The 72,089-nt window shown below is 37.8% G+C and overlaps 4 pseudogenes across 1 annotated transcript; all 4 read right to left on the bottom strand.

The window, feature by feature from the left end:
• Positions 1-28,283: 28,283 nt before the first annotated feature.
• On the bottom strand, positions 28,284-28,908 carry LOC149181930 (E3 ubiquitin-protein ligase CSU1 pseudogene; annotated as a pseudogene).
• A 4,191-nt stretch (positions 28,909-33,099) lies between these two features.
• Positions 33,100-34,665, bottom strand: LOC149181931 (ABC transporter B family member 1 pseudogene; annotated as a pseudogene). Its single transcript, XR_016256754.1, has 2 exons — positions 34,289-34,665; positions 33,100-33,553 (listed from the first exon to the last, which is right to left on the bottom strand). The product of XR_016256754.1 is annotated as an ABC transporter B family member 1 pseudogene (transcript).
• An 860-nt stretch (positions 34,666-35,525) lies between these two features.
• On the bottom strand, positions 35,526-45,245 carry LOC149181932 (ACT domain-containing protein ACR3-like; annotated as a pseudogene).
• On the bottom strand, positions 39,433-42,677 carry LOC149181933 (ABC transporter B family member 1 pseudogene; annotated as a pseudogene).
• Positions 45,246-72,089: the final 26,844 nt, after the last annotated feature.

Here is a 72,089-nt window from a genome sequence, read left to right on the forward strand (position 1 = left end):
AATGCACTCAGGAATCGTTTGTCTCAATCTGATACAATGGATTGTGGGATCCCAAAGTGTACCTACACTTGCTCACAGATTAGATGTGGCCTCTGGTGTGATACTCTTCTTGCAGGCCACCATGATAATAATCTTAGAAAATCTGTTGAAAACCATGAAAACGCAATCGTTGTCGTGCTTAGAAGAAGCAAGGCCCAACATGTAATCCATGGAGACATATTCCCAAGGTCAACTAGGAGTAGATAGAGGAGTGTACAGGCCTTACTTATTGATGGTTGGTTTGGCAATGATGTAGGCGATGCAAGATATAATGTACTTACCAACATCCTGACGAAGTTTCGGCCAATAAAAATACTTTTGCAATATCGAAACTTTTTTCTCTACTACGAAATGTCCAGCGAGCCAACTATAGTGCACCTCCCAAATAATATTGGCATGCTCACTTGAAGGAACACATATTTGTCCCAGGTGGCATAATAGTGCATCCTGAAGGTGAAAATTTATAACTTGCTTCCCTTCCAGGAGTGCCTGGTATATGTTTCCAAAATCTGGATCTCTCTTGTAAAGATGTGGCCACCCCGACATCTCATGCCCACAAGAGTCAAGCATAGTGATCAGCGCTATAACCAGTGGTTGGATGAGTCAAGAGACATTATTGGTGCTACCCTTCTTATCCTTAATGTTCAAATAGAATTGTTGCATATAGGTGGACCATTTCTGATGGTGATCGTTCTACAACTTCCCCTATGTTTGTATGAACTGTAGAGGTCGGTGGTCTATGTGGATGACCATTTCCTGCCCCGTAATGTAATGCTTCCATTGACAGCAAGCCTACATAATGGAATACATTTCTTTGTCGTAAGTGGGGTACTTTCAGACTGTGTTTGAAAGTGTCTCACTGTGGTAAGCGTTTAGATGCCCATGCTGAGTAAGAACTGCACAAATAGCATAGTCAAGGGCATCTATCTCAATCTCAAATAGTTGTTTCAGGTCTGGTAATGTGAGAATAGGTTAGAACATAGGTGATTCTTCAAATCAGAGATCACTTGTGGTTGAGTTCCTGCCCAAAAAAAAAAATTCTTTCGCTCTGCCCTTGGTGACTTGAATTAAAGGCCAAGTGATATGAGAGAACCCCAACACAAACCTATGGTAGAAATTACCAAGAACTAAGAAGTTATGGATCTTTATTAGAGTGGTTGGGGCAGGCCAATCCTCAATGACTTGTATCTTGGAATGGTCCACATGTACACCTTTCTCATTAATGATGTACCCTAGATATTAAACCTGGGTCAGGCCAAAGGTGCATTTCTCCAAGTTAGCACACATCTTGTGTTGCCACAAGGTTTGAAGGAACTGTCGAATATGGTGGAGGTGCTCTTCCCAACTCTAACTAAATATCAAGATGTCATCTAATTACACCACCACGAATGCATTGGTGAAGGGTCACAAGTTGTCATCTATCAATCTCATGAAGGTTACCGGAGCATTCGTTAATCCGAGGGACATGACCAACCATTCGAAAAGGCCCTCCTTGGATTTGAAGGCAATCTTCCACATATCGGAGGGTTTGATAGGCACTTGGTGATAACCTCACTTCAAGTCAATCTTGTTGAAATATTTATCCCCCTTGAGCTAGTCCAAAAGGTACCATCCTTCTTTTGTACCAATACAATTGGGCTTCCCCAAGGTGATGAGCTTGGTCTGATGTGCCCTTTTTGCAATATTTCTTGAATTTGCCTCTTGATCTCATTGTTCTCCATAATAGAGCATCGATAGATTGGTCCATCGGGTAGCGGAACGCCCAAGGTTAGATCGATGGAGTGCTTGACCTGACAGTGCAGAGGTATCCCTGTCGATGAGGTGAAAATATCCCTGTACTCCTCCATGGCCTTGTCCATCTGTTATTGCTATGCAGAGCCCTACCTGGAAGTCGTGGTCATAACCTTCTTCTTTCCCTAGGGGAAAATCCTGGTTTTGGAAATGATCTTACTACATTTCTTTGATGTGATCAAAGAGATGGCGGTAGGCGGGGCTACCTCTGGTATCTTATACAAATTATTAGCCTAAGTAATAATCACAGAGCGGGGTCTAGACTCATATAAAACATGTCACTTCCACAAGTATGTTTGTCCTAATAACACATCACAAACTTCAAGAGGAGCAACGTCACACAATACATCATCCGTGAAGGGCTTATGTTGTAGGGAAGGCGACACTACTAGCTGACACGAAGATCTTGTCCTTGGTGAAGCCACCCGATGGTGAATGGCTATGGATGTGCTATAGTCCTTAGGCCCAACTGCTTCACGACCTATATTGAAATGAAGATCTTTTGGTTCCCGCTGTCGACAAAGAACTACAGCAGATAACCCTTCACCCACACCTTTGAGTGGAAGAGGTGTTCTCCCTCCTCTGGATCTCCAGGCTCAATCTTCTAGATCTTGGTGGTGGCCATGGTGGCACTGGGCTCTGCATCAATGATTTTCTTCCTTTTTTCCATTCCCTTATCAGGTTCTGATTTAGAGTCAGAACCTACATTTGATTTGGAAGCCTTCAACTCGACCACTAGTGACTTCCTGGCCGGACACTCACTTGTATTTTGAGTGGAGCTCTTATGGAACTCACACCATTTTCCAGTGTCCTTCTTTGTCTTCGTGGTGTTGTTCTTTGCTTGTAGCTTCAGCAGTTTGTCCTGGGTAGCACTGCCCTGGCTTGGTCCTTTGTTCTGTGGTTTGGGGTGCATTTTCCTTGCTTTGGATTTGCATATCCAAAGTCCCACTTCTTTTGTTTAAACTTCTTCTCAATCTTAAGAGCATACCGATATGCCATACCAAACGAGGAAATGTCCAGGAACTCCATATCATCCTGGATGTACTTGTGTACATAGTCATGGTACTTGAGCACCAAATTCCAGTTAGTATCCTTGATACCCAGCTTCGTGTGAAGGGTATGGAAAATATTTGTGAACTCTGGAACATCTTGGTCCCTTCCCTACCATAGCGTGGTCCACTTTTTGTATTTGTCTTCATAGCTCCCAATAGGGTAATATTGTTCCTTATGGCATCTCAGAAATAATTCTAAGTGGGTGCGGATGAAAACAGTGAGGGTTCACTCTCATCCTTTTTTTTACAGTAGGTTTCCCACCATTCCTTGACGTGTGGGGTGGCTTTGATAAGTGCAAAAGTAATCTTTTCCCATTGGAAAAGTCATGAACTGAAAAATATCCTTCCAACAAATTTAACCATTTATCTAAACCGTATGCATCTATTAGGCCTTCGAATATGGGAATATCAAAGTTAACTTGTACCTTAAAAGGAGTCACACCTCCAGAGTGGCTATTGGATGAAGATGCATCACCTGTGGGTAGCCATCGAAGGATCTACGTAAATTTGTCCATCTTCGCGTCCCTCTGTCGCTCGAGGGCTTCCTCAAGCAACATTTTGAAAGGATCTCCTACCCCCTCATATTTACTTTCTTCCGCCATGGGAGGTCATCAAGTTTTGTGAGGTTGATCTTGCAATGGTTCAATCAGATCAAACCCTAACTCCTTATACCCTGACCTCCTTGGGGACATGCAAAGAAAAACAGAGAAAGAGCAAACCGCTCTGATACCAATGATCCAAAATTAAACATGAACACAAAAAATTATAGATATAATCATGAACACAGAGATGCAGTAGAAAAGCACTTCATTTCATTATTAGAAAAATATTGAACTATGCTTACAAACATAATGGAAATAAGATAGCTCGGGCAATGGTAGCTTATCTCTGAGAAGAGATGTGGCGGCTACATGCCTATGAACTATGTTACAATGAGGCTCAAGGGCCTATTTATTATTGGAAAACATGAGAAAACCCTTAACAACCAAAACCCTAACCCCAGGAGATGTAATGCCAAGAGTTTGTGGACCTCGTTGGAGTTAGTTGGGTAGCCAACTTCCCAGGGTCGTAACTTGGTCATATTATCTTTGTTTGTCACTTACAATACCTTGTTGGAAAGGTCTCTCTGAGTACTATATATTTCACCACAGTCCATTTCCTATGCTTGTGGGCCTACTACGGATCCCAAAAAAATGTCGTTTACAGGGTCAAAACTGCTCTAGATGTTCAGGACCCAAAAAAATGCTAAAAATAGTAAATGTTGAAATGAACAAGGAAACATATGAAACTAACTTGGGGGTCTAGGTGGAATAGGCCGGTAGCCACCAATATCCACCTGGATCAATTTCATACCTAAAATCCTAGCCCTAAATTTTTCAAAGTAATTTCATATTACCTGATTTATTAATTTATATTACATTATGCATGCACATAGCTGTTAGAGTTTGTGATAAAGACCGTGTGACGTGGTAGCGCAAAAAGAAATAACATAAATGTAGAAATACATCAAGTTGTCGAAGCACACAGTACGCATTACAAGGATATGTTGCAATGTTCTCCATGACAAAGCACAAGACAAAATGTGCAAAGGTCACCCAAGTAACACATAACACCATCTTCACAAGAATAGATTACAAATGCACATGTTGTCATTGCACAGATCGATCATGCAAAGTCGTTAGATGGCACATATCTGAATCCTTTTTCTTTTGATGTTTTGGAAGTCTTCACGTTTCATGTTCTCTAGCGAGTTAACCACCTAGGTAGTCTCATTAAAAACTCAAAGAATGTTGGCTATGTTCTACTCTGCTTTACAATTTATATGAGGGGAAGAGTAAGAGTGAATTACAAACAAAACTGTGTGAGAATTTTGGTTGCTTATTAAAATTCCTTTGTTGAAACCTGAAAGGGGTCCTTTTCCTTATTCAATTAAAAGTATATTGAAGGAAGGACTAACTTTATACAATCTTCACACTAACAGCCATGTAAAGTTGGATAACACTGAGGGATCTTATCCAAAAGAGTGGTCTAGGTGGGAATAATGACTCAGAGAAATATCATTTGCAAATTCAAATTATCTCACTGTGATTCAAGTTCCATTTGAACGTGTTTTGTAGCATGTGTTGGAAAATTTGTGAGCTATCACGAAAAGGAGACTACGAAGCAGTCACATCGGAGAAACATAAGCTTGGGATAATTATTTTGTTGTAGTTTATTTGGTCCCAAATGAAACCAAAGCATTGCTTGACAAGATATTTGATCTTGATTCACATGTTAGTATATTTATTAAGTAAAATAATACTAATAGAACCCATGTGATACTTGCTTACAAGAGGTCTCATGGTGTTAGTGTAGTTGCTAGTTTTGATGTTTTCCATGGACAACAAGTCCCTATTGAATTTACTGCAATCCTATTTTCAAATAAGCTTGTTACGTTGGAAGCTAATTTGGGTTCCATTGGTAATGAAAAGATATATTTGAAGAAAGAGTGGCATCATTTGACAATCTGGATAGGAGCTAGAGCTACTCTAAAAGAAGAAAACACATTACGTCAACTAATTTAAGAAAGTCATGCAATTAACATTGACTTCAAAGAACCATTCATATTGATGGTAACTATTAATTTTGATTTCACATATCTAGTCTCCCATTTGAAATTGTGATATGTCCTTCCCTTTTAAAATGTGACCAACACCCTCAGGAAAAATTGTGATCAATTTATAGGTCAAAATATGGAGTTGCGACTAGTCTATAGGTCGCAATGTGAAAATGTAACTAGGAAATTGCATTAGGGAATGCGACTAGTCGCAGGTCGTAACCTCAGATTGTAGGGTTAAGTCATGGAAACCTCAATATACAACATGCAACTATGTGACCTATCTTCAAGCCACAAATTTGTGTTTCAGAGTCTTGACCATGCAGTGAGAGAGTGCAACCTAGCCTAATGTGACTATGTGACTTGGCCTTGCTCATTAAATTATGACTTCTCTATATCTATTGCACGCGATGAAACTGGTGCACAAATCATGATAGCAACCTCCTTCATGTTCTTGTTTCACCTTGCCCTTCCTTCTAATATTTATATATACATTAGTCATTGATCTCGCTCAAAAGGGTTTGATATCAACCTCCTTCATGTTCTCATTTCACCTTACCCTTCCTTCTAATTTTTATATATACATCAGTCGTTGATCTTGCTCAAAAGGGTTTGCAATCAATATCATATTTCAATCGCATCTATGGCAAACATTGGTGGAATCTAACCTCAAATTGACATGAAGATCACTTTCAAAGTAATCACACAATAGAGCTTGGATTGCCTTGAAACACGCCTGACTAAAATGATAATCCCAGACATATGATCACAAGAGATGTACAAATTTGTAAACATGTTACCAATCATTTAGTGAGAAGTATTGTGTTGGATTTTAATTTGAGAGAATTACTAGATAGTTATATGGTGATAAAAGAAGTTGCCACCAAGAAAAATTCATACTCCATTTGACAAGAGCATTAACTATCACAGGTACAGCCACCATTGAGATGCACACAATGGAACTTGAAATAAAAAATTTCATGATCTTTGCTTAAGGAATATGACGATTCAAATTAGTTACACCTCACTGGTAGTGCAGAGTCATAAGCCACTAAATCTTTGAGAATCCAATCAATCGTTTCCATTGGTGAATTATTTTATGAAGTTGAGAGTTTTGAGGCTCATGGGATACGATCCATGCTTACTCTAATTTTTTTTACCTACAGGTGTGACTAGCATGGGGTTGCAAGTCACACTTTTGTATTTACACTATGCATCCATTGTGTGATGTGAAAGAAATGCCTCTTACTGATACTTCTCACCCCATAAATGTGATTGCGCTAGAAGAAAGGATGATGAATTCTCTTTAGACGTTATATGTGACTAATTTGTCTTAGAACTATCGAGTCACATTCCAAATCAATGGCACTGTGGCTATCCTAGGGGTTTCCTAATGAAGTACCATGAATAGGTACTTGAACTTCTTAAACTAATCCTAGATGTTTGTCATATTTCGAATCATCTAAAAAGGCCATTATGAATTTGATATAAATGATGAAGTACCCTAACTAATTCTAGATCTGGTGATGCATATTCATGAACAAGAACAAGACCTAAAGAACAATATTTTAGTTTTCCTTCAAACATATCAATCCCTAGATCATCATTGGATGCTTTTAAGACATTTTAGGATGTATTTCAAGGTCCATGTTCTTCACAATAGCATTGATACTCAGTAAGAAACAAGTGATATGAAATTTTTTCATTCTTATATAAACGTAGTACTTGCAACAAACATTGCAAAATCTTCTATTACCACACCCGGGCTATATTATATTATTGATTCATGATGCTCATTAGACATCTTTTAGAATGGAAGCAATAAAACACATGTCGTATCTAGTTTAGGAATCAAAATCTTAGGTATATCAATGCAAAGGAAGAACAAGTCATAGATACGATGGTAAATTATTCCAATTGGTTTCATGGCATTTTTTTATAGTTTTGATAAATATGAAAATCCAGTGATGCAAAAGCTTTCACGATTAGTTGTGCTACATCAAAGGCCATGAATGAGCCCAAAGTTCTATTTCAAAGGACTCTTGACCCACCAAATTGGAAAATTATACAAGATGTATTACATTTTTTAGTTCCTTTAAATATCTGAAGGCACCATATCATCATAGGGGAAAGTATGAGCCAACATTATATGGAAATTTGCTTGGAAGTCTTCCCCTTATTTTAGAGGCATTAATGCTTGTCATTAAGTTTAGTCAGTATGGGTTTCTTGGAGAGGGTGCTCTCATTGGTTCATTGATGGATGCATGACCAATGCCTATCATAAAGTTATTTGGGCAGTAATATTTGTTCAATAAAAATCTGGAAATCTATTACAATGATGTTAATGGATTTGTTTCTCTTCATATCATGCAAATACACTTATGGAAAAAATTTGTGTAATTCTGTTTTGGCAACATATTTTTTAGGATAAGAGGTATTTAAATACAGAACCAAGAATAAAGACCCTGCAACTACTTTGGATCCATTATGAAAATTTGAACAAAGGGGATACCTTTTGGGATATTCCATAAATATTTTGAAGCCTAGAAAGACTCAACAGAGAACAATTGCATTGAGAATACCATGGCACAAAAAGGGACCATACAGGAGGCCAAAATAATATCATCATTTCAATCATTTGATTATGTTTTTAGTATCATTCTTTGTAAATATGTATGACCAATGTCATTTTTTTGCAGGTAGAAGGAAAGGGACAAAAATGTTGACCATATGGAGAAATCTAGGGTTTCTCACAAAGGCTACATAACAAGGGTTTCGACAAACAGACTAGCTAGATCCATGTAGCGTCCCAAGGAACATTGTCAACCTTAATGGTAGATGTCATAGTAAACAAATTGTAATTCAATAAAGCCAATGAACAATGCAACCTCGTCTCATGACTTGGAAACCACATCAACAACAAATACATTAGGGTTTCTAAAACCCTCTGTACTCTCCTCATGTCTTCTATGTTATCATAATGTAAATATTTCTCATCATGATGCTAGAATATATGTTGATATTGATTTGAGCATGTAATAATCATTAGGCATGAGAGAGATTTGTGAGGAATTTCAAGAGTTGTGAGGGTTGATAAAAGGTCACAGTAGGTGAAAAATCACCCCACCTCTATAAATACACCTTCATGCTTCATTTTCAAAGGTCTTTAGCACTTGAGTTAGGCTAGCTTTAGGTAGTTGTTTTTCTTGAGAGATAGAGGCACTCAGATCTTGATAGCTTGTAGGGAGAGTTGTGGTGAGGCTAGGGTTTTTCTTTAAGAGATAAGTAGGAGAAAATCATCTTCCACTATTTGGCTTTGATGGTTTGCAGCACATGTACTTGTATTTGATGAAACATTAATAAGAATTTCATCACCTTTAGCATTGATTCTCATGCATCTTTATGGTGTTTTTATTGGCTATCTTATATTCCCACTGTGTTTATATGTGTGCTTTCATGTGGTGATATGTTAATGAACTGATTCTTGGCTTATTGTTTGCATGTTTTCTTCAAGTCGTTGTTTTCTTATTCCACACCATATCAGTAACCTATTGTGAACTAATTTGTAATTAACCTCTGGTATGTTCTTGTTCATGTGTCTCTAAGGTGGTTTTAGCTTACTAACTCATATTGTGGCTTGCTTCTTCTTACTGTTTTATTTTTACATTCTTGCATTCTGTCGTGTAGGTTGTTAATCTCGAGTTGATATCATCCCTATTCTCCAGGCATTTCATTCTTGACCTTGTCTTGACATCTCCTTATTTGACAGTCGGGAGAGAAACCAATCTAATGGCAGTCGGGTCTACATACCGGATGGAGATCCTATCCCAAACAGTGTGAGGTATAATTGGGACTTCACACGAGGGAGACCCCCTAGTTCTTTGTGGTAAGTTCCAACCCATCAACAATTTTTTGGCGCTAGAAGGAGGGCCAAATGAAAAGTTAAGCCCGTGGAGGATTTATTTTAGCTTCATATATTTTAATGGCTCCTTCCCCAATCTCTATCTTTGGTTTTTTTCTAAAATTATTAATATTTTAGTGCCTGCAGAAATAGTTCATCACCTATCATAGTTAAATTTTGATGGCAAGGGTGGAACAACTGTCTTTACACACATGTCAAGTTATTCATTTTTGTTACTCTAACAAAATTCATTGTAAATATGTTATGGGAATATTGTTCACCCTCACGCTTGAAGTTCATGTCAAGCAATGGCGTCACACATTACCAACTATTTTTATCCATTCATTTGAGCAACTCATCAGTGAACTCCATCAAGCCTTTGAGAGGTACAATTTTCAAGATGTGATTAAAAGGATACATTAGCTCAATATGAAGCCTAAAGAATCATTGCAGGAATTTCCTGATAGGTTTGTTCATATTTTTTATGAATTTCCCGAAATAAATGTGGATTGAATGTATTTGAGTCAGAAATTTTAGCGATTGGTTTGTCTTTCTTTAAAACATTTTGAATCTGAAATAAATCATGATTCTAGTAATCAACAAGTTATGAATCGGTCATATCTTATCCCTAATTTGGTCTTGCTCATTTCTGTGAGTCGGGAAAATTATCAAGCCTATAAGGAGGAAATTACTACCTGTGAAATTTCCCATCCTCATTCAGTTTCAATACCCAATGTGATTTATGTTTTTAACCATTTAGGTGATGGAGAGTGTTTGCAGGAAAATGAACCAAGTTATATTTCTTCCAAAGCTCTCATACATCATGTTGGAATTGGAAAACCTAAAATCTAAGTTGATAAACCACCTCCCCTTATTGATAAGATTTAGCTTGAGCATGTTGAGAAGTTGCCTGAATCTATCCCTAACCCCCCTCATTTATGCTCCCTCATTCACCTGTTTGCAATGACTTAGGTCTTGTCTGAGATGATGTTGCATGTCCTACCAAATGCACGAAACATAACATACATGTTGAGTAATTTCTTCCTCAAGTTGACACTCTAGTGCAATATTCTATTCTTGAACCAAATTCAGGTGGAATTTATGCCTCTTCCCCTCAGTTGCTTCATTAATTGCACCTTGATTTATTTAATGAATCTTCTACACTAGAAGTGTCAACATACTCTCTAAATCTTCAACCTTCTAGTTCTTATTGCAATTAGGTACATAATGTTGTTGTATCATGGTCAAAAGAAGAGGTTTCTACATCTTGAAAGGATTAACAAAGTCCTCCAATCAATTCAGCTTCATTCTTGATTCTTCAAGAGTCTTCTATGTCAGATGCCCAATTTGACCAAATTGGCAGCTTCAAAAATTGTTATTCTATTGAAAATATATTCACTGACACCTCTAATGATTGTCATTCATATTCATCTTTTGATCTGATGAAGCCGCCAAAATTTTATGATCAACCTTCTCAAGATTCAAGAACTCATCAAGAAGTTGAGGCACTTTACCTTTCACTAATAGTTATGTCATATTCTCATGATCCTAATGAGATCCCTGAACTAGGTTGAATTAGGGTGTCATCACATGATTCCCCTTTCAGCACCATCTCACCCGATAAAACCTCATTTATTAAAGACTTTGAGATGCAACACTCCTTGTACACTAATTTATTTGTTGAAGAGATTACACCAACCATTTTTTCAAATCCTTTTGATTCTTTCCTAGCTGGTGGATATTGTGATAAGATACAAGATAGTGTTGTCTTATATTATACTATATGTGAGGGAACAAACCACTTGATTCCCGTGTTTCATGAGACCCCTCTGTTGATTTATCTTCATCTTGGAAATATGAAGAATTTGATATTTTAAACAACCAGTGAGTCAATACTACAAATCTAGCCCAACCAACAATATATTCACTGATGATTTTCATGTCACAGCTGATGATACCCATGTGCATTCACCTCTTGATCATACAAAACCACCAATATTTGATGATCTTCCATTTGAGGGTTCAAAGGCTTTTCATAACAGTGAGGCATTTCAACTCTCGCCGATGGTTATGTTATCCCCTCACGCCCATGACAAGGTCCATGAACAAACTCAAATTAGGGTTTTTGAAATTAGGTTTTCCACGCAAGAATACTCTGGTATCTCAATTGCACCTAATGGTGGTCCATATTTGGAAAATTGTGAGGGTCTTCAAGTTGATCATCTTGACTTTCATGACAGGGTTTCTAACAGGTTTGAAAAGTCTTATCTGGCAAATTCCTCTACAAGCACGCACCATCTTACCTCTCTTGTGCACGATTTAAGGTTGGGCATGAAAAATTCATATCGTAGATGGATACTCAAGGTTTTAAAATTTATCATTATGTCTACTAGGATAGGGTTGCAACTTGGTTGGAACAATCTTTTCTGGAATGTTTTCTTGCCTACAAGCATGACCTTCTTATTGTTATGCATGTTTTACAGGTAAGCATTGTTGTTTTTGCACAATCATTTATATTGTTTCTAAGCGCAAACATTTTTTTTTTTGCAAGTTAGGAACTGCTTCGATGGTTACATTGAAAGTTTGATTTCACATTACCTGTTCTCCTCTCTCATTAAATTAGAGTTTTAGGTTTTGTCTAGTTTAGCGTTTTCTACTTAGGGTTTACAAACTATGGTTTTCTTATTAGGATTTTCTTTATGGTTGTAGGGAATAATATGCTTTCGTTGTGTGTTCTTTATTATAGGTAGTTTATTTTTCTACATAAGCATTAAATTCCTTAGTTACAATTATATGATTTCTTTTGCATTACACTGCATTGTTTTCCTATATTACGCATAGTTCAGTGTACTACATTACATCATGCATTAATATTTTTGCATCTTGCTCCTGCAAACGTTTCATACCATATTGAGATTTTATTTTCCCTCTTTGCACTTGTTGAAACCATAGAAGAGCTTCCCTCATCACTTTTCCCTCATTTTTAATCCCTAACTCTAACGATAATGTGTGGTTGTAATGGCTACTCCATGAGGTAGCCTCTCATAGGTTCAGTAATCAAAATTGTGTCTTGAACATGTTTCCTATGACTCTAACTTATTAACGAGGAAAGTATGAATAGGTTCTCATGGGAAACCCTAATTAGTACACATGAATTATACTTGTAACTTGAACCATGCTTCTTGCGTGATCCTAAATTTTTCAATGGTGTGTTTCACTATTCACTTATTAGTTGGAGATGAGATGTGGTAGCATGGCATGAGATAAAACATGAATCAAACAGTCTTTCTGTTTCTATCAAATGGGAAACAACCTCTCTTTCCCATAAAATAAGTTGGGATCCTTCATCCACCCTGATGCAATAAACACCTAATAAATAACCTCGATGTGCACGGAAAAGAAAATGAGTTAAAGAAAGTGTATAAGATTGAGAAAGGCTTCTTGCGCACAGAGGCGGTGTAGGAAACTTCATCTTGGTACTCAAGAGGCCTATTGGTAGCGAAGCAATGCCTATGATGTCTTGAGTGACTCTGTCGAGGTACTAAAAAAAGCCACTAGAAACGAAGTGACACTAGAAACTCACTTTAAATTTATGAATAAAATTATCTCTATGTCATTCTCTCTGCACCATCATTAAAGACTTACATCTATGAGCTCAATTTTAAGCATGTGTAAGAGGAACTAGTTAGGAGATAGGGGAAGGGAATATCTATAAAAGGTCAAGCTACTCAAAGGGGCACCCACAATGTTTTTATCACTTCCTTGCATCATTCACAAGACTCAATTTGTTGCAGGGGCATAGGCAGAGAGGCTATATTCTATTAGTGGTTCGCCAATTGTTGTAGTCGCTACAACACCCACCCAAAAATTGATCGATAACCAAATTTTAGGTCCCCCTATGCTTGTGCAAGGTCCTAAGGTTTATTCTTGTGTTTTGAATTAATCGAGGTTTCCAATGACCAAGTCATCATCAAACGCTCTCGATATTCACATTATTATGTAGTATATTATTCATGTTCACTCTTCTTCATTGTGGTTCCCATTCTATCATATGCATTAGTGTTCACTATGATAGGAAAGTGTCTTATGACGATGATCATACCATTCCTTACTTTCACTGTTTAAATTCCTTAGGGTTTATGAATCTATATTTTTATTTTCAACCTCAAAAACCCTAAGCTATCATGACTATCATTGAAGGACTAGACCATGTCATCTTGAACCCATTTGTAGTCCCAACTTTCACCTTCATCGAAATTTAAATAGAATTCTTAGTTGTGGTAATCTTATTATCATGTTTAGGAGATGAATCGCGTATTAATCCCTTTAGGCGTCCATGTTTTTATTGGAATTCTTTGTTTATATGTAAATTTTAAATCCCCATAACCTACCTTTTACATGGTATGCAACATTCATAAGAGATGGAACACTTTTAATGAGTTATGAGGCTTCGGAAAACTCAAATTACCAATTTTTCATCATCCATTTCACACCTAAAATCCTATCCCTAAAGTTTGCAAAGCCATTTCATATAACATGGTTTATTAATTTATATTACATTATGCGTACAGGTAGCTGCCACTGTTTGTCGTAAAGACTATGTGACGTGGCAATGAAAAGGCAACAACATACAGGTAACGATACATAAAGTTGTTGAAGGACACACTACGGGTTACAAGGATATGTTGCAATGTTTTCCATGACAAATCACAAGAAAAAATGAGCAAAGGTCACCCAAGGAACACACATTTCCATCTGCACAAGAGTAGATTAAAAATGCATATGTTGTCATTGGACACGTCGATCATGCAAAGTCAATAGATGGAACAGAAATGAATCCTTTTTTTGTTCATGCTTTCGGAGTATTAATGTTTCATGTTCTTCAGTGATTTAACCACCTGGGTAGTCTGGATTAAAAATAAAAAATGTTGCCTATGTTCTATTTATGTTTTACAATCTCTGTGAAAGCAAGAGTAGGAGTGAATTTGAGACACAACTGTGTGAGCGTTATAGCTTGATTGTTAAAATTCCTTTGTTGAAACCTGACGGGGATCCTGTACCTGATTTAACTAAAGGTATCTTGGATGAAGGACTAATTTTATACAATCTTCACACTAGCAGTAATGGAAATTTGGACGGCTCTAAGGGTTCTTATGCAAAAGAGTGGTCTAGGTGGTAAAAATGACTCGAAGAATTCTCATTTGCAAATGCCGATTATATCACTTCAATTGAGGTTTCATTTGAACATGATGTCAAGCATGTGTTGCACAATATGTTAGCTATTTCAAAAAGGACACTATGAAGTGGTTGCACCAGAGAAACGTAAGCTTGGGACAATTTTTTTTTTGTGGTTTCTTTGGTCCCAAATGAAACCAAAGAATTGTTTGACAAGATATTTGATATTGATTCGTGTGCTAAGACGGTTCTTGAGAAAACTAATGTTATAATCACTCTTAATAGTTCCCATGTGACACTTACAAGAGGTCTCATGGTGTCATTGCAGTTATTAGTTTTGGTGTCTTTCATGGATAGTAAGCCTATGTTTTATTAACTGCAATCATGTTTTGAGATAAACTTGTTGCGTTGGAAGCTCATTTGGGTTGCATTGGAAATGAAAAGATATATTTGAATAATGAGTGGCCTCATTTGATGACTTGGAAAATAGCTGTAGCTACTCCAAAATAAGAAAACACATTACCCCAACTAATTTCAGAGGGTCGTGCAATTTGCATTTATTTCAGAGAGCCATTTACATTGATGGAAACTGTTAATTTTGTTGGAACTACTACACACCTACATGCGGACTCTTAGTTAGAGCATGGGACTACATGCAAGATTCCTTTTGCATGATTTACTCCTTGATTTGCTCCTTCTTTAACTCCACAACTGGTTAGTTCTTCTGCATGATTTACTCCCTGATTTGCTCCTTCTTTCACTCCGCAACTGGCTAGTTATCTCCGGAACTTGTTGTAGGTGTTGAGTCTTCTCATTGATCACCACTATGGTGCATTACCTTGGGATCTTCACCCAATAATGCTATATCATGAGCATTGTAACCTATTTTCTAATGAATCATTCTTTTGTTCTTTCGATTTTCTTTTAGTGTTTTTGCTCTGCAAAGCTGTGTGTTCAACCTTTACTAGCTAGATTCATCTGTGCAGGTTTTCTAACACATTTACATGGTATCAGAACCCACAGGTTGCTAGATAAAAGGTGCACCAGTACTTTATTTTGCAGGTATTATAGCTTGGAGATCGAAGATCGACAGAAAAATGGAGTTTCCCAAAGCATCGATCCTAACATCATACAACTATCACGAATGGAAGGACCAAATGGCTCGATACCTTCATCATAAAGGGTTGTACAGGATTACCATGGCTACAGAAGTGGAACCCACTTCAGCCATAGAAAAATCCAAGTACCTCAACCGTATGGATGAGGCCCACAGATCCATATGCATGTGCATCTCTCCAAAGTTGCAGTTTCATCTATCTGCCTGCAATACTCCCAATGAGATTTGGAAAAAGGTTGAAGATCTCTACGGGAAACAGGATGAGATGAAAGGACATCTGCTCGAAGTGGAGCTACTCTCATTGGATCCACGGAACTATGACAGAATTCAAGACTTCTTCACCAAATATAATGATCTATTGCTACAACTCAAGGGTTGTGGAATTGACAAATCCAAGGAGGAGAGTCGCCAAGTTCTCTCTATTATGTCAAAGCTCGAACCAGAATACTTCGTCTTTGTGTCTACATTTCATTCAGTAAGGCTTGCAACAGGTAAATCCTACACTATGCCTTCTCTCAAAGAATTTATGGAGTCTCTTATTTTTGAGCAAGATAAACTCATTGGCATGGGGAAAATCAAACCTCCAAAAGCGCATGCACTTGCTGTGCATGATGGCAGCCACAATAAAAACCACATATCTGATTCAAATTAGAAAAATCAGCAGCAAAAAGACAAGGGAAAAGCGCATTCCCATCCAAAGAAGGAAGGGTACACCAAGCCCTTCAATGACTCCTTCGGCTCGAGAAATGAGAAAGGGAAGAAAGGAAACAGATGCACCTACTGTCAAAGAGGATTCCATCCAGAATCCTCTTGCATGAAGAAACAAATTGACCAAATGGCAGAAATCCTTCAGAAGCACAACCTTGGGGACCACATCCCTCAGGGCGCCAAGAAGAAAACTGAGGATCTGCCACACGGGAAAGGTAACAATTTTCATGCTTTAGTTGCAATTAATTCTTCTCCTGATGCATGGATTATAGATTCTGGTGCATCACATCATATGGCTGCTGCAAAGGAAGTCTATTCCTCCTTGGATGCATGCAAAGGATCTCCCATCCTCATGGGAGATGACTCACCTATTGAGGTCATCGGAAAAGGTAGAGTGGAACTTTTACACGGAAGCTTTGAAGATGTGCTTCATGTTCCAAAACTTTCGGTAAACCTACTTTCAGTTTATCAGATCACTCATTCCGACACCGGAAAGAGAGTGGAATTCACTCCAAATGCAGTGAACATATATGATCTACATAGCAGCTCCAAATTGCAACTGGTGAGGTAAACAATGGAGCCAGACTGTATACATTTTTTGAATTTATTGAATCTGAATCCTTCTTATTGCTTACACATGCTGATGATAGTAGTAGGCTTTGGCACGAGAGGTTTGGTCACTTAAATTACAAGTATATGCAGCAGCTAAGCAAGAATGAGATGGTGGAAGGCTTGCCAAATATCAGTTTCTCCAAAGGAGTTTGTGAAGGTTGTGTCCTTGGCAAACACCCCAGAGAAAAGTTTGACACCGGCAAGACTCACAGAGCATCCTCTCCTCTATATCTGATCCATAGTGATCTCATGGGGCCTTTTCCTCATCCTTCCATCAACAAAGCAAGGTATGTGCTTACATTTATTGATAATTTCTCACGGTATACTTGGGTGTATCTTCTCAGGGCCAAATCTGAAGTTTTTGCGCACTTTGAAGATTTCAAAGCACTAGTTGAGACACAGTCAGAGAGAAAGATCAAAGCCCTCCGTATAGACAATGGGGGGGAATATGTTAACACAGCACTTTGGAACCTTTGCCTTCAGTCCGGCATACAGTTGCAGTACACAGTTCCATACACTCCGCAGCAGAACGGAGTTGCTGAGAGAAAGAACTGATCTCTCAAAGAGATGGCTTCCTGCATGTTGCATGCTAAGTCACTGCCTCATAAGCTATGGGCTGAAGCACTTAATTGTGCTAACTACATCCAGAACAGATCTCCTCATAGGTCTATCAAGGATCAGACCCCCTTTGAGGCTTGGAGTGGCACTAAACCAGAGGTCACCCACTTCCGTGTTTTCGGCTCCCGAGCATGGGCCAGGATCCCCTCTGAAAAGAGGAAAGCTCTTGATCCACAGAGCATTGAGTGCATCTTTGTTGGATACCTTGATGGTGTGAAGGGATACCGGCTCCTGATTTCCTCTATGGACAAGCTCATCATTGAGCGAAGTGTCAAATTTGAAGAAATTCTCTCGCATTCACCTCAATTGCCGCATGTAGACACCTTTTATCTACCTCATGTTCGAGATGATGACTCAGTACACTCAGATGCAGATACAGAGCATGCAGATGCCGAGGTAGAGCATGCAGATGCAGAGACAGAGTCTTCAGATACAAATCTAGTGCATGCAAATGATGATCCACATCCAAGTCCAGATCAGGCTTCAAACAGTGAATCATATTCCCCTGTCATAAATTAGAGAACAAGGAGCTTACGTGAGATATATGCACAAGACCACCCAGCTACTAGAAATGGTCTTGTGGGGGATAATTTTGATCTTCAAAAGACTAGCTTAGAGTTTATTGAGCCTCCTCTTGTCCTCACTGTCACTGAACCATCTCCATCCTGGCATTGTCATTTGGTTCAGTGTTCTGATCCACAGTCTTATGCTGAGGCTATTGGGCATCCATATTGGGAGTCTGCCATGAAGGAGGAATATAACTCCCTCCTCGATAACCAGACCTGGGATCTAGTCCCCCTTCCTTCAGGAAGGAAACTTGTCTGATGCAAATGGGTCTACAGGACCAAGAGTGTTGCAGATGGGAAAATCACCAGATGGAAAGCGAGGCTAGTAGCTAAAGGCTTCCAACAAGTGCATGGCATTGATTATGACGAGACCTTTGCTCCAGTAGGAAAGATGGATTCCGTACACCTTACACTTGCCATTGCGGCTGCCCAGGGGTGGGAAGTACATCAGATGGATGTGAAGAATTCCTTTCTGCACGGAGACCTATCTGAGGAGATCTACATGGAGCAGCCACATGGTTTCATTCAGGATTCATCTTTGGTCTGCAGACTGAAGAAATCTCTCTACGGCCTTAAGCAAGCCCCGAGAGCTTGGTATGTGAAGATGGATTCTTTTCTCTTATCACAAAACTTTGAAAGATGTAAGTCTGATCCGAATGTTTACATGCTCAGGACACATGATTCTCTTCTTATCTTAGTTTTGTATGTGGATGATCTCCTAATTATTCGCAGCTCAGCTTCAGCCATTGCTACAGTCAAGAGGGCCTTGCATGATAGGTTCTTGATGACAGACATGGGTCCATTACACTTCTTTCTTGGTCTTGAGATCAGCCAGGATGCCACAGGCATCAAACTCTCTCAAGCTAAGTATGCACGGGATCTCCTCGAGAGATTTCGCATGACTGACTGCAAGCCAGCACCAACTCCTTTTCTGTCTGGGGTCTGCCTTGAGGATGGAGGTGACACTCCATTAGTTGATAGCACTCTCTACCAATAGCTAGTGGGGAGCTTATTGTACCTCACCCACTCCAGTCCAGATCTCTCATATGTAGTAGGGGCAGTTTCCAGATACATGCAAGAGCCGCATGAGCTACACTAGAATGCTACCAAGTGCATCCTCCGATATGTGCAGGGCACCATCACCTTCGGGATTCACTATGCAGCAGGCACTGCATTGAATCTCCTCGGCTTCACTGATTCTGATTGGGCGGGCGACAGCATTGATCGCAAGTCCACCTCCGGATATTCACTCAGTCTAGGGTCTGGCCCTATCTGTTGGTCGAGCAAGAAGCAAGTTGCTATTGCTCTCTCTTCAGTCGAGGCCAAGTACAGAGGAGTAGTCAACATCACCATTCAGGCTCTGTGGCTACAGCACTTCCTCACTGAGTTGGGCGTCCAGTTCCACCAGCCCATTGTCATCTGGTGTGACAACCAAAGCACTCTCAAATTTTGCAGGGATCCAGTACAGCGGCAGTGGACGAAGCACATAGAGATCCATATGCACTACATCAGAGACTTAGTACATGATCGGGTCATTGATTTTCAGTTTTGTCCCTCAGCAGAACAGACTGCAGACATCTTCACCAAGACATTCACTAAGCAGAAGTTTCGCTTTCTGCGCGATCGTCTTGGAGTGAAGGACACAGTTGCTTAGCAACTGTCTTTTCTTCCTCTTTTATTTTGATTACATTGTATTTTCAGGGGAGGGTTTTCCCACGAGGTTTTCCCTCTTTCCTCAATTTTAGTACAAGTTGCACTGTATTTTGGGTGACCTTTGGCCTTAGTTGCCAGGGCCCATCTATTTTTCCCCATAGTGGTGTTCACGGGGGGTGTTGGAACTACTACACGCCTACATGCGGACTCTTATTTAGAGCATGGGACTACATGCAAGATTCCTTTTGCATGATTTACTCCTTGATTTTCTCCTTCTTTAACTCTGCAACTGGTTAGTTCTTCTACATGATTTACTCCCTGATTTGCTCCTTCTTTCACTCCGCAACTGGCTAGTTATCTCCAGAACTTGTTGTAGGTGTTGAGTCTTCTCATTGATCACCACTATGGTACATTACCTTGGGATCTTCACCCAGTAATTCTATATCATGAGCATTGTAAACTATTTTCTAATGAATCATTCTTTTGTTCTTTCGATTTTCTTTTAGTGTTTTTGCTCTGCAAAGCTGTGTTCAACCTTTACTAGCTAGATTCATCTGTGCAGGTTTTTTAACTCATTTACAAATTTCAATTTCACATATCCGGTCTCCCGATTAAATCTGTGACCTATCCTACCAATTTAAAATGAAATCAAGACTATCAGGAAAAATTTCGACCAGTTAATAGGTTGCAATATGGAAATGAAACCAATCTCCAGCTTGCAATGTGAAAATGTGACTGGTAAACACACTAGGTAATGTGACTAGTCGCATGTCACAACCTCAAATTGTAGGTTCAAGTCATGGAAACCTCAATATGAGACATGTGACTATGCGATCTATATCCAAGCTGCAAATTCATGCTTTAGGGTCTCATCCATGCAATCAGAGAGTGTGACCTAGCCTACAATGTGATAATGTGACCTGGCCTTGCTGATTAAATTGTGACCTTACTAGATATATCACACACAATGAAACTAGCATGCAAATCATGATAGTGACCTCCTTCATGTTTTCGTTTCACCTGCCCATGCCTTAGAATATTTATTTATACATCAGTCGTAGATCTTGCTAAAAAAGGTCTACATTTAGTATCATATGTTGATCGCGTCTATGGAAAACATTGGTGGAATCTGACCTCAAATTGACATGAATATCACTTTCAAAGTCAGCACACAATAGAGCTTGGATTGAGGCCTTGGAACACACTTGAATACAACGATAATCCTAGGCATATGATCATTGGAGATGTACAAAGTTATAAATACATCGCCAATCATTTGGTGAGAACTATTGAGTTGGCTTCCAATTGGAGAGAATTATTAGATAGTTCTATGGTGATAAGCTTAACTTTCATGGGTACGGCCACCATTGACATGCACACAATGGAACTTTACATAAACTTTTTTGTGATCTTTGCATAAGGAATATGACTAGTTAAATCAGTTACACCTCACTAGTGGTGTATAGTTATAAACCACTAAATCTTGGAGAATCCAATCAACCGTATCCACTGGTGAATTATTTTATGAGGCTGAGAATTCTAAATCTCATGGGTTGTGGTCTGTGCTTACTCTAAAGTTTGTGACCTACTGGTGTGACTAGCATGAGATCGCAAGTTGCACTTTTGGTATCTACGATCTATGCGATGTGAAAGAAATGCTTCTTACAAATACTTTTGTTCCCAGAAATGTGATTGCACTAGCAAGAAGGATTTTGACCTATCTTTAGATGTTATACACAACTAATCATGGTCTTAGGACTATCAAGTCATGTGCCAAATTAACAACAATGCGACTATCCTAGAGGTCTCCTAATGATGTACCTTGAACAGGTACTTGAACTTCTTAAAATAATCCTGGATGTCTATAGATTTGGAATCGTCAGAAAAGGCCATGATGAAGCTGATATTAATAATGAAGTGCACTACCTGATTTGAGATCTAGTGATGCATATTCACGAACAATAATAACACCTAAATAATATCAATTTAGTTTTTCCTTCCAACATATCGGTCACAGTATTTTTAAACTTCTCACAATCATCAATATTCTTAATTAAATAAATAATTACAATCGTATATACACTAATTATAAACTTCAATAACAATATATTAAAAGCTATAATCAATATTCTTAATCAAATAAAAAATTACAATCGTATATACACTAATTACAAACCTTACTAACAATATATTAAAAGCTATAATCAATATTCTTAATCAAATAAATAATTACATTCGTATATACACTAATTATAAACTTTAATAACAATATATTTAAAACTATGAGCTATATATGTTTCAAATCTTGGCATCTCCAAAACTATAATGACAGCGTATATATGAAATGTATAGTGGATATATTATACGGAAGGGAATTTAGGTTTGTTGCATGTGTGTTCACGTCCCCATAGTACGGGGAGACATAAAATTATTCCATTTTCATCAAATTCACTTTAATTTCCTTTATCGTTGAAAATAAAATTATCTTTTCGCACATGGGAAATGTTTTATACTAGCATTTGCACCAGATGTTGCAAAGGAAACGCCGTAAGGCATAAATTGAAGAACACAAATACAACAAAAGAATACTTTGATAAAGAATACAAATATATTGAACGCTCAAATCAATGCCCCATTAATTGGAACCACTTAGTAGACATATCTATCAACATTAGGATTATACACAATGATCAAGAAATTTCCCATATACAAACAACACCTTCCACAACAACCTTTTGTCACATCCACATTTTAAAAAATGCCTTGGAACGTGATTGGAATCTCCCATATTGCCTTTTTCATTATGCAGATAAATCTTCCATATTGCTATTTTCATCATGAATATTGTTAGTTCATTGTTGTAAAGTGTTAGTGTGTTAAATTCAATATTATAAGTTCGACAAGCGAAAAACATTCCTCAATTAGCATAATATGCATTTTTCTGTCACCGTGTATTTTTCAGTCAAAGAGCACAAGTAACAGATTAACATGTATTTTCCTTCATTATTTTCATAGAGCCAAGCAATCTACGCCTTATCTATAAAGTAACAAAAACATTTTGGAATAAGTTTAATATTTCAAGCCAGTGTCTAACCTATAAAGTAACAAAAACTTTTTGAAATAAATTTAATATTTTAAGCAATTGACTAACCTAATTTAATAATTGAAAATTTCTCAAAGATGAATTAAACTCCATAATAAGAGAGCCAACATTGGAGCCCATACTTTCACTAAAACCAAAAGAAACACAACCACTTATTAAGAAGAAATTCAAGCAATAATAATAAAACAAAAATAATAAACGTTAAAGGATAAAATGGTATTTCCAACACCAGAAGCCGAAACCAGAAGCGAAGCCAAAACTATTATGGAGGATCAAATTTGCGCTGGTCAGGCGGTTAGGGGAGAAGATTTTGAATTCATTTGTGATGAGGTTAATTCCATTAAATGCCTATTGACGGATGCGAGAGCCACCAGAACTTCCAATTCTAGTTCAGTGACCAATTGGCTTAACGGACTTGAGGATTTTCTCACTAATGTTGTTGACATAGTGGAGGAATGCGAGCAGGGCAAGCTTATTTTCATCAACATAATTTTCCGCTATCAAATGGGCAAGAACATTAGGAAACTAAAGGAAAGAATCACAAAGATACACACGGGTGCTAAATATCTCAAATATCTAACCTCCCTCAATGCTACTATTGGTGTTCAAGCACTCAATGCATATATTGAATCTTCAGAAGAAGATAAAAGAAGAAAATCCTGTGCTCTTCTATCTCAATTTCAAGTGGTGGGATTAAAGGAAGATACTGAAAAGGTCAGTCGGTGGATATTGGAAAATGGATTCAGAGTGATTGCTATTAGGGTATGGGATGATAAGGCAAAACCCTTTTGGTGCAAGAGGTATTCAACAACCAAAAGGTCGAGACAGTTTCGACCAATTTGTGTGGCTTACAGTATCACCCAAATTTATCATAGGCTAATTGAGAAAATCATTTTTCAGTCTAAGAAGTATGACTTTCTAAATTTTGATGTAATATCTAAATTTTACTTTTCTCCATTGGTAAGGTAGCACTCAATGCATATATTGAATCTTCAGAAGAAGATAAAAGAAGAAAATCCTGTGCTCTTCTATCTCAATTTCAAGCGGTGGGATTAAAGGAAGATACTGAAAAGGTCAGTCGGTGGATATTGGAAAATGGATTCAGAGTGATTGCTATTGTGGGTATGGGAGGACATGGCAAAACCCTTCTGGTGAAGAGGTATTCAACAACCAAAAGGTCTGAGACAGTTTTTACCAATTTGTGTGGCTTATAGTATCACCCAAATTTGTCGTTGAAGCGTTGTTGATGTCGACGTTCAGACAGATAAAAGTGTCTGAGGAAAAAGAAGGGGGTGTAAAGGGAATTCAAGACAGAATTAACAAATATTTTGAAGGAATGAATAAAAATCTAGAACGAAGACGTTGTTTATTTGTTTTAGATGACTGTGTTAGATCTAAGTCATACTTCCATCCAGTCATTGCCCACGTCTATTGGGAACTTAAAACATTTGAAGTTCCTGAATTTATCCAAAACAAACATCAAAAAGCTGCCCAACTGCTTGAGTGGTCTGAAGCGTCTCCAATTTCTTGATGTTAGCTGGTGTCAACAGCTGTCTAGCATGCATTTGGGGCTTGAAGCCCACAGATATATAGTGTATCACAATGTGAAGGGTTGCAGAAAGATCGGACATTTAAACACATATACAGAGACCATAAAATTGATTTGATACAAGAACGACTATGGCAGGGTAAGCAACATTACATGCATACTTAATTATAAGACAGATAAACCTGAAGGCCAACACCACTACATTACAGTTCTAACTTGATAGTGCCATAATACTTCAAGTCTACTTCTTTGCTGCATTATTCCTATTACCAAAATTAGCAGCAGCTTTGGTTGCCCTGTCAAGAACCCCAGCAACCATCAGTGCTCCTGTTGCAAAATAACTGTTGTTGACAGGTGTTGTTCTTGCGTTGCAAGCTACATGCCCAGCTATAATCAAAGCTACTTTTGATATCTTTCCGAAGAATTTGCCAAAATTTGCCACCTTTGCTGCAGCAGTGTCCATCACTTAATACTTCTCATCTAACTCTTTGGCTTTGCTTAAAGTATCTTTTCCTAGGGTATAACCTTTTGAAAGCATTGTTGTAACCACTTTTACTGCCGGGTCAGCAAAATGGAACAAAAAATATCAGTTGCTTATCAAGGACTTCAAACTGTCCAATAACAACAATGTTAATATCCTCAGAATATCATAGGCTAATTGAGAAAATCATTTTTTAGTCTAAGAAGTATGACTTTCTAAATTTTGATTTAATATCTAAATTTTAATTTTCTCCATGGAGTAGTCTACCTAGGCGGAGGAATGGCTCAGTTTTTGTCACCGCCCGGAAAATCATCAAGCTCCGGCCGCCGGCAATCCCTCCGCCCTCCGCCACCCTCCCCTAGCTCCGCCACCCTCCTTCTCTGCCACCCTCCCCTGGCAATCCTGACATTCCCTAACAAAAAATCCGATCAGAGCTGGAAATCCTAACATCCCCTGACAGATCGGATCCGAGCTGGAATTGCAGCCATGGAGAGTTATTGCCATTTCCAATTCGAAATGAGGAATTGTGATCCCGTGGGCTGCTCACTCACCTTCCTCCTCGACTTGGTGCCTCCCGCTCTGCAATTCCTCTGCTCTACAGCTCGCCACCCAGGGACAATTTGGTGACACCTCCGACTCTGTTAATGACTGACTGAGAAATGCACCATTTATGTCCTGTATCTTTCACCGGCAATCGTAAATCCCTGAGTTAGCGAAGATGCCGCAGAGGCATTCAAAGAACAACAATCACTTGGTGTTCTTTACATACGACGAGAAGAGAAAGCTTGGGTATGGTACTCAAAAGGAAAGGCTCGACAAGGACTCCAGTAAGCCCTTTGATGCCTGCTCTCTATGCCTGAAGCCATTGATAGACCCCCTCTGCTGTCAGAAGGGCCACCTGTTCTGCAAAGAATGCATTCTAGAATGCCTGTTAGCGCAAAAGAAAGACATCAAGAGGTAAGATTCGTTATCCTGAATAAACCCAGTTTTTAGTTTTGAATTTTTTGGAGTATTGGGTATTGTTTTCCCTTGATTTGGGCAAATAGGTTCCTGCTACCAGTGTCTTATAGGATGCTATAAGGGTTTTCTCTTTGGGTGTTACTGGTCCTCTGTCGGGAATTGTTCCTGTATTAGGGTTTTTCATGGAATCCTCCAATTGGGTTTGTGGGCATTTTCTGTCCCATTTTTTATGTTTTGTTTCAGGTAATGGATTCTTGTTATTAGGTTTCTTGGGGAACTATGCAAGATCGAGAAAGATCGGAGAGAACATATAATTTTTAGATGCGCTGCCCATAAAAACATGCACTGTAAATTAAATATAAGTAATGTCTCTTCTTTTCCACAACTACTGGCAAGTGAATATATAGGTTGGTTAGGGAAACTATAGGACACCAATACAGAACAAGTAAAAACTAAAGTCAAATGATGAGGAGTGATAAACCTTCCTTTTTGTAATTAAAGACCCTTTTGACTTGATAGGCATTAACCTCCTTACAAGATCCGCATTACAATCAGGTTGTTTCATAAAGCAAATGCAACAAGAATTTAGCAACAACACAAAATGCTTTCTTTTCTTTATATATTCAGCACATATTCATCGAGGCTCATGCAGAAGACATTGATACCCCATTTCAACATGCATAAAGAAGGATTTGAGGCACACCTCCAAAAGTATAGTAATAAACATGATTCACATTGAAAAGAATTAAGTTAAGCCTTGGATGTGGTAAGTTGTTACTCATTTTTACTAATGCAAATTAGTTTGAGTTTGCTCCATGATTTCTCTTGAGTGGACATTTGCCAAAATTTTATGGTTCCTCTTCTTCATATTTTTCACTTTCCTCTACTTCACTTACTTTGGGATGATGTCAGTTGTTATTACTCCAGGTTACCACATTGCTTCAATCATTTCATCGACCTTTTATTCCTCTTGGAATCTCTTCTATGGGTTCATTGTGTTCTTTGGTGGAAAATTTTGTACTCCTCTTGGAATCTCTTCTATGGGTTCATTGTGTTCTTTGGTGGAAAATTCTTGTACGGTGGAAATGGTTTTATTGGTTCAACTCCATTTGTTGGACACTTTATGGTCTAATTGCAGCACAATTGGGTGATGTGGATTCTAAGATGAATACAATAGAAGGAAAATACAAAAATACTATATTTTGGGAGAAGCTACTTCTTGGGAGTTGTATTTTACATGGTGTGCATTCATATTTTATTTTCTTTGATGTTTCCTTTTCCATTGAAACATTCAAATTTCAGATTTAGGCATCAAAGAAGGGGGTGCTACTACATACGAAGTCCTTATATATAAAATTTACGCTGTTAAGAATGGATTTCATTGAACTTGAGTGCTAGAAATTAGCTTTATTCCATGGACTACTACATACAAAGTCCTGATATATAAAATTTACGCTGTTAAGAATGGATTTCATTGAACTTGATAACATGTCTGCAACTCTAGAAATCAGTCTTTTCAATCTGTTAAATATGTTATAAAGATTAATGTATATCACGCCAATATTACGAGGGATTTTTCCATCTGTAGCCTCGAAGACTTCCAGTTTTCTCTATAAAGCTTAATAGAACATTTCCTTTTTCCTTCATAATGATCAATAACGAAAATACAACAAAAATCAAATCTACATAAAGTAACATAGTGTCCATTCTTGGTAATATTTTTGCTGAATTGACTTGAGCAACAGAAAAGCATGCAAGAGATATGATTGAGATTGGGGCCAAGTTCAATAAGTGAGCATTACAAAATTTTGCACAGAAATTATTTTATCAAATTCATCGCTGGTCACCCATGGATATCAGTAGCCCCCAAGCAGAAAAGCTAAGATACTGAAAAAGAGCAAACTACATATTAAGCCCAATCAAAGATCAATGGCATCAGAAATCGGATATTTTGTATCGCAATTAAATGATACATACAGCACTAGGACTGATCTCTTGAAAACTGATGTTTTAGCGTATTTCGTTCCCTAGTCAAGAATATCTGATTCCATGAACTGCACCCAGGATATTATTACAGCATACATACTATCCAACAGATTCAGACACAGAGGCAACCATATTCTCATACAAATGCCACATATATACTAATACCATGCTTATCATATTCCTAGAACCATGCTAACTGAACAAGGCTGACTAATATATATATCAGAACAAAACAGAATTAAATCCTCCAAACCCTCTTAAAGAAAGCTTAGGATGATATGTAGCAAAAAGTAAATGCCTGCATGATTTTTCGATCACATGCCTGAAAAGAGATGCACCGTCATCCTAAAACTCCAGATGCATAAGAGCCTCAAAATTAGAACACAAAAGCAAATCAAGCTTTATTTGGTCAAATTTATGAAATCCAACAAACTAAAATTCCAGGACTGCTTAATCATATTTGTACATAGTAGTTCAACATGAGTTTGATGTTCATGTTTTAACTGTTGGCCTCATAAGTCCCATGCCAGAACCACTTCCAACATGTTTAAAATCGGTTGCCTCCAAGTGGTCCCCGTGACCAGAAAATCCAGTACCTCCTTTTTCCAGGGTGATCAAATGCTTTTCTTTGCAGCTTCTATTGTAGACAAAACAAACCCCATCTAATTTAACAAATTTCTCTGCACACTTTTTGCAATAAACATGGCCACAAGTGCTGATTGCCATTAGTGTATGCCTATTTGTTAGTGTATCTTTGCAACTAGGGCAAATAGAACTAGCCCCCAAAACCTCAGATTTTTTATCATGTGGATCCTTGGTAAAAATAACTGGAAAAAGAGACTTCAACTTCAGTTTCTCTTTACCCTCTGGGCAGATTGTATCAAGTGAAGGTGCCTCAACTTTTGCTTGAGCCTCGGGAGTTGCTGATGGTAGCCAAAATGCTTTCATTGTCCGAAGAGCCTCCACTTCAAATGAAGTCACTTTAACACTATTGGCCCCATGAACACTATTTTTGTCTCGAATGTGATTTTTGTCATTATATTGAGGTACAGCACCATTGTTTTGCTGATCAAATGCATCAAGTTCCTTGTTGCCTCTTTAACAACAGCTTCTCTTCTTCCTCCTCCTCCTGTTTTTGATGTGCTTCATAGCTTGCAAGTTTCCTGTCAAATCATACACCGATAACACCAGCAACTTACAATACCCACTCATAAAAAATTTAAATTAAAAACCTAAATATATCAGATATTTTGTACTCTCAACATTGAAGTGCCGGAAACCTAAACTAGTCATTCTACTGATAATGAATAGGGATACAATCCCAGCAACACTTGTTTCTACTCTGTAGTATCCAAACTTCTAGCTTAAACTATATGTAACGAATAATATGACCCCATAGTCAAAATATGCATAGTGGCACCCAAAGCTCAAAGCAGATTAATGTCAATTGTGATCAACCTCGGTACTATGATAACTGAGCCATACAAATGTCCAATTCCATTGAATCCAGATTAACAAGAGCCATCAAAGTAGACTAATGTCAATTGTAATCTACCTTGGTACTATGATAACTAAGCCATACAAATGTCCAATTCCATTGAATCCAGATTAACAAGAGCCATCAAGAAATAAATGGAATAATATTATAATCCTGTTGGCCATCTGATGCAGATCTGAAATTCCCAACAAATCAAAAGGCAGTGCCATTCATACAAAATGTAACCATATGATTCCTTCAAAGAAAATAACATAGACCCTGGACAAACATAAGAGCTTTATTCTGGCAGGTGGAGGGAGATCATCTACCCAGGCAAAGAAGTTCTAGTAACCAGTCCAACAGGCTGCAGTCTGGAAACAAGTTGAAGCACTTGCAGTGATGATGACACGGTTAAAATCTGGTAGCCTTGACCCTCAATACAGTTGACCAAATAGTTTCAGGTTGTGGGTTGTGTTGATGCTGCAACATTGGTGGATAAATGTCAGATGGAAGTCCTAGGTGACTCTGATAAAACAGATGCCATCAATCACAGCTTCACAGCTTAAAAACAGCCTGATTGTAATGTGAATCTTGTAAGGAGGTTAATGCCTATCAAGTCAAAAGAGTCTTTAATTACAAAAAGGAAGGTTTATCGTGCCTCATCATTTGACTTTAGTTTTTACTTGTTCTGTATTGGTGTCCTATAGTTTCCCTAACCAAACTATATATTCACTTGCCAGTAGTTGTGGAAAAGAAGAGACATTACTTATATTTAATTTACAGTGCATGTTTTTATGGGCAGCGCATCTAAAAATTATATGTTCTCTCCTATCTTTCTCGATCTTGCATAGTTCCCCAAGAAACCTAATAACAGGAATCCATTACCCAAAACAAAACATAAAAAATGGGACAGAAAATGCCCACAAACCAATTGGAGGATTCCATGAAAAACCTTAAAACAGGAACAATTCTCGACAGAGGACTGGTAACACCCAAAGATAAAACCCTTATAGCATCCTATAAGACACTGGTAACAGGAACTTATTTGCCTAAATCAAGGGAAAACAATACCCAATACTCCAAAAAATTCAAAACTAAAAACTAGGTTTATTCAGGATAACGAATCTAACCTCTTGATGTCTTTCTTTTGCGCTAACAAGCATTCTAGAATGCATTTTTTGCAGAAGAGGTGGCCCTTCTGACAGCAGAGGGGGTCTATCAATGGCTTCAGGCACAAAGAATAGGCATCAAAGGGCTTAATGGAGTCCTTGATAAGCCTTTCCTTTTGAGTACCATACCCAAGCTTTCTCTTCTCATCGTATGTAAAGAACGCCAAGTCATTGTTGTTCTTTGAATGCCTCTGCGGCATCTTCGCTAACTCGGGGATTTATGATTGTCGGCGACAAATACAGGACAGAAATGGTGCATGTGTCAATCAGTCGTTAACAGAGTCGGAGGTGTCACCGAATTGTCCCTGGGTGGCGAGCTGCAGAGCGGAGGAATTGTAGAGCGGAGGAATTGCAGAGCGGGAGGTGCCGAGTCGAGGAGGAAGGTGAGTGAGCAGCCCGCGGGATCACAATTCCTCATTTTGAATTGGAAATGGCAATAAATCTCCACGGCTGCAATTCCAGCTCGGATCCGATCTATCAAGGGATGTCAGGATTTCCAGCACCGATCGGATTTTCTATCAGGGAATGTCAGGATTGCCAGGGGAGGGTGGTAGAGAAGGAGGGTGGCGGAGCTAGGGGAGGGTGGCGGAGGGCAGAGGGATTGTCGGCAGCCGGAGCCGGACGATTTTCCGAGTGGTGATGGAAACTGGGCCATTCCTCCGCCTAGGTAGACTACTCCTTTCTCCATTGGAAAGGTAGGTGGCATTTTTAAGCTACTTATATTCTACAAAACTACAGGAATAAGTAGAATTTAAAGGGTAGGATCTTCCTTCTCTGCAAATAGTTATTTACAGACAGTTTGTAAAGTAAGATTACATTTAAGACTTTTTCTTACAAAACAGTTGAAATAAATGAAATTTGTTTTTCATTATTTTCCTTTCTTTTCACAAGTAAAATCTTATTCTAGGTTACTCTCAATATCCTTGACCAAAATTGCCTTTGAGGTAATCTACATGATCCAATCTTGATCTTGGAACTATACAACAGGAAAAAAGTATTGTCGTTTACCCATGAATGGTACTCATTTATCAAAGACCTCAAAACAAAATTGAAAGATCAGACATTTAAACACATATACAGAGAACATAAAATTGATTTGATACAAGAACGACTATGGCAGGGTAAGCATGGTCTAGATCTAAGTGCAGTATTAATGCTATTTTGAGGAAACAGATTTCTTCTTAAATTTATTTGAACATTGTTCCTCCACATATAAAAATAAATATAAAATATAAAAGAGTAAAAATAAGTAAATGAAAATACTCCTAATGCGTTTCCCTCTTCATGAAATTTTATCACCCAAATTTGCCGTTGAAGAGCTGCTGTTGTCGACGTGCAGACAGATAAAAGTGTCTGAGGAAAAAGAAGGGGGTGTAAAGGGAATTCAGGACAGAATTAACAAATGTTTTGAAGGAATGAATAAAAATTTAGAACGAAGACGTTGTTTGTTTGTTTTAGATGACTGTGTTAGATCTAAGTCATACTTCCATCTAGTCATTGCCCACGTCTATTGGGAACTTAAAACATTTGAAGTTCCTAAATTTATCCAAAACAAATATCAAAAAGCTGCCCAGCTGCTTGAGTGGTCTGAAGCGTCTCCAATTTCTTGATGTTAGCTGGTGTCAACAGCTGTCTAGCATGCATTTGGGGGTTGAAGCCCACAGATATATAGTGTATCTCAATGTGAAGGGCTGCAGAAAGATCAGACATTTAAACACATATACAGAGACCATAAAATTGATTTGATACAAGAACGACTATGGCAAGGTAAGTAACATTACATGCATACTTAATTATGAGACAGATAAACCTGAAGGCCAACACCACTACATTATAGTTCTAACTTGATAGTGCCATAATACTTCAAGTCTACTTCTTTGCTGCATTATTCCTATTACCAAAATTAGCAGCAGCTTTGGCTGCCCTGTCAAGAACCCCAGCAACCATCAGTGCTCCTGTTGCAAAACAATTGTTGTTGACAGGAGCTGCTCCTGCATTGAAAGTTGCATGCCCAGCTGTAATCAAAGCTGCTTTTGATATCTCTCCAAAGAATTTGCCAAAATCTTCCACCTTTGCTGCAGCAATGTCCATCACTTAATACTTTCTAGTCTAACTCTTTGGCTTTGCTTAAAGTATCTTTTCCTAGGGTATAACCTTTTGAAAGCATTGTTGTAACCACTTTTACTGCCTGGTCAGCAAAATGGAACAAAAAATCTATGTTGCTTATCAAGGACTTCAAACTGTCCAATAACAACAATGTTAATATCCTCAGAATATCATAGGCTAATTGAGAAAATCATTTTTCAGTCTAAGAAGTATGACTTTATAAATTTTGATGTAATATCTAAATTTTACTTTTCTCCATTGGTAAGGTAGCACTCAATGCATATATTGAATCTTCAGAAGAAGATAAAAGAAGAAAATCATGTGCTCTTCTATCTCAATTTCAGAATGCCATGTCAATCTGAATGTGACTATATTTAGAATGCCATGTCAATCTGAATTTTTTCACGGAAACCGTTTTGTTCACCTTCGAGCATTGTCTATCAGACTCGCTTGCTTAGATTCTCGCCAACGACTTCCCAGAAGGAATACTGCACCGTATTGAAAATGAGGGCGCCGAACGATATCCCTATCAGAATGAAGCAGTATTTCTTGATTTCATTTTTTATGTATAACAGATCAGGGTTGTAATAGATGCTCAGCATGGCACTCAGGATGTAAGCGAAGAGTGCGCTTATGGAACCGCAGACCATGGACGCTACGGATCCTAGTAGGGCATAGGCCCATTCTGGGGCATTCATCTTGACTAGTCTCCAGAATGACCCTGCCTGCTCTATGAAGGGTACTTTCTCTGTTTTGTGTGTTGAGTTGACATTGACAGATGTGCTGAAATCGGAAGTTGAGAAGTCTGAAAGCCTTCTGGAATAGGGAGATCGGCCATAAGAATAATTTCTTCCAATTATGGGCGAGCTCACAGAATTCCTTGTGCTGGAGGGCCTGGAAATGGGCAAACAAACAAAAAATCAAAATGAGAATACAAATCTATGTTCATTCTATTTCCCCTTTCTTCCTGGGATCATTCAAACTGATAAATACTGAGAATTTATGGAAGGTACAAAACAAGTTTCCTTTCTATCTTGGTGATGAATGAGTGGGTCATTCAGAATGTGACAAAATGTAAAAGTCCATAAACTTCTACAGAGTAACATCTAAAGTACCTATAAACACTAGAAGGATTAATGGGAGGATCAAAATAACTACAATTTAAGAAAAAAGATTTATCTCTGGACCGAACAAAACCATGATAATTTGAGGGAAAAAAAAATGAAGGATTGTATGAGAAGGCATCCAAACAGTTTGGTGGAAAATCTTTCACTGTAATAAAACCAGAAAAACTTGGCAGCTGCTAAATAATTTTCCAAAGAAAACCCTAAGGATCTATAGACAAACAAAACAATTATAATTTCACAAACTGCTAATCTAAGGACGAACAAAACAAGTATAATTTTATGAAGAAGAAGCTGAGGATAAGCATTATAATTACAGTTTTACAGAGAAGGCCCCAAGGATTTATGGGACTGCAAAAAAAATTACAATTTTATAAAGAAGGCGAGAGGATTTATGGGAGAAACAAAACAATTCCAATTCTATGGACTTTCAGTGAGAAAACTATTGCATAGGTTAACCACAATGTGCCATTATTGAATTAACATAGTGGGATAAAACCTTTACCTGGCACTGTTCTTTCTTGCATTGTTACCAAGCTCATGGGCAGTTTCTTGGAGTCTGATCAATGTTGAATAAGCCCCGTCATCCCCTTTTGAGATAAGGTCATCGTGAGTCCCCATCTCCAAAATGCTCCCCTGCTGAACAACTGCCACCAGATTAGCCTTCCTAATGGTTGAGAGACGATGTGCCACAACTACTGTTCTTCTTCCTATCATGAACCTGTCAAGGGCTTCCTGAACAAGTTTTTCTGATTCAAAGTCCAGAGCACTGGTTGCTTCATCCAAAAGTAGTATGGCCGGGTTCTTCAACATCGCTCTGGCTATTGCAATGCGTTGCTTTTGTCCGCCTGATAGTTGACCACCTCTTTCACCAACCTGGAGTTGCAGACCCAACTCCAGAATGGATTGTTAGACGATTAAATAATCTCCAGCCATTAGATCATCAGTGAAGAATGTTCTGATCAGTGAAGAGTCACTTGCCCTGAGGTTTAAAGCGACACAGGTGAGTTTTGCATATCCCTCTAGACCAGAGATACCCGTTCTCAGCCATTTCTCATTGAACATTCCAGCAGGAAAAACTGTAGCTATGGTTGGTCGAAGTGGGTCAGGAAAGAGTACTGTAGTTGCTCTGGTCGAGCGCTTCTATGACCCCATTGAAGGTATCCAATACATGATTTTACATGGCATTTTCATACCCTGAACTCCGGTTTTTAGTTTAATGAATTGCTTCTCAAAAGTACTGTTTTTAATTTCTGTGAATGAAGGTCAAGTGCTACTTGATGGGTTTAACATCAAAACTCTGCAGTTGAAATGGCGTAATTAATTATAAATAGAATAAAAACTTTACACCGTGAGAACCCTACTTAATTTCTGCTCCATAGCTAAAATTTAAAAGCCAAAATTAGAATTGAATTGAAAAAAAATCAGTCAAGTTGTGTCTGTGATAGCTTTACTCTACACTCGAATGACTAATATAAAGTAAAACAGTGATGAGGTGCCACATTCAAGAGTAATGGCAGATATATCCACTTCATGTGTCTATTGATATATGTGAGATATGTGTTATTGAATGGTGTATATTTCTATTATTTATGTTTGAGAAGATCAAATTTTTTTTGGTGTTAAGGTTTAGATTCAAAAAACAATTGTACTTCAAAAGATTTGATTTTTTTCTTGGGAATTTGATAGATTTAGATTTGAAATGCATCTATACTAGTCTATACTCATTAAAAACTGCACTGTTGAGTCTCTATTATTTACCATTAAAAATTCTAAAATGGTTGATTGATGAAAATAGTATAGAATGAATATTGACTAAACACATGCAATAATGTCATTCTAATCTAATACAAAAAAAAACTTTACTAACGTTCTTCCTGGAGGGAGAAGAAGAGGGAGGAATTTAGCTTTCCATTCCATTAAAGAAATAAACAGACAAGGCATGGCATGATAATAACCAGTAAGATATCATTACAAGCGAGCTTGTCTGAAACACCCTTCTATCCCAAGTCAGTCATTCATACATACAGGTTAAATAACTCCAAACATAAGTTCGTCTGATAATCTTGCCTGCCACTATAAGATACAAAGCGAATGAAGCAACACTGGGTTCGAAAGTGGCCATGGGATCAAGTTCAGCAAACAAGGAGTAGAAGCATTAGTGGTAGTAAGCATTCTGCCATTGAGATTCAGAACTTGATCATACGAAAATTGTATGAGAGACGGTCAAGCTGGGCCTTGAATAAACTAACAAAAGAAAATCTGAATTTCGATCCAGAATCGACTGGGAGAGAGTTAGCAATGTCACCTGGCATATTCTTAACCTGCAGTAACACGATATGGCCAATTTCTCTCCTCATAGCTTCGACTACCTTCATATCGATATTCATGTCAAGATTTCCTGAATAAGCATCCCTGACATAGAATACATTGATCGCTTTATCCCCTCTGGTTGTCACATCTGCTCTTGTCACTGAGAGACCATTTTCACGGAACATGCAAGTGACATCCGAAAGAAGGCCTACTCTATCGCATGCACACAGCTCAAGACTCAGGCCCTGTTCAACAGGAGCTAGAGGTTATTAGATTCAACAGCAGAAGCAGAGATTCAGATCTTCAGATCAACATCTCAGTGAGCAATTAGTTGGATAAAACTTAAAAGATGTAGAATATGGAAGGCAAAATCCACTGACCTCAGATGCCCTGTGTTCTATTGCAGCCTCCAAGCACTTGACAACTCTGTGTTTCTCATCTTCTGTGTCTAGGGTACAACCATCCATATGCCAAATGTAATATTCCTGTAAGTGCAATTTTTTGTATTTAATTAGAATTTATTTTTTTGGGTTAAGACAGATGAGAAGATGAGTTTTCAACTAGTAACCTTAATATTAAGAAATGCCTTAACAGCACACCTAATCACAACATATACAAATCACAGTATATACCCACTAGCCCAATCAGAAAGACTGAACACATTATTACCACATATTAATTAAGGACATGTTTATGTGTTCAGTTCTTGAGGGAAAAAAATTTTGGGAGGGTCAAACACCTTCCCTCACATACAAAGGGCAACTAAGATTTGAATCTGAACAGTTTGCATGTTGGCTCCCATCTCAATCACTAAGCCACAGGGTGATGGAAGAAAATGCGCTAACAGGCATTCTAGAATGCATTCTTTGCAGAAGAGGTGGCCCTTCTGACAGCGGAGGGGGTCTATCAATGGCTTCAGGCACAGAGAACAGGCATCAAAGGGCTTAATGGAGTCCTTGCTGAGCCTTTCCTTTTGAGTACCATACCCAAGCTTTCTCTTCTCGTCGTATGTAAAGAACGCCAAGTCATTGTTGTTCTTTGAATGCCTCTGCGACATCTTCGCTAACTCGGGGATTTACGATTGCCGGCGACAGATACAGGACAGAAATGGTGCATGTGTCAATCAGTCGTTAACAGAGTCGGAGGTGTCACCGAATTGTCCCTGGGTGGCGAGCTGCAGAGCGGAGGAATTGTAGAGCGGAGGAATTGCAGAGCGGGAGGTGCCGAGTCGAGGAGGAAGGTGAGTGAGCAGCCCGCGGGATTGCAATTCCTCATTTCAAATTGGAAATGGCAATAACTCTCCACGGCTGCAATTCCAGCTCGGATCCGATCTATCAGGGGATGTCAGGATTTCCAGCACCGATCGGATTTTCTATCAGGGAATGTCAGGATTGCCAGGGGAGGGTGGCAGAGAAGGAGAGTGGTGGAGCTAGGGGAGGGTGGCAGAGGGCGGAGGGATTGCCGGCGGCCGGAGCCAAACGATTTTCTGGGCGGTGACGGAAACCGGGCCATTCCTCCGCCTAGGTAGACTACTCCTTTCTCCATTGGTAAGGTAGGTGGCCTTTTTAAGCTACTTCTATTCTACAAAACTACAGGAATAAGTAGAATTTAAAGGGTAGGATCTTCCTTCTCTGCAAATAGTTATTTACAGACAGTTTGTAAAGTAAGATTACATTTAAGACTTTTTCTTACAAAACAGTTGAAATAAATGAAATTTGTTTTTCATTATTTTCCTTTCTTTTCACAAGTAAAATCTTATTCTAGGTTACTCTCAATATCCTTGACCAAAATGGCCTTTGAGGTAGTCTACATGATCCAATATTGATCTTGGAACTATACAACAGGAAAAAAGTACTGTCGTTTACCCGTGAATGGTACTCATTTATCAAAGACCTCAAAACAAAATTGAAAGATCAGACATTTAAACACATATACAGAGAACATAAAATTGATTTGATACAAGAACGACTATGGCAGGGTAAGCAAGGTCTAGATCTAAGTGCAGTATTAATGCTATTTTGAGGAAACAGATTTCTTCTTAAATTTATTTGAACACTGTTCCTCCACATATAAAAATAAATATAAAATATAAAAGAGTAAAAATAAGTAAATGAAAATACTCCTAATGTGTTGCCCTCTTCATGAAATTTTATCACCCAAATTTGTCGTTGAAGAGTTGTTGTTGTCGACATGCAGACAGATAAAAGTGTCTGTGGAAAAAGAAGGGGGTGTAAACGGAATTCAGGACAGAATTAACAAATGTTTTGAAGGAATGAATAAAAATCTAGAACGAAGACGTTGTTTATTTGTTTTAGATGACTGTGTTAGATCTAAGTCATAGTTCCATCTAGTCATTGCCCACGTCTATTAGGAACTTAAAACATTTGAAGTTCCTAAATTTATCCAAAACAAACATCAAAAAGCTGCCCAACCGCTTGAGTGGTCTGAAGCGTCTCCAATTTCTTGATGTTAGCTGGTGTCAACAGCTGTCTAGCATGCATTTGGGGGTTGAAGCCCACAGATATATAGTGTATCTCAATGTGAAGGGCTGCAGAAAGATCAGACATTTAAACACATATACAGAGACCATAAAATTGATTTGATACAAGAACGACTATGGCAGGGTAAGCAACATTACATGCATACTTAATTATGAGACAGATAAACCTGAAGGCCAACACCACTACATTACAATTCTAACTTGATAGTGCCATAATACTTCAAGTCTACTTCTTTGTTGCATTGTTCCTATTACCAAAATTAGAAGCAGCTTTGGCTGCCCTGTCAAGAACCCCAGCAACCATCAGTGCTCCTGTTGCAAAATAACTGTTGTTGACAGGAGCTATTCTTGCATTGCAAGCTGCATGCCCAGCTGTAATCAAAGCTGCTTTTGATATCTCTCCGAAGAATTTGCCAAAATCTGCCACCTTTGCTGCAGCAGTGTCCATCACTTGATACTTCTAGTCTAACTCTTTGGCTTTGCTTAAAGTATCTTTTCCTAGGGTATAACCTTTTGAAAGCATTGTTGTAACCACTTTTACTGCCTGGTCAGCAAAATGGAACAAAAAATCTCAGTTGCTTATCAAGGACTTCAAACTGTCCAATAACAACAATGTTAATATCCTCAGAATATCATAGGCTAATTGAGAAAATCATTTTTCAGTCTAAGAAGTATGACTTTCTAAATTTTGATGTAATATCTAAATTTTACTTTTCTCCATTGGTAAGGTAGCACTCAATGCATATATTGAATCTTCAGAAGAAGATAAAAGAAGAAAATCCTGTGCTCTTCTATCTCAATTTCAGAATGCCATGTCAATCTGAATGTGACTATATTCAGAATGCCATGTCAATCTGAATTTTTTCACGGAAACCGTTTTGTTCACCTTCGAGCATTGTCTGTCGGACTCGCTTGGTCAGATTCTCGCCAACAATTTCCCAGAAGGAATGTTGCATCGTATTGAAAACGAGGGCGCCGAACGATATCCCTATCAGAACGAAGCAGTATTTCTTGATTTCATTTTTTATGTATAACAGATCAGGGTTGTAATAGATGCTCAGCACGGCACTCAGGATGTAAGCGAAGAGTGCGCTTATGGAACCGCAGACCATGGACCCTACGGATCCTAGTAGGGCATAGGCCCATTCTGGGGCATTCATCTTGACTAGTCTCCAGAATGACCCTGCCTGCTCTATGAAGGGTACTTTCTCTGTTTTGTGTGCTGAGTTGACATTGACAGATGTGCTGAAATCGGAAGTTGAGAAGTTTGAAAGCCTTCTGGAATAGGGAGATCGGCCATAAGAAGAATTTCTTCCAATTATGGGCGAGCTCATAGAATTCCTTGCGCTGGAGGGCCTGGAAATGGGCAAACAAACAAAAAATCAAAACGAGAATACAAATCTATGTTCATTCTATTTCCCCTTTCTTCCCGGGATCATTCAAACTGATAAATACTGAGAATTTATGGAAGGTATAGAACACGTTTCTTTTCTATCTTGGTGATGAATGAGTGGGTCATTCAGAATGTGACAAAATGTAAAAGTCCATAAACTTCTACAGAGTAACATCTAAAGTACCAATAAACACTAGAAGGGTTAATGGGAGGAGCAAAACAACTACAATTTAAGAAAAAAGATTTATCTCTGGACCGAACAAAACCATTATAATTTGAGGGAAAAAAATGAAGGATTGTATGAGAAGGCATCCAAACAGTTTGGTGGAAAATATTTCACTGTAATAAAACCAGAAAAACTTGGCAGCTGCTAAATAATTTTCCAAAGAAAACCCTGAGGATCTATAGACAAACAAAACAATTATAATTTCACAAACTGCTAATCTAAGGACGAACAAAACAAGTATAATTTTATGAAGAAGAAGCTGAGGATAAGCATTATAATTACAGTTTTACAGAGAAGGCCCCAAGGATTTATGGGACTGCAAAAAAAATTACAATTTTATAAAGAAGGCGAGAGGATTTATGGGAGAAACAAAACAATTCTAATTCTATGGACTTTCAATGAGAAAACTATTGCATAGGTTAACCACAATGTGCCATTATTGAATTAGCATAGTGGGATAAAACCTTTACTTGGCACTGTTCTTTCTTGCATTGTTACCAAGCTCATGGGAAGTTTCTTGGAGTCTGATCAATGTTGAATAAGCCCCGTCATCCCCTTTTGAGATAAGGTCATCGTGAGTCCCCATCTCAAAAATGCTCCCCTGCTGAACAACTGCCACCAGATTAGCCTTCCTAATGGTTGAGAGACGATGTGCCACAACTACTGTTCTTCTTCCTATCATGAACCTGTCAAGGGCTTCCTGAACAAGTTTTTCTGATTCAATGTCCAGAGCACTGGTTGCTTCATCCAAAAGTAGTATGGCCGGGTTCTTCAACATCGCTCTGGCTATTGCAATGCGTTGCTTTTGTCCGCCTGATAGTTGACCACCTCTTTCACCAACCTAGAGTTGCAGACCCAACTCTAGAATGGATTGTTAGACGATTAAATAATCTCCAGCCATTAGATCATCAGTGAAAAACGTTCTGATCAGTGAAGAGTCGCTCGCCCTGATGTCTGAAGCGACACAGGTGAGTTTTGCATATCCCTCTAGACCAGAGATACCCTATCTCAGTCGTTTCTCATTAAATATTCCAGCAGGAAAAACTGTAGCTATGGTTGGTCGAAGTGGGTCGGGAAAGAGTACTGTAGTTGCTCTGGTCGAGCGCTTCTATGACCCCATTGAATGTATCCAATACATGATTTTACATGGCATTTTCATACCCTGAGCTCTAGTTTTTAGTTTAATGAATTGCTTCTCAAAAGTACTATTTTTAATTTCTGTGAATGAAGGTCAAGTGCTACTTGATGGGTTTAACGTCAAAACTCTGCAGTTGAAATGGCGTAATTAATTATAAATAGAATAAAAACTTTACACTGTGAGAACCCTACTTAATTTATGCTCCATAGCTAAAATTTAAAAGCCAAAATTAGAATTGAATTGAAAAAAAATCAGTCAAGCTGTGTCTATGATAGCTTTACTCTACACTCGAATGACTAATATAAAGTAAAATAGTGATGAGGTGCCACATTCAAGAGTAATGGCAGATATATCCACTTCGTGTGTCTATTGATGTATGTGAGATATGTGTTATTGAATGGTGTATATTTCTATTATTTATGTTTGAGAAGATCAAATTTTTTTTGGTGTTAAGGTTTAGATTCAAAAAACAATTGTACTTCAAAAGATTTGATTTTTTCTTGGGAATTTGATAGATTTAGATTTGAAATGCATCTATACTAGTCTATACTCATTAAAAACTGCGCTGTTGAGTCTCTATTATTTACCATTAAAAATTCTAAAATGGTTGATTGATGAAAATAGTATAGAATGAATATTGACTAAGCACATGCAATAATGTCATTCTAATCTAATACCAAAAAAACCTTTACTAACGTTCTTCCTGGAGGGAGAAGAAGAGGGAGGAATTTAGCTTTCCATTCCATTAAAGAAATAAACAGACAAGGCATGGCATGATAATAACCAGTAAGATATCATTACAAGCGATCTTGTCTGAAACACCCTTCTATCCCAAGTCAGTCATTCATACATACAGGTTAAATAACTCCAAACATAAGTTCGTCTGATAATCTTGCCTACCACTATAAGATACAAAGCGAATGAAGCAACACTAGGTTCGAAAGTGGCCATGGGATCAAGTTCAGCAAACAAGGAGTAGAAGCATTAGTGGTAGTAAGCATTCTGCCATTGAGTTTCAGAACTTGATCATACGAAAATTGTATGAGAGACGGTCAAGCTGGGCCTTGAATAAACTAACAAAAGAAAATCTGAATTTCGATCCGAAATCGACTGGGAGAGAGTTAGCAATGTCACCTGGCATATTCTTAACCTGCAGAAACACGGTATGGCCAATTTCTCTCCTCATAGCTTCGACTACCTTCATATCGATATTCATGTCAAGATTTCCTGAATAAGCATCCCTGACATAGAATACATTGATCGCTTTATCCCCTCTGGTTGTCACAACTTCTCTTGTCACTGAGAGACCATTTTCACGGAACATGCGAGTGACATCCAAAAGAAGGCCTACTCTATCACTTACACACAGCTCAAGACTCAGGCCCTGTTCAGCAGGAGCTTGAGGTTATTAGATTCAACAGCAGAAGCAGAGATTCAGATCTTCAGATCAACATCTCAGTGAGCAATTAGTTGGATAAAACTTGAAAGATGTAGAATATGGAAGGCAAAATCCACTGACCTCAGATGCCCTACGTTCTATTGCAGCCTCCAAGCACTTGACAACTCTGTGTTTCTCATCTTCTGTGTCTAGGGTACAACCATCCATATGCCGAATGTAATATTCCTGTAAGTGCAAATTTTTTTATTTAATTAGAATTTATTTTTTTGGGTTAAGACAGATGAGAAGATTAGTTTTCAACTAGTAACCTTAATATTAAGAAATGCCTTAACAGCACACCTAATCACAACATATACAAATCACAGTATATACCCACTAGCCCAATCAGAAAGACTGAACACATTATTGCCACACATTAATTAAGGACATGTTTATGTGTTCAGTTCTTGAGGGAAAACAATTTTGGGAGGGTCAAACACCTTCCCTCACATACAAAGGGCAACTAAGATTTTAATCTGAACAGTTTGCATACTGGGAGAGAGTTAGCAATGTCACCTGGCATATTCTTAACATGCAGAAACACGGTATGGCCAATTTATCTCCTCATAGCTTCAACTACCTTCATATTGATATTCATGGCAAGATTTCCTGAATAAGCATCCCTAACATAGAATACATTGATCGCTTTATCCCCTCTGGCTGTCACATCTGCTCTTGTCACTGAGAGACCATTTTCACGGAACATGCGAGTGACATCCGAAATAAGGCCTACTCTATCGCTTGCACACAGCTCAAGACTCAGGCCCTGTTCAGCGGGAGCTAGAGGTTATTAGATTCAGCAGCAGAAGCAGAGATTCAGATCTTCAGATCAACATCTCAGTGAGCAATTAGTTGGATAAAACTTGAAAGATTTAGAATATGGAAGGCAAAATCCACTGACCTCAGATGCCCTGCGTTCTATTGCAGCCTCCAAGCACTTGACAACTCTTTGTTTCTCATCTTCTGTGTCTAGGGTACAACCATCCATATGCCGAATTTAATATTCCTGTAAGTGCAATTTTTTTTATTTAATTAGAATTTATTTTTTTGGGTTAAGACAGATGAGAAGATGAGTTTTGAACTAGTAACCTTAATATTAAGAAATGCCTTAACAACACACCTAATCACAACATATACAAATCACAGTATATACCCACTAGCCCAATCAGAAAGACTGAACACATTATTGCCACACATTAATTAAGGACATGTTTATGTGTTCAGTTCTTGAGGGAAAACAATTTTGGGAGGGTCAAACACCTTCCCTCACATACAAAGGGCAACTAAGATTTGAATCTGAACAGTTTGCATGCTGGCTCCCATCTCAATCACTAAGCCACAGCCTGATGGAAGAAAATGCATATATTTTTACCTCTTTAACTTACCTGCAATGCATAAGGTAAATTGCAAGTGATTGAAGCCTGAAAGACAACATACTACATGTCTGTATCAAACAGCAACTTTGGCCTGTCTCTACACTGGATATTAACCACAGAATAGCCTTTTTCATTGCAGTTCTCGATGGTAATGATAGGCTTCTTGTTTTCATCCAACAAAGTGTGGCCTGAGGAATCATAAGAACACTCATAGTCCCTGTCAGCAAACATCAGCTAGTGTAGACGCCTCTCTCGGTGAGTTAAGCCCATGGAAAATTCTGTCTTGACTCCTTTGGTGCCATTGTCATTCCCTTTAAGCATGTTTGAAATTCGTTCCTTAATGGTAGACAGACCAACTTCATCCTCTATAGGCCGGTTTGATAATTCATCAATTACATATACAACACATGCTACTCTCATATTATGGGTCCAAGATTCTGTTGCTACTACATTGCAACCAAAGCTTGTAAGCACTGCAGAAATTTCTGAAACAAGACCAGGGCGATCTGTCCCAGTCAATTCTATTGTTGCGTATTCTCCAATGGATTGTACACCTACAATCCTACCTAAACAAGTCTTCACCTCTCTACTGGAAGTGACACGCTTTGTTCCCAAGGACTGCAGCAAGAAAATCAACAAATATTAATGAGTAAATTATCATAAACAATTCCAACAAATCCAATATACCAACAATCTTCACAGTGTCCTCTTGTTAAAATAAGTTAATTTCCAATGTCAAGCTAAAGCTACCTGTTGTATGTATTCAATGATGCTTTCATCTGTAAGTTTATCCCCTAGCTGGTCTGTCACATGAAACATTGTAACACAAAAGTAAAACTTGAATCATTCAATCAAACAATTGGCTGAGTCCCCTGAAATGTCCACACAGCAGCATTTGCAGAGATGAAAGGAAAATGTTCAATGATAGATCTAAAGGAGCAAGCTTACCATCCATAAACCATCCACCATCTGAGGTAATATATGCTTTCGAAATGGTTAGATCTAGATCAGTCAAAAGTTGGACCACTTCAAGAAGTATGCCATGTTTGTTCCTACTATCCACCTGCACAGAGATCATCCACAACCCCAACTACTGAGAGAGAAGCACATCATCATGAAAAAATTACTAACATCCTGCAATTGCACAGGATTTTCTTCAGCCTTGGGCTGAAGCCAGCAATCCTTCCATCCCCATGAGGACAAGGATAGGTGGGAGGGGTTTCTTACCATGATTGGAAATAGCCATTGTAATGCTAGCAATGCCTTGCCATGGAAATGGCCTCTATGATCTAGTTAACCAGCGCAATAATGAACTCGAAAGAAATTTCAAATGTGAAGATCATACGAAAACCCCAATAGAAGGAAATTTCAAATGTGAAGATCAGGCGCAAACCCGAATAGAGAAGAAACATTTTTTGAAGTTTAAAAAGAAAAAAAAAAGGAAACTCACCCGTAAACCTACAAATGGAAGACCCTGGAGAAGCAATGAAAAACCCTTAGCTGAAAAGGGGATCTCTTTCAAAACCAATTTATCAATAAGAATGAGCGGAAACCCTAACGATGGTTATTACCTCTACTGAACTACCATAATCTCCATTGTTGGATCAATCAAGGGACAAATGTACCATGGAGATAGAATGAGTGCAGAGATTTTTACAAGATCTGGATTTCATTCTAAAAAGGTGCGCAAATGGCGGTGTTTTCCCTGCTTCCCGTGGGTCGTTACCCTAACCATGCCTCAACAATCCTGAGTCATCATCTTGCAGCAAAGAAGGGATTCCCTCACTCCCATCCGCGGCCCTCCTCATCCTGCAGCAAAAAAAAGGTATTCCCTCCCTACCCTCCGCGGCCCTCCTCATCCTCCTGCGGCAAAGAAAAACACGACGGATGAGGCTGGTAGGTAAAATAATTAATTAAATTTTTAATTAACCAATTGTATTTTAAAAGTTTTTTAATATTTTTTAATTAAATTGGACGGCATACCATTGTTGAATCGTCTAACAATGCATCTGACGGTTAAGATTAGGACAGAAAGGCAATTAGGGGAGTTGATTTCAGAGGGAAACGCCTTACGGCGTAATAAAATATACTATGGTCATCCATACTATGGCCCCTTCACTTTTCTTTTTTTATGTTTTATTTTTATAATATGAATGTATGTACAATACAATTTACAATATGTACAACGCCTAATGTTCACTACTTGTTTCACGAATTTGATAGGGCGGCTATTACATTCATTTGGAATTTCACTGAAACAATAAACTTTGTTGGATATAAACTTATACTCATAAATATGTGAAGTTTTATGTATTTAAAAGAATTTGAATAGTGTGCTCAAAACGAATACCCAATTCTTAACAATGGCATGTGTGTTATAGGTTTAGTAATCATGTTTTGGAGATACTATTACCAAATTTTAGTTTTGTCATTTTAATTCTCGATTAACTCATATTTCATATATTTATGTTGTTAGGGTCTTATAAATTATAAGATTTTAAGGGGATTGAGTATTTTGTATTTGTGATTGCATATTGTACATAATTTCAATATTCAAATGATTTCTAAAAATATATGAAAAAATAGAAAATGAAAAGATGGTATGTTAGAAAAAAATAAGAATCTCACAAAAGATAAAATAGAAAATAATATGGAAAGCACTACAAGCCTAAATGCCACTACTGATAAATTAGTTCTTTTAGTTTATTATCAAATAAGGTTGTATGCAAATTGTTTTTGAGTGCCACAATGACTAAAGTTCTGTTCAAATCATACAGTTTAATCATGATTGAACACATTTAAATTTCTATTCAATAGGTTAGTGTATGAATATTTACCACATAGTTTAATCTTGGTGAATCAATATCTAGGTAGAAATAAAATTGATTCAACAGTTTAATTTGAATCAATGGTGAAATAAGTGATAGGATAAGATAGATTTTCCTAAAAGAAAAAATGATTTGGGTTTGCTAGTTTAAATGTACCTTACAAAGCAAGAAGAGAAAAAGTTAGCTTAGAAAAAGAATTGAAATGAAAGGGTAGGTAGAAGCACTATGGTGACTAGAGGAACAACATGAAGATTTTATCATAAGTCAAATGTTAAATATTATTTTCTTGTGCAGAAGAAAAGGAAAAGGAATTAAAGTTTGACTCTAAAGTTCGGTATATCGGATGATATTTGATATATTATTCCCTATTCCTAAGTTTCACCAACCTAAAATAATTCCTCTGCTATCTATTTCGTCCACTCCCCTACCCCACCATATGCTCAAAATCATTCCCCCACTATAAATTAAATTCATTTTCCTACCCCACCATCCTCCCATCACATCACGATAAAGTGCAGCCACCTCTCACATCATTCGAGCCGACCTTTTTACATCTGACGGCCTATATGACGTTTTGGCCCCCCCTCAATATCTAAACTTTACCGTCAGCGGGAGGGGGTGGACTCTGATATGGGTGGTATTCAAACCCGCACCCACTGCAATGTGTCACCATCCCATGTTTTCACACCCGCCCTTGGCTGAAACCATTAACCACCTTGCCCCCCTCCGAAAAATGGTTTCTCCACCATGTGATATCACTGCCTTATCCGTTACACTCCTGCCAATCTCCTGCCGCCACCTCATCTACTCGTTGCTCCTGCCAATCACATCGGCTACCTCCGAATCAATCCGTTAAGTAATTTAATTACTTAATTGTTAATGCAACGGACCCACGCCACCATCAACGCAAAATCCAGAAGATCATAAAGTCCCTCCTTTCACCCATTCACAGATTATTGATTCTATACACTTCCATTGTCATTGTTCTATTACAGGTTTGCCATTTCGAATTGCAACAGTTTCACCCACCCGGGCATAACACTAGTTAACCATTATGCCGATCACTGCCTCTATCCTCTTGTCTATGCAAATCCACTTTCTCTGCACACTCTGAACCTGCATAACCACCATTCCATCAATATTCTTAGCCTTATCTAATCATTTCTCCTAAGGTTAAGGGACAGCAAGAACCCGTGAGTCCTCTGATCCACTCTCCATTGATTTTCACCATATACCTTTGGCGAACACGGACCACAAAATTCATGAAACCTTGTGTGAATTTGATTTGTTTGAAATGTATTGCTGGCTAGAAGACAAGTTCATTGATAAGTTAGATGATATTGGACTGTGGGAATCCAATTTACCCCATTACATCTTTCCCCGCACCCACAGTACCAATGAATTTGTTATAAAATTTCATGCTTGCTATCTACCTAACCAAAGAGTTATTATTGCCCCAATAGTAGAAATTCTATTTACCATAATTGCCTAATCAATAGATCAAATGATGCAAACTCCTGTTGCAGAGAATGTCACTCCTTTCTCTCATGAAGCCCTTACTAAATTGTACCAGAAATTGGATTTTGCAAAAAGAGCCAAAACCCTTGAGATTTTCTTGATTGAAGATACCCCTTTACCAAAGAAAAATCCTACCTATCCATCCTCCATTTTCCCTAAGAGAGTCAAGCAGATCATCATTGTCACTTCCTACCTCCTTGGTTATTACTCAGATCAGTGGGTAGATGAGGCTATTATATGTTTCCTTTATATTTTCTCTGCAAATTCCAACCCTTCCATCTTGTTCAATTTCAGCCAATTCCTTGCAGATTCCATCCATGAACAGTTTGTCAAATTCCAAACTGAGGAAGTATTCAAATATGCTTATGTGTTAGTATACATGTTTTTGTATTTTCAGGGAGACAACCTCAAGCTTGCATTACAAAAGCTGGATGAAGAGGGAAATCAACAATCAGTTGTCTCCTGGACTACGCTGGTAATGAATGATCCAGGTGGATATTGGTGGCCACCCGCCAATTCCACTTGGATCCCCAGCATTTTTTCTTTCAGTTTTTCTGTTTCCTTAATTGTAGCACAGTTTACTATTTTTAGCAGTTTTTCGGGACCTGAACTTCCGGAGTCGTTTTGAGGCCCTAAACGACATTTTTCAAGAAATCTGGGAGCAACATAGGTCCATTTCAAACGGATATCGTATGCCAAAGTTACGACCCCGGGAAGTTGATATACCAATTTACCCAAACAGGGCCCATAGTTTGGTGCTTCATCTCCTAAGGTTAGGTTTTTGGATATTTAGGGTTTTCCATTATTTCTCAACAATAAATAGGCCTTTGAGCCTCATTGTAAGAGAGTTAATAGGCATGTAGCTGCCACATCTCTTCTCAGGGATAACCTACCATCGCCCCAGCTAGTTTATTTCCATTTCTATTACTAGGCATATTTAAGTATTTTACATTAATGAAATGAAGTATTATTTCTACTACATCTCTGTATTTATGGTTATATTTGTAATTTGTTGTGTTCTTGTTTAAATCTGGATCAATGAAGGAGAAAAAAGAGTATTCATACAAACAATTCATATAAATGTTTGTACATCCAGCACTAAGTCTCCTAAGCAGCACTCTAGAGCTAAGAATCAGTGAAGAAATTAGGAAAATCTTGTAGTTATCAGACCAAGTCCAGACATGAGATTGGTATCTTTACCGGAATTACACAGAGCTTAGGATATTTGGATATGAACTTGCACCTTACAAACTGCCAAAATTCCTCCCAATGAGGATTTTTTCCCTAGAATACATCAAGCAAATGCTCAATGTTGATGAGATTCATTTTGTATCTACCAAGAAGAAATCTCAATTCAAAATCAAAACTCAAATAGGACCTTTCATTTGCAACAGTAGGGCAGCAGGGGAAGAAGCAGACAAATTGCTGAAAGAGATGCAATTCAGCCTTAGTTTCACATGGTCATATGATCCATTAGGGCTCATCTCCAAGTTAAGGGTAGAGAACAAATCTACTCCTTATTTTCATACATCCAGACCCGAGATTGAGAAACACAAGAACCAACTAGAGTGGATTGAAAACACTCTCCAAGAGGCAAAGGAGCAGTTGGTTTCAACTTCAGCAGTACATACTCCTGCCACATAGGAGAAAACATGAAAGAGGAACAGAGAAGAAAAGTCAGCTTCAGTGACTTAAATTCCTGGTGAAGACTTCAAAATCATGTACAGGAAGAGGACCAAGCTCAACTCCAAATTAATGCTAAGCAAGGATTCATATCAAGAGGAGATTATCACCACTAAAGAGACACATGTTTCCTCACTAGTAGGTGATCAGACTACCCTTTCTCCTACCACTTCAACAGCTTCACAGGATCAGTAGCAGGCTATGCAGACCAGCACATCTACCACAGGGGAGAAAGAGAAGAATGTATTCAATATATTCAAAGAGATTAAAGTGAGAAGTGAGGCCTTGAAGATCAACACATATAATCAGTTCTGGAAGCAGACTTCTAGTTCTCAAAGCAAACTACTATCAGTCTTTGATTCAGAGAAAGGAAAAATGAAAATGACCTTCCTCCAAGAAGAGATCCCACAGCCCAAGGCAACATCAGATTACAAGAAAACTTAATTTGAATTTGATGTAAAAGATATACATCCCATTGACCAAATGGATATGCACAAACAAATTGGTCAAATGATTTCATCTACTCTCACTAACACTGCTTTGAATTTGTCTAAATTGCAAGTCACTTTAGCTAACGTTCAGTCACAATTGAAGATGGAGAAAGTCTCTTCACTAGCTAAAGACACAAGGATCAAATATTTGGAGGACTTGGTAATCAGATATGATCCTTCCAATATCAATGTTGCAGAAGAGCTTGTAAGAAAGAAGAACACTGACATAGCAGCATTGAGAAAGCAGTTGAAATTACCAGCCACAGAAGATCCTCTGGCCAAAGACATTGAAGAAACAGAGTCACAGAAGGCAGACATGATGAAGCTCATCATGGAACAGAATGTACAATTGAAACAAATGGAAACAGAGATGGAAAAAATCATCAAAGAAAAGGAGCAAGCTTCCAAAATGTCTATTGTCCCTTTGCAAGCAGTGCCTCTTACAGCAATTCCTACAGCCACATCTTCTACAACAAACACAGGGACTACTACAAATCAGTTGGCAAGTGAAGTGGAGAATATGTCTCTCCAAACAGAAGAAATTAAAAGATTTCAAGCTCAAGTCAATCTTCTACAAGACCAGAAGGCAAAGACTGAAAATTTCCATGCAACAGAGCTACAGAGAGCTCAAAACCAGGTAGAAGTATGGTGGAAAACCGCAACTGATTCCTCCATTGGTCACACACTGGCAAGTCAAGGAAATTATATGGAATAATATCATTGAAGCCATGGATGAAAGCTGGCCATGTATTCAAATTATATTTGAACAAAAAGAAATGATTGAGAAAGCCAATCAGGCCATTTCCACCATCAATAATGAGTTGGGAGATATGCCTGCCATAGCAAACAACATCATCAAGTTTCTCAATTCCAAAAACCAATATGAGCTGGATGATTTGGGAGTAGAGGATGGGACAGAGACAATCTTGGAAGTGAAGAAAGTTCTCACAAAGAAGAATTTGATTGTGCAGCTTACAGAAAAATGCCACAGTTTGGAAGTTGCAATCAATAGGTTTTTCACCATAATAGAAGCATTAACAAAGAGGGGCCTACCTTCTTTATTTGTAATTAATGACAAACTAATGACCATGGAAGATTATAAGAAGAAGCTTACAAACATTGCAAAGGATACTGCTAAGTCTTACCACATTAGAGATGTTATGACAGGGAGAGCTTTTTTCGAATCTATCAGTAATATTATGTTCATTCAGCATGAGATAAAGCATATTTTTGTGGTAAGGCCTACATTTGCTAAATATACCGAGGTAGATGAGATCTACTGCAAGGAAACAAAAATCATTGTCCCATATGAAGAGCGGTGAGATAAACTATGTGAATTTCAAGATTAAAAAAAATATCAGCCACATCCAACGCAACACCCAAATCCTGGCAACTCAACAACTGTTATCCGCAACAATAGTGCCAAACGTCCAGATCACTTCACCAAATTCACCTCTTTTGGTTATATTAGTCAATTCAATTATTTTGTAATCAATAATAGATTACCATGTCAATGCAGCATTGATTGTAATCTTTTTGGAAATTTTGTTTAAATACTTCATTCATTCAAAGTATTGAGGGTCGGTTTCTTATCATTGTAATTATTTTTATCAAGCACTGTACTTTTTCCATGCTGCTGGAGCATCATTAATACAAAGACTTTTCACAAGATTCTTGTGTTTCAATTTACTCGTGATGTTTTTCCTATTGTAATTGTTATTTTCATTGTTATTATCTTCCTGTTAATCATCTTAAATCTAATTGTAAAACAGGAAATGTGAAAAATAAGATTTTTTAATTGAACACCTTATTTGGACTGTTTTACAATCTGTATGTTTTTCTTCTAAAGTATAATTGAAAAATTCTTAAATGCTTTTCAACCATTACTAAAACACACATTTTCTACATTTCATAATTCGCTTTCAAAGATCCAGTTAATGTAACTAGCTTGCCCTGTGATTACTCTTTTAAAATATTTGATGCAGCATCCAGTATTATTTCACTCCATAGCCCAATGGAAAGAAATTAATTTGATCAGATCAACCAACCAAACCAATCAAACAAATTTAAACAAACAACCAATCATAATCATAACTAGCCTAAAATCAATTAAAAAACAAAGTTAATTTATAAAGAGAGATCCCTCTCTCAAGCTGGCAGGGCTACATCCCAGCTTCAAAAGTGGTTTTGATGTTTTCCAATGTATTTACTCCCTCAACCTCAAAAATATAGAATGATAACATAGTGGTGACCATACTGGGGAAGAATACATTTTAATCCAAAACATTATTATTCCTTGGTTTAAAACTAGTATTTCAGTAAGAAATTGTTGTATCATTATGAAATACATGATCTGAGGTTGTTATTTTGTAAATATCTATTATATCATTGATTCTGATTTTGATTTTTGTGTGATCATTTTTCATAACCCTGGCTCCCAAAAGAATTTATACTAGATCTCACCCTAATCCTAATCCTACTAAAATTGTAGATAACCCTCAGAAACTGGTGAGAAAGAGAAGCTTTACCGAGAGTCAAGGTAGTAATAGTCCTTTGTCTAGATTCAATTCTCCTCTGGAAAATACTCCTTTGTCAAGGTCTAACTCTCTCCCAGAGAAATTTGAAACTTTACAAAACATAGAATTTGATTTGTTTTTCCATCAAAGTTTGTTTAGATCAAAGTATGAGGCTTTTGTAGATCAAACTGTCATAGATAAAGTCATACTACAACCATATGTACCCCAAACCCAAGTCCTTGAAACAGATCCTGATTTTGAATCTTTACAGCAATTCGACAAATTACAAGCTCTAGTTTCAGCGTTAGACCAAGCTATCGAAGAAGCTTTCATTCAACAATCTGTTGAATTCTCTGCTTTGACTGTTGCAGCAGCCTCTTTGTCTATTCAATCTTCCCAATATATACATCTACATCCCCCCAGTCCTACTCATTCCATAGTTTCAAATTCCCTACCTCTGATTTCTCAGACTACTGTCCCTACTATCCCTGTAGGTATTAAAACTGCACCTCCATTAGGTCCATCCTCAAGTCAATCTACCAGGACAGTTATGGTAGGAAGGTATGCACCTTTGGTGTTACCAGGCCAACTAAATGTTATGCCTATAGATTATCCATCCAAAATTGTGACCTTTGATAATACTCGTGCTAATACTACCCAACAGCATGTGGATAGGATGAATGATGTTTTTTATCTCCAAGAAGCGGATGAATCTGATGTTAAAATGAGATTGTTTGCCCAAAGCTTAGGAGGTGATGTCAAGAAATGGTTTATGGGTTTACCAGCAGGAAGTATAGCCAACCTTGGTGCTTTCCATCAAACTTTCTTAGCTAGATGGGAGATAAAAAAGAACCCACTTCAACTCCTAAATGAATATAAAAGGTTAAAGAGAAAACCCAATGAAACCATGGAATAATATTGTGAATGATTCAATATTGTTTACAATGCCATTCCATAAGACATCAATCCCTCCCCTAGCCTAGCTTTGATTGATTTTCAAGATGGTTTCAATGTAGACATGGAATATCAACTTAGAGAGAGAAACCCGACAACTTTGGAAGAAATGCAAGCAAATGCAATTAAAGTTGAAGCTAACATCCTGGCCAAAAAAGCCAAACAGGAGTTTGAACGCATAGTAACCATAAAAGAAGAACTTTCTACTTTTGTTGTTGACCATAAGATTGATAACTTAGTTAGAGTAGTTAATCAAATGATGCAAAGGGTGAACACTAATGACCAAACTCAATTAAGAGAAAACCAAAATGTCCCTCAAACTAGAAACCAAAACTTTAAAGGAAATGTTCCCCAAATTAAGCAAAGAGAACAAAAGGGACTAGACCAGCAGGTCTGGCCTCCTTTTTAAGAAAATTACATAGATGATGAGGGAAACATTGTGGAAGATTTGGATGATAATCAAATAAATTTTTTAGGGATAAGTGATGAGGAAACAGATTTCCTCACTCAAGAGGAGCAAGAGCTTTTTCTTATAGCCCAGACTGAAATGGATTCTGAAGAGTCGGATGAATACAAACTAGGATCTGAAAATGCCATAATGGAAATCCATAGACAGTATAATCTTAGGAGTAAGAAAAATCAAGATACTGTAAAAAAAAAAGAATGTTTAAAATCCTGTCAACAAGGTCTCTAATTCTGATTCCAAGAAAATAGCAGAAAATCTTCCTAAGAAAACCAATGAAAATCTTGGAAAAAGGCCAGCAGAAGCTGCATGAAAAATACCATTGATACTCTTTCTAGAACTATTCAAAGTGATCCCCCTTCTACCAGTCAACAAACAGAACTGGCCACAAAAGTAGTTGCTAATAAGTCTACTTTTCCAAATCTGCTTAAGAATCAAACATCATTCAGTATAGAAAATGAACTTGCCAAGCTGAAAATTTCTATCCCCTTAACTGAATTAATGAACAAAAATACATACAATACTCAGGTCATGAAAGCATTAAACATTGGAGAGAAAATTGATGATGTAAATTTGAATGATGACCAGCCTGAAATCTTATTTGGGCCAGAAGTAGAAGGAAAACCCCAAGAAGGAAGAGTCCCTCCATTTTATGTCAGTTTGAATATTCATGATAAAATTCTCCACAATGCTATGCTAGATTCAGGTGCATCCCATAATTTAACGCCCAAAGCAGTCATGGAAAAATCAGGACTTGACATTACTAAACAATACAAATATTTGTATTCCTTTGATTCAAGGAAAGTTAGATGCCTAGGTCTTATCAAAGACCTATGCATTATTTTAGCCCAAATCCCTGCTAAAAGTCTAGTGATGGATATAGTGGTTGCACACATTCCCCTTAAGTATGGCATGTTGTTGTCACACTCATGGGGAGAAAAATTACAAGGAACCCTACAAATGGACATGACTTATGCCACTATACCAGTGTTTGGTCAACAGAGAAGACTGTAGAGGGAAACTTTAATGAAGTATATGGTCAGTCGTCAAGAGAAACCGCATAACTATCATCTTTACTATGTTCATCTTGACATGGACTCTTTCATTCTTTATAATGATGGGGACATTGATGCACAGGTTAGTAAAGAAGAAAATGACATTGATGAAAAACATGAAAATCAAACACAAAAGGTGCAACAAACAACTGAAACTAAACCTTTTTGGAACATGAACTTTGATGGCTCTTGTAGCAAAGCAGGTTCAGGGGTAGGTGTTTGGGTGTCCAATTTAGGGAACAATCATGCAGAGGGTCATTCCTATAAACTCAACTTTCATTGCACCAATAATGTAGCAGAATATGAGGCCCTTTTTTTAGAATTGCAATTATTGAAAAGGCTAGGTGCTAAAAGAACTACAATTCAAGGGGATTCTGAATTAATTCTTAAATAGATCAAAGGAGAATATGCTGCAAAACATCCTAGGTTGAGATCCAACAGAAATGTTGTGCTTGACTTTCTAGGAACTTTTGTAGAATATGATCTTGCTAACATTCCCAGAAATTATAATGTCCTGGCTAATGGTTTAGCTTTTTCAACTAGCACATGTAAAATGCCTCACCCCAACAGACAATATACAGTGGAAGTTAAACACCCTCTAGTTGTACCCGATAACATGAGATACTGGCAGATATTTGGAAGGACAAGCAGATTGAAAACTTTTTGCAATCTAAGGATGAGTATGAAGAAGGTATGATAGATTTAGAATGTGAAGTAGAAAATCATATTGTTGAATATGTTAGTGTAGATAAACAGTTTTATGGTTCTAATCTAAATATTTCAGTCAATAAAGATGTACATAAATTAGAACTGCATGAAATAGATCTAGAAAAGGAATAATTTGAAGTACTTCAGCTTAAGGATAATGTTCTGCTTAGGGGTCTAGCTCTGTTAGAAGAAATTTTTTATTTTAATGATGTAGCAAAGAAGCCAAAAATGGAACCCATAGGGGAAGACATAGAAGAATGCAATATAGGTAGTGCCTGAATCCCAAAATGATAAAACTCTCAAAATCACTTCCTATTGTCACAAAACAATGATACATAGCTCTTTTCAAAGAATTCATAGATGTCTTTGCCTAGAGTTATGAGGATCTAAAAGCATACGACACGAGCATCATACAACATAAAATCCCAATCAAGGAAGATCAAAAACCATTCAAACAAAAACTTCGTAAGATAAATCATGTCCTGATGCCTTTGGTTGAGAAAGAAGTGAAAAGGATGTATGATGCTAAAATTATACTTCCTCTTAGATACTCCAAATGGGTGTCTAATATTGTTCCTACTAGAAAGAAAACTAGAGAAATCAGATTGTGTATTGCTTTCAGAAATATTAATAAGGTATCCCTTAAAGACAACTACCCATTACCTAAAATGGATCATATATTGCAAAAGGTAGTAGGCTCTTGTAGGATTTCCTTATTAGATGGTTTCTCAGGTTATAACCAAGTATTAGTGCATCCTGATGATCAGGATAAAACTGCCTTCACTACTCCATGGGGAACTTTCATGTATGTGAAAATGTCTTTTGGGTTAATGAATGTTGGAGCCACTTTCCAAAGTGCAATGGATATTGCCTTTGTTGATGAAATTGGCCATTTTATTGTGATTTATCTATATGACACTATTGTCTATTCTAAAACTGATGAGGAACATTTAGAACATCTAAGAAGAGTGTTTGAAAAATGTAGAAGGTTTTGCATCGCACTAAATCCTAAGAAAACATTGTTTGGCCTTGAGGAAGGAAAACTTCTTGGACACATTATTTCCAAAGATGGAATTAGGATTGATCCCAATGGAATTGAGGCAATATTGAAAATTAATCATCCAAGAAATATCAAAGAGCTTCAATCTTTTATTGGAAAAATAAATTTCCTAAGGAGATTCATTCCTAACCTAGCAGAACTTCTTAGAAACATAACAAACATGCTTAAAAAGGATTTTGAAATCAAGTGGAGTATTGAGGCTAAACAATCCTTTGACTTAGTTAAACAAGCATTGACCAAAGCACCAGTGTTGATCAGCCCATATTTTACAAAAGATTTCATAATCTTCTCTTTTGCTTCTGAACACACTATTGCAACAGTCTTACTGTAGAAAAACAGTGAAGGTTTTGAGCAGTCTATTGCATTATTTATTAAAGCTTTAAGAGATGCATCTTTGAAATACAACATAATGAAAAAGCAGGCATTTGCATTGGTTAAAGCAATAAAAGATTTTAGAGTATATATTTTTCATTCCCATACTATTGCTTATGTACCTAATGTAGTGGTTAAGGACATTTTGACACAGAATGGACCTGATGGAAAACGAGGCAAATGGATTTTTGTCATTCTGGAGTATGACTTAGAAATCAAGCCCACCAAGTTAATCAAAGGTCAGGGACTAGCCAAATTGATGGCTGAGTCAAATTTCCATGCTTTGGACATTAACTTGATTGATTCATTAGATAATCAAGAGGAACAGTCGACTCCACAAATTGATGGGGCATTTCTGAACTCACCCCGATACGCAGACTTTCTTTATGTTCTATTTAATTTAAATGCTCCTCCTGGTTTGACAAAAACAAAGGCAAGATTTCTGAAGTTAAAAGCAGATAAATTTTGCATTATAGATAATGTCTTATATTGGAAAGATGTTGGGGGTATTTTACTTAAATGATTGTTAAAGGATGATGCAGAAAAAGTTATGTGGAATTCCATGAAGGATATTGCGGTGGACATCTTTATTGGAAAACCACTGCCAATAAAATCCTTAGAGTTGGTTTCTACTGGCCTACTCTTTTCCTTGACATTCACAAACAAGTCACCTCATGCCATAAATGCCAGATTTTTTAGGGAAAGCGAAAATTGTTTCCCCTGCCATTAAAGCCTATCTCTGTTGAAAGCCCCTTCCAGCAATGGGGATTGGATTTCATTGGTGAAATTCATCCCTCTTCCTCTGCCCAACATAAGTGGATTCTTACAGCCACTGACTACTTTACCAAATGGATAGAGGCCACCCCTTCCAGAGTTGCCACTGATGTTGTCATTATTAAATTCCTTGAGACTAATATCCTCTCTAGATTTGGTTGTCCTAGAAAACTCATCACTGATAATGTTGTAGCCTTTAAATCTAAAAAGATGGTTGAATTCTGCCATAAATACCACATTACTTTGGGACATTCAATAGCTTATTACCCTCAGGGTAATGGGTTGGCTGAATCCTCAAATAAAAGTTTGGTAAATATCATCAAAAATTTGTTAGAAGACAACAAAAAGTCTTGGCATAACAAGTTGGTCAATGCACTTTGGGCTGATAGACTTACTACTAAAAAGCCAATTCGCATTTCACCATACCAATTGGTCTATGGAATGGATGCAGTTTTTCCATCATCTTTAGGAGTTCCAGTTATGAAGATCATTCAAGAAGTGAAAGCTGAACCTAATGATGTACAGAGATGGATCAATCAAACTATTCGGCTACAACAATCAAGGGAGGAAGTATACAACAAGACCCAAGTTTTTCAGGAAAACATTAAAAATATCTTTGACAAAAGAACAAAAGCTGATGATTTTAACATTGGGGACCAAGTTTTGAGATGGGATTCTAGGATAGAGGACAAAGGCAAACATGGAAAGTTTGAAAATCTTTGCAAGGGGCCATATATTGTTCATGCTTTCAAGGGAAATAATGCATTCTTCCTTAAAGAGCTGGATGGAGCAGAGATACCTGGAGGTCCTGTCAGAGGCAGGATGTTGAAGCACTAATTTTCTTAGCTTAGATATTTTTCTTACATCACTGTAAATATCATAGTCTTTATGGTTTTAATTGGGTAACTTGTTAACAAAGGTTGAAGCCCACAATGAAGGCCCTATGCCAGGATTGATGAGCTACCATAAATATCTTAAAACAACGAAAGAAATCAGATGAAGACATTACGGACATGGAGTACTCAAGGCTACTAATCATAGGTTTTTGACACTTCACTTGAAGAAGTGTCATCCCCAGCTGGAGCCACTGTTAGGGTCCTATAAATTATAGGATCTCAAGGTGATTGAGTATTTTGTATTTGTGATTGCATATTGTACATAATTTCAATATTCAAATGATTTCCAAAAATATATGAAAAAATAGAAAATGAAAAGAGGGTATGTTAAAAAAAAAAAAGGAAATAAGAACCCCATAAAAGAAAAAATAGAAAATAATACGGAAAGTGATGAAATTCTAAATGCCACTATTGATAAGTTATTTCTTTTAGTTTATTATCAAATAAGGTTGTGTGCAAATTGTTTTTGAGTGCCACAATAACTAAAGCTTCATTAAAATCATACAGTTTAATCATGATTGAACACATTTAAATTTGTATTCAATAGGTTAGTGAATGAAGATTTACCACACAGTTTAATCTTGGTGAATCAATAGCTAGGTAGAAATAAAATTGATTCAATAGTTTAATCTGAATCAATGGTGAAATAAGTGATATGATAAGATAGATTTTCATAAAAAAATGATTTGGGTCTACTAGTTTAAATGCACCCTGCAAAGCAAGAAGAGAAAATGTTAGCTTAGAAAAACCACTGAAATGAGAGGGTAGGTAGAAGAACTATGGTGATTAGAAGAAAAGCCTGAAGATTTTATCCTAAGTCAAAAGTTAAATATTTTTTCATGTGCAGAAGAAAAAGCAAAGGAATTAAATTTTGAATCTAAAGTTCGGTAATCATATGATATTTGATATAGTATTCCCTATTCATAAGTTTCGCCAACCCAAAATCATTCCTCTGCTATCTATTTCATCCACTCCCCTACCCCACCATCCTCCCATCACATCACGATAAAGTACCGGCACCTCTCACATCATCCGAGCCCACCTTTTTACATCCAATGGCCTATATGACATTTCAGCCCCCCCTCACCATCTGAACTTTACCGTCGGGAGGGAGGGGGGTCTGAAATAGGCGTTATTCAAACCCGTGCCCACTGCAACGCGTCACCATCTTAATTTTCGCACCCCCCTGGCTAAAACCATTAACCACCCCCCCCCCCAAATGAAAAATGGTTTCTCTACCTTGCGATACCACTGCCCTATCTGTTACACTCCCACCAATCTCCTCCCACCACCCCATCTACCCGTTGCTCCCACCAAACACATACGCTCCCTCCAAAATCAATTCGTTAAGTAATTTAATTACTTAACTATTAATGCAATGGACCCGTGCCACCATCAACGGGAAAGCCAGAAGATCATAAAGTCCCTCCTTTCACTCATTCACAAGTTATTGATTCTATACACTACCATTTCCATTGTTCTATTACAAGTCTGCCATTTCGAATTGCAACAATTTCACCTGCACGAGCATAACACCAGTTAAACGCTATGCCAATTACTGCTTCTATCCTCCTGTCTACTCAAATCCACTTTCTCTACACACTCTGAACCTGCATAACCACCATTCCATCAGTATTCTTAGCCTTATCCAATCATGCCTCCTAAAGATAAGGAACAGGAAGAACCCGGGAGTCCTTTGATCCACCCTCCCATTGATTTTCACCATATACCTCTCGCGGATAGGAACTGCAAAAATCATGAAACCCTGTGTGAATTTGATTTGTTTGAAATGTACTACTGGCTAGCAGACAAGTTCATTGATAAGTCAGATGATATTAGACTGTGGGAATCCAATTTACCCCATTATATCTTTCCCCGCACCCACAGTACCCCTGAATTCATCATAAAATGTCATGCTTGCTATCTACCTAGCCAAAGGGTCGTTATTGCCTCGACAAGATAAATTCTATTTACCATAATTGCCAAATCAATAGATCAAATGATGCAAGCTCCTGTTGCAAAGAATGCCACTCCTTTCTCTCATGAAGCCCTCACTGAATTGTACCAAAAATTGGATTTTGCAAGAAGAGACAAAATCCTTGAGCTTTTCTTGACTGAAGATGCCCCTTCACCCAAGAAAAATCCTCCCCATCCATCCTCCATTTTCCTTGAGAGAGCCAAGCAGATCATCACTATCACTTCCTACCTCCTTGGTTATTAGTCAGATCAGTGGGTAGATGAGGCTATTATAGGTTTCCTTTCTATTTTCTATGCATATTCCAAGCCTTCCATCCTGTTTAATTTCAGTCAATTCCTTGTAGATTCCATCCATGAACAGTTTGTCAAATTCCAAACTAAGGAAGAATTCAAATATGTTTTTGTGTTAGTATACATGTTTTTTGTATTTTCAGGGAGATAACCTCAAGCTTGCATTGCAAAAGATGGATGAAGAGGGACATCAGCAATCAATCATCTTCTGGACTATGCTGGTAATGAAGGATCAAAAAGAGTATTCATACAAACAATTCATAGAAATGTTTGTACATCCAGCACTGAGTCTCCTAAGCAGCACTCTAGAGCCAAGAATCAGTGAAGAAATCAGGAAAATCTTATAGTTATCAGACCAAGTCTAGATAGGAGATTGGTATCTTTACCAGAATTACACAAAGCTTAGGATATTTGGATGTGAACTCACGCCTTACAAACAGCCAAAATTCCTCCCAATGAGGATTTTTTCCCTATAATACATCAGGAAAATTCTCAATGTTGATGAGATTCATTTTGTATCTTCCAAGAAGAAATCTCAATTCAAAATCAAAACTCAAATAGGACCTTTCATTTGCAACAGCTGGGCAGCAAGGGAAGAAGCAGACAAATCATTGAAAGAGATGCAACTCAGCCTCAGTTTCACATGGTCATATGATCCATTAGGGGTCATCTCTAAGTTAAGGGTAGAGAACAAATCTACTCCTTATTTTCATACATCCAGACCCGAGATTGAGAAATACAAGAACCAACTAGAGTGGACTGAAAACACTCTCCAAGAGGCAGAGGAGCAGTTGGTGTCAACTTCAACAGTACAAACTCCTGTTACACAGGAGAAAATAGGAAAGAGGAACAGAGAAGAAGAGTCACCTTCAGTGACTGAAATTCCTGGTGAAGACTTCAAAATCATGTACAGGAAGAGGACCAAGCTCAACTCCAAATTAATGCTAAGCAAGGATTCAAATCAAGAGGATATTATCACCACTAAAGAGACACCTGTTTCCTCACTAGTAGGTGATCAGACTACCCTTTCTCCTACCACTTCAACAGCTTCACAGGATCAGCAGCAGGTTATGCAAACCAACACATCTACCACAGGGGAGAAAGAAAAGAATATATTCGATATATTCAAAGAGATTAAAGTGAGAAATGAGGCCTTGAAGATCAACACATATAATCAGTTCTCAAAGCAGATTGTTGTCATCCTTTGATTCAGAGAAAGACAAAATGCAAATGGCCTTCCTCCAAGCACAGATCTCACAGCCCAAGGCAGCATCAGATTACAAGAAAACTTCATTTAAATTTGATGTAAAAGATATACATCCCATTGACCAAATGGAGATGCACAAATAGACTGGTCAAATGATTTCATCTACTCTCACTAACACTGCTATGAGTTTTTCTAAATTGCATGTCACTTTAGTTAACGTTCAGTCATAATTGAAGATGGAGAAAGTCGCTTCATTGGCTAAAGACACAAGGATCAAAGCTTTGGAGGACTTGGTAATCAAAGTAGGATATGAACCTGCCAATATCAATGCTACAGAAGAACTTGTAAGAAAGAAGAATATTGACATAGCATCATTGAGGAAGCAGTTGAAATTACCAGCCACAGAAGATCCTCTAGCCAAATACAATGAAGAAACAGAGTCACAGAAGGTAGAAATGATGAAGGTCATCATGGAACAAAAGGTACAATTGAAACAAATGGAAACAGAGATGGAAAAAATCATCAAAGAAAAAGAGCAAGCTACTAGAATGTCTATTGTCCCTTTGCAAGCGGTGCCTCTTACAGCAATTCCTACAGCCACATCTTCTACAACAAACACAGGGACTACTGCAGATCAGTTGGCAAGTACAGTGGAGAATATGTCTCTCCAAACAGAAGAAATTAAAATATTGCAGGCTTAAGTCAATCTTCTACAAGCCCAGAAGGCAAATACTAAAAGTTTCCATGTAGCAGAGTTACAGAGAGCTCAAAACCAAATAGAAGTATGGAAAAAATCCACAACTGAGTCATCCATTGGCCACACACTGGCTCAAGTCAAGGAAATTATATGGAATAATATCATTGAAGCCATGGATGAAATCTAGCCATGTATTCAAATTATATTTGAACAGAAAGAGTTGATTGAAAAAGCCAATCAGGCCATTTCCACCATCAACAATGAGTTGGGAGATATGCCTGCCACAACCAACAACATCATCAAGTTTCTCAATTCCAAAAACAGATATGAGCTGGATGATTTGGGAGTAGAGGATAAGACAGAGACAATCTTGGAAGTGAAGAAAGTTCTCACAAAGAATAATTTGATTGTGCAGCTTACAGAAAAATGTCACTGGTTGGAAGTAGCAATCAACAGGGATTTCACCAGAATAGAAGCATTAACAAAGAGGGGTTTGCCTTCTTTATTTGTAATTAATGACAAACTAATGACCAGGGAAGATTATAAGAAGAAGCTTACAGACATTGCAAAGGATACTGCTAAGTCTTCCCACATTAAAGGTGCTATGACATGGAGAGCTTTTCTCGAAGCTATCAGTGATATTATATTCATTCAGCATGAGATAAAGCATATTTTTGTGGTAAGGCCTACATTTGCTAAATATACCGAGGTAGATGAGATCTACCGCAAGGTACCCAAATCGTGGCAACTCAGCAACTATTATCCACAACAATAATGCCAGACCTCCAGATCACTTCAGCAAATTCACCTCTTTTGGTTATATCAGTCAATTCAGTTATTTTGTAATCAATAATAGATTGCCATGTCAATGCGGCATTGATTGTAATCTTTTTGGAAATTTTGTTTAAATACTTCATTCATTCAAAGTATTGAGGGTCAGTTCTTCATCATTGTAATTCTTTTTATCAAGCACTGTACTTTTTCCACGCTGCTGGAGCATCATTAATACAAAGAATTTTCACAGGATTCTTATGTTGCAATTTATTGGTGATTTTTTTCTTGTTGTAATTGTTGTTTTCAGTGTTATTCTCTGCCTGTTAATCATCTGAAATCTAATTGTAAAACAAGAAATGTGAAAAATAAGGTTTGTTAATTGAACACCTTATTTGCACTGTTTTACAATTTGTATGTTTTTATTTTGAAGTCTGGTTGAAAAATTCTTAAATGCTTTTCAATCATTACTGAAACACACATTTTCTCCATTTCATAATTCACTTTGAAAGATCCAGTAAATGTAACTAACTAGCTTGCCCTGTGATTACTCTTTTAAAATATTTGATGCAACATCCGATATTATTTGACTCCGTAGTCCAATAGAAAGAAAGTAATTTGATCAGATCAACCAACCAAACCAATCAATCAAATTCAAACAAACAACCAAGCATAATCATAACTAGCCTAAAATCAATTAAAAAACAAAGTTAAATTATAAAGAGACATCCCTCTCTGACGCTGGCAGAGCTAGATCCCAGTTTCAAAAGTGGTTTTGATGTTGTCCAATGTATTTACTCCCTCAACCTCTAAAATACGGAATGATAACACATGCCACACTTTTCTTTTATTAATTTTAATGGTGTGCTTATTTTGTTTTGTGATTAATGTAGTGTTAGTGAACATCCCATGATTAATGTAATTTTTATTTTTATTGTATTTTGTGGATAATGCAATGTTTAATGTGTTTTGACAAGTTTTCACATGTTCACACTTATATCGGAGAGGTTTCAAATTATAGCGTTTTTATATTTTGTCTTTATAGGTTATTGTGTTTGAAAGGTGTCAAAAATATTGTTCTTCATATCCATTATTTTTTATATAAATGAAATATTTGTATTAGTTTTAATTTGTATTGATGGTAGATTTGGATATTTAGAATTTTTATTCATTGTAGATTTGCATATTTAAAGAAAATGGTCGGTTAAAATACATCAAATGTATAATAAATATAATTATAATGTTTACATACTACTAAAAGAAGAATGATGTTATATTTAATTTTGTAAGTAATATTAATACATGAATTGGTAAAATATAATAAAATTAATTAAACTTAAATAAAATAAAAGTAGTTGATATAAATGGACAAACATCAACTATTTAATTAATTTATTCATTTTTTATAATTTTCTAACTAAAAACACAATATTTTGAAGCAAATTTTATTTAATATTGGAATAAATTTTGTCCATTATCATTATTATTTACTAAAATTTAGTCATTATTTTTTTTTAATGAATTATCTCAAGAGGCTTTGTACAAGAATGTTATAATGGTAGATAACTAAGACGTTTCAGAAAGACGGGTCGCGACGAAGAGCTAGGGTTTCACACTTCTACAAGTTTTGATCTCCATGGAGGGGCGCAAAGGGGGGAGCTCCACTCCCTCTTACAAGCAGGCCGTGGCCAGTCGAGGTAAGAAACCAATAGAAACTGCTAGAGGTCCTTCAGGAGAAGGGATAAGGAACATGGAAGAGGAACAGGATTTAACCAAAGCAAGGGGGGATAATAGAACAAAAGAAAATGAGAAAGAAGACAAGAAACAGGGAGCAGAAAACAAAACGAAAAAGGGGCCATGTAAAGCCAAGGCTGAGATTACACCTAGAGTAGTTTTAAATGACCCTGCTCTGCAGACGCACAGGGACCACATGCGGACCTATGCTATCATTTGTAAATTCATAGGATTATGACCCACTGAAAAGGCACTACAAGTGTGGATTAAATACCACTAGAAACCACAAGGAGGCATAGACCTACATCTTGGGTCAAAGGGTTTCTTCACTGTGGTCTTTACAAATATCGAGGACAAAGACAGGGTGTTTGAAGGAGGGCCCTACTTCTATGCAGCTGCAGGCCTCTACATGCGGTCGTGGATGATGAATCTTGTCCCAGAGCGAGAGACTTTCACTTCGGTCCCGGTCTGGGTAAGACTCTACTCCCTACCTCTTGATTACTAGCAAACTAAATCGTTATCTGCCATAGGAAACAAATTAGGGTGTTTTGTCAAATATTCTGAGGCCACTAGAAGGGGAAAGTATACTTCCTTGGCACGAATATGTGTGGAGATGGATCTCTTCGGAGCTCTACTGAATGAGGTGATTTTGGAAGTTTTTGATGAAGAATGGGTGCAGACAGTCGATTATGAACATATTCCTTTTAGATGTTGTAAGTGCCATGAGCATGGGCACCTATTTAGAGACTGCCCTCTTAGTAAAATAGAGAATAAAAGTAAAGCTACCACAATGAAAGATACTGAAAACTTTCACAAAGTGGGATATAGAGGAAAAGGGGGCAAAAGGGGGCCAAAGCCACATCAAACAGAAGGGCAATAGGCTAGTCTGAATAGGTTCCAAGTACTCGAAGAAGAGGAAGAGATAACAAAGGCAGATCAGGTAATGGAAGGAAGCCCAAGGGAGAAGGAGAAAGAAGAAAATAGTGAACAAACACAAGATATTAATAAACAGAAAGAGACTACGCTGAGTGATGGAGAACTGGAAATGGACCAAGAAATGACCCAGAGTGAGATGGATATGGAGGATCATGAACTACAGGATATTCTTGACAGAGAACACCTAGATCTGGAAGGGTTCTTGAAACAGGGGACCATGGGAGGGGTAGACTCACTACCTCAAGAAGAGTTCAACAGAGTACAGCAGTTGTTCCTATGGAAAACTCAGGCTAAAGGGTTGTAAAGGCAAAGAAACAATGAAAGGCAGGGCAACGAAGGTGTGAAAACTATGAAAACCACACCAGGATTAGCTCCTAGAAACCCAGGAAAGAAAAGAGGCAGAAAAAAGCAGAATGAGTTATTGATGGAATGTGGAAAGCTAATGATAGATTCAGGTAAGATGAAAGACCTAACTAGCTACTCCTTTACAAATCTTTCATAATGAAGTTCACATCTTGGAATATAAGAGGTCTAGGTAGTAAAAGGAAACAAAGATTACTTAGCAATAGAATGAAACAAGAAGCTCCGGATATGATCTTTATCCAGGAAACTAAATGTTCCATTCAGAAAATAAAAGAAATTCACAGCAAATGGCTCAATAAATTTGAGTTTCTAGAAGTCAAAGCAGATAATATAGCAGGAGGCATACTCACTCTTTGGAACCCCCAAAAGATTGGCATAATAGATGCCGAGGCATCTAGGAATTATTTATCAGTGGTTATTCAGCCTATGGGAGATAGGGAGACTTATCTGGTCACAAATGTTTATGGCCCCCAAAGACTAGATGATAAACTCACGTTTCTAGATTCTCTCGTGGAACTAAGGGATAGACATGCAGGAGTACCATGGATCATGGGTGGGGACTTCAACATGATAAAATCACTTTCGGAAAAAAAGGGGGAACCAGAACTTTAAGCAAAGACTCCATAGCATTTCAAACTTTTATAGACAATATGAAGCTAGTTGACACTGATATGAGTAATGGCCTCTTTACATGGAACAATGAGAGAGGAGGAGAGTCTCAAGTAGCCTCAAAGTTAGACAGATTCATAATTTCAGAGGACCTTATGCTCATCGACAAGGAAATGATAGTGAGAATTCTCCCCTTTTGAGGCTCGGACCATTGGCCTGTACAAATTGAGGTACAGGGCATTGGCACCCCCAGGAACAGAGCTTTTAGATTTGAGAATATCTGGCTCACCCACCCAAATTTTATCAGCAATATAGAAAAATGGTGGACAGAAGATCTGCATATTCAAGGTACAAGAATGTTTCTGCTACACAAAAGACTAAAACACATCAAGCTCGGACTCAAAGACTGGAACAAGAATGAATTTGGTAATATTGTTGAAGCGAAAAAAGTTGTTGAAAACAAAATACAAGAACTCAATCAAGCCCTTATCACAGATGGCTTTGATAGAGTCAGAAATGAGCAAGTCACCAAACATCATCAAGGCTGGGAGAACTTATGTAAACAAGAGGAAATATTTTGGAGACAAAAATCTAGAGTTCAATGGCTAAAAGAAGGGGAACGAAACACCAGATTTTTCCACAGACCCACCATGGCGAACAGATCTTATAATAGGATCTCTTCGATCAAGGACGAGCGAGGTCATCTACTCAATTCCCACGAAGAGATAGAAACTGTGTTAGTCCAGCACTTTCAAGGTATAGCAAAGGAGACCATTTTAGACAGAGCTCATTTTATCAGGGACTTAACAAGGCATATACCTAGGCTAGTATCAAGAGAGGATAATCTCAATCTCAATAGGCCAGTGACTAAAGAGGAGGTTAGTGAGGTCATCAAAGAAATGCAGAATGGTAAAGCGCCAGGCCCTGATGGTTTCAATGTGGATTTCTTTAAATCTTTTTGGAACATTGTTAAACAAGATATTCTAAATGTAGTGGAGGATTCCAGGATGAATAGAACCATTCTGAAGGTGCTCAATACTTCCTTCATCTCCTTGATCCCCAAACAAGATAATGCTCAGACTCCAGACAAGTTTAGACCCATAACTTTGTGCAATGTGGTGTAAAAGATAATATCCAAATTTGTTGCCAATAGACTTAAACCCCTTCTTCCTACTCTAGTTTCTATGGAGCAATCAAGTTATGTGCAGGGTAGACAAATTCTCAATAACATCATTCAAGCGCATGAGGTGGTGCATTCATTGTTAATCAATGGGAAGGTGGGAATGATTATGCAATTGGACCTTGCCAAATCTTATGATAAGTTGAATTGGACCTATATCAGGAAGGTCCTTCTAGCCTTTGGATTTAATCATAACTAGGTAAGATGGGTTATGGCACTAGTAACTTCTTCTAGCTTTTCAATTCTGGTAAATGGTTCTCCTTCCAAGACTTTTACTCCTTCAAGAGGCCTCAGGCAGGGAGATTCGCTCTCTCCCTTTCTCTTTATCCTTATGATGGAAGGACTTGGTCGGTCTATCAAGCATGCGAAAGAAGTTGGTAACATCAAGGGTCTCCAACTTTCTGAGATTGGACAGGCTTTGACCCATCAACAATTTGTTGATGACACTATGCTGCAGGGAATCCCCACGGTCAAAGAAGCTCTTGCTTATAAACAAATCCTATGTGACTTTGCCATGGCTACAGGTATGGAGGTAAATCTCTCCAAATCTAAGATTTTTTTCTTTAATACTAATATTGCTATTCAGAGAAATATCTCCAGAATTCTGGGCTTTCAAAGGGATGTCCTTCCTTCCAAATACCTGGGAGTTCCTCTAACTGATAAACCTTTGCACAAGAGCATTTGGGAGCTGGTGATTAATAAGATGCAGGATAAAATCAGGAAATGGACTATTAGATCTTTAAACTTGGCAGGCCGGTTGGTGCTTACAAAAGTTGTTCTGCAATCAATCCCCGTCTTCATGCTTTCAGCCCTTCCAGCTCCAAAAGGAGTTTTACAACAATTTAGAACCATTCAAAGAGACTTTCTTTGGGGTAAGGGGGAGGAGAGAAAGAAATGGGCCTTGGTAGCCTGGGATAAGATCTGCAAACCCAAAAACCATGGGGGTCTTGGATTGGAAGATCTGAAAGTACTTAGCAAATTTTTAGGGGCAAAATTATGGTGGTGTTGGGTAAAAGATCCAAAGGCTCAGTGGGCTAGTATTTGGAAAGAGAAATACGCAAGCACTTGGCAAGATAATGATCACATAAGGATGACTGGCATCATAAAAGGCTCCTACATCTAGAATAAGTCCTGGGAGAATAGAAGCTTAGTGCAAAAAAATAGCTTCTGGAAATCAAAGAAGGAGATATTGCTTTGTTTTGGGAGGATAAATGGAAATAAGAACCTAAACTGTTAAGAGAGGACATTGTGGACCTTAAGAAAGAAACTGATACCAAAGGGTTTCTCAGGGTAAAAGATTTTTGGGATCAAACCAATAGTGAAGGAAAATGGAGAACCTGGAAGAATATAGAATACAGGGATGATAACCCCTTGAAAGCAAAAGCGGATGCACTACTAACAATGTTGGACCAAAGGAAGATTCTTGTTTCAGAGGGGCATGACCAACTTAGATGGGGCAACAATAATGAAGGTACCTTCAATCTTGTTGGCCAGAGAAATCGATCTTGTGGACAAGGCCGATCTCCCTAGTATCAAAAGATAGTCTAGCAACAAACAGACAAACGAATCTATCTTTCTCTAGACATATGCGATTCATAAATAAAAACCATAGAGGTGTTAAGACCCTACCTTAAGTCCAATGCTAGTTTGTAGCAGCCATCCTTCAACCGTCCGAAAGAGTTTGCTTTTGAGAACCTGCAATCACAAACAAGCAAACATCAAATAGCACCTGCATAGCTAATATCATAAATCATGTCCATTATGGTGATCAAGGAATCCATAAAATAAACCATAAAACAACAGCTTATTGAGAAAAACAAACTTATTTGTATTAACTTTGAAGTAGAAGAACCTTACAACATTTTCAGCCTTGATGTTGAACAAGCTCTTCCTAGGGTCTGAAACAGGAATTTCCTTTACTTTAACAAGCCTTTCACTCCTCCAAATGAGATCTTAGAGGTATGTAATCTCTCATAAAAACTCAAATAAGAAGACTAAGTTCCAGCAGCATTTCACCTCAAAAATATTCAGCTTTCAACCTCCCAAGTAACCAGCCCAGTGCTTCATTTTATAGTGCAGAGGAAGGAGGTTACAAGTCCACCTGTGAAGGGATAGAGTCCTCCTTCAAAGGGATAAGCTCCTCACATCAAGGGGTTAGCTCCTTAAGTTATGGGATACATGAACCTTAAGAGAGCGAACTTGCCACCTCAAGATTTCTTCCAGAAGCTTCTAGAAATGACTCAAAGTGAGTTTTTAAGAATATACTTGTGCCTTTTAAACTTTTACAGGGGTCCACACCCATAACACGAAGACAGAGCGGTCAGGTGCGCAGGGAACATGACCATTAGGTGCGGGACCGCAGGTAATGCAAAGAGAAAGTGTGAAGCTAGAGTTTTACAGACTTTTAAGGGCTTTCTCTTATTTTCAAGGCTTGATATGAGGAACTGAGGCTTAGGACTTGCAAAGGAGGAAAGTATGAGTGGTAATGGACTCACACAGATTGCAGAATGTCAAGGTGACAATTTTTTGTGCAACAGATTGCCCCCTAAAGTGCGAAGTCTGTAATAGATGAAGATAGAGTTTGTCATCTATGAAGAGTGAAGTACTTTATTATTTCAAGGATCATCCTGTGGACACCCCAGTTGGAGCCTGTAAAAACATTCAATGAAAAATAGATAGATAGATAGATAGATATATATATATCTGTGTGTGTGTGTGTGGTGTGTGTGTGTGTGAACATATCATCGCTGAGGTAGGCATTCCCATACTCAGATTGAAAATGACTAGAAAACTGACTAACTAACTAAATTGTTCTGATACAAGAATGATTTTGTAATAC

This window comes from Pinus tabuliformis, chromosome 3_2 (assembly GCF_031772625.1).
Source record: "Pinus tabuliformis cultivar Carrire ecotype Pingquan chromosome 3_2, CPIR1, whole genome shotgun sequence".
NCBI classification, from domain to species: Eukaryota; Viridiplantae; Streptophyta; class Pinopsida; order Pinales; family Pinaceae; genus Pinus; species Pinus tabuliformis.